This window comes from Coffea arabica, chromosome 11e, assembly GCF_036785885.1.
Source record: "Coffea arabica cultivar ET-39 chromosome 11e, Coffea Arabica ET-39 HiFi, whole genome shotgun sequence".
Taxonomy (NCBI): Eukaryota; Viridiplantae; Streptophyta; class Magnoliopsida; order Gentianales; family Rubiaceae; genus Coffea; species Coffea arabica.
In genome coordinates this window covers 23,219,530-23,291,618 of record NC_092331.1, presented here as the reverse complement: position 1 = coordinate 23,291,618, position 72,089 = coordinate 23,219,530, and the positions used below count along the sequence as shown (strand labels likewise).

General features: G+C 37.2%; 5 long non-coding RNA genes across 5 annotated transcripts; 1 reads left to right on the top strand and 4 right to left on the bottom strand.

Moving 5' to 3' along the window:
• Positions 1 to 21,773: 21,773 nt before the first annotated feature.
• Positions 21,774 to 27,768, bottom strand: LOC113718819 (uncharacterized). Its single transcript, XR_003454639.2, has 2 exons — positions 27,713 to 27,768; positions 21,774 to 22,051 (listed from the first exon to the last, which is right to left on the bottom strand). It is a non-coding gene; the product is annotated as an uncharacterized lncRNA (long non-coding RNA).
• A 504-nt stretch (positions 27,769 to 28,272) lies between these two features.
• On the bottom strand, positions 28,273 to 29,988 carry LOC113718820 (uncharacterized). The gene is made up of 3 exons (XR_003454640.2): positions 29,892 to 29,988; positions 28,378 to 28,446; positions 28,273 to 28,299 (listed from the first exon to the last, which is right to left on the bottom strand). It is a non-coding gene; the product is annotated as an uncharacterized lncRNA (long non-coding RNA).
• A 10,053-nt stretch (positions 29,989 to 40,041) lies between these two features.
• On the top strand, positions 40,042 to 62,434 carry LOC140020976 (uncharacterized). Its single transcript, XR_011824936.1, has 4 exons — positions 40,042 to 40,523; positions 42,634 to 42,693; positions 61,507 to 61,551; positions 62,190 to 62,434. It is a non-coding gene; the product is annotated as an uncharacterized lncRNA (long non-coding RNA).
• Positions 50,277 to 51,916, bottom strand: LOC140021469 (uncharacterized). Its single transcript, XR_011825275.1, has 2 exons — positions 51,848 to 51,916; positions 50,277 to 50,467 (listed from the first exon to the last, which is right to left on the bottom strand). It is a non-coding gene; the product is annotated as an uncharacterized lncRNA (long non-coding RNA).
• Positions 62,435 to 65,645: 3,211 nt separating the features above from the next.
• LOC140021682 (uncharacterized) lies at positions 65,646 to 67,709 on the bottom strand. The gene is made up of 2 exons (XR_011825583.1): positions 67,495 to 67,709; positions 65,646 to 65,705 (listed from the first exon to the last, which is right to left on the bottom strand). It is a non-coding gene; the product is annotated as an uncharacterized lncRNA (long non-coding RNA).
• Between the last annotated feature and the right edge of the window lie 4,380 nt (positions 67,710 to 72,089).

Sequence of the window (72,089 nt, the reverse complement as noted above, 5' to 3'; positions counted from 1 at the left end):
ATCCATTTGTTTTGTAATCATCAAAAGTTACGGACTGAGATAAACACTTTCTCATCTTTTGAGGGACAAATTGTACAAGATTTGCAACTATAAAAGGAAGATTCTAGCAACAATTATTGACTTTATTTCTTCTATAATGATGAGATATAGCTTAGAGCCAAAATTATTGACTTATTTGGAGTTGTGTTCACATTGAAGATGCAAGTGAAGAACTTAAAGACTTCTCTATAAATAAGAGCTTGCGTCTTCATTTTGAGAGGTTGGAGAAAGGGGCGAACGAACACTACAAAAATTTAGTTTCTTAACTTTTTAGTTTAGGTAGTGTAGGATAGTTTAGTTTTAGCTAATTTATCCTTTCTTGTGTGTTGCTAGATGAAGTTGAAGTTGGAGGATGAAGAAGGTAAGGAGAGAGCTCATGTGACAAGGATTACTCTACCTTCGCAACTCTTTATCTTTTGTAATTGATTCTAAGTTTGGTTACTATGCAAGTTTTGGATTTATGTTTATTATGAGTTTCTAAAGTTTGTGCCTTGGGTTTTGGTTGGACTTTCTATGATTGTATTGTGTTAACTTCTTAGTCATTTGATGATATTATTTTGAGCAAGTTATTTAGTACTTTTACTCCTTAAATCATGATTAACTTGGTATCATTAATTGTGATTATTTTAAGGTGTTAGATTTGCAATGAAAATTGGGATTTAACACTAGTTCAAGAAGAGCTAAACCTAGGGAGTACACTCACGAGAGTAGAGGTGCACCTTTGTGGTTTAAGTGACTTATTTCATGTAATGTCATAGAGGTAATGAACTTGTAGCCAATTTCATAACCATAAGAGTAGGTATTGATTAGTTATAGGTATAGTTGATTCACTACGAGAGTAAGTTTCATATGCATGAGAAAATTATGTCATAACTAGCCAAGATAGTAGTACTCAATGATCCAAGAATAGCACTTGCATGAGTAGTTAGGGATATCAAGACCTAAGGAGCTTTCATTTGCTATTTTCTTTTATAAGTTTAGCATAGTTTCAATTCCTTTAATTTGTTGATCGTCTAAATAATAGAGGGGATTTAGTAGTACCGGTAAATGTCTATTCTTTCCTATGGGTTCGACCCTTAATACCCTATACCCAATCTCGACTTGTATACTTGCGAAAAATCATGTGTAGGGTATTTACGATTTTATAAATGTAAAATTTGACTATGGAATAAGATTAATTGTTATATGCATACCCCGCACTCGTCAGCGTATTAAGGGTGCACATTCTGTAAACATGTGTGCACCTTGCACAGCAACTTATTCTGCATTCCTACAGCCTTTCCAACTTATTTACATGTCAATTTTGGCTGGTTTCTATAGAAGTAACATTAGAAAATTGAAGAAGTAACTTTTGTTGATTCCAAAAGCCAACTAGCACCAACTTTAACATGATTGCTTGGAGCTTTAATTCTCTATAAAAAGGGCTTTTGTTGAGCTTGGTTTATAACTTTGGAAGGCTAGAGACACTACCAAAATGTAGTCTTCACTAGTTTTTCTTAGTTCATTAGTATAGTATAGTTAGTGTAGTTTAGACATCCTGTACTTGTAGTTATATTTGAATGAAGAATTAAGGAGCAAGATAGAGAGCTTGGAACTCATGTGACAATGGTGATTTCTCTCCTTTCACTTTTTCTTTTGTATTTGAGTTCATGTTTAGCTGTAATACAAGTATGGTTTTTTTCTTTCATTCTCTTCATATTTTGTTAAAGTTTATGCCTAGAGTTATGGATGAACTTTCTATAACTTGTTCATGATATTTACTCGATTATTTGATGATATTATTTTGAACAAGTTATTTATCACTTTTGCTTATCTAATCACGATTAACTGGTCATAAATTGTAATCATCTTAAGGTGTTAAGTTTACAATGACAATTGAAATTTGACACTAGTTCAAGGAAGTGTTAAACCTAAGGAGTACACTCACTAGAATAAAGGTGCACCTTTGTGGCTTTAATGGCTTATTTCATATAATTTCATAGAAGAAATGAGCTCGCAGTTAATTTCATAACCACGAGAGTAGGTGTGGTTTAACTACAAGTATAGTTTATTCACTATAAGAGTAGATTTCACATACATTAGGAAATTACGCCATAAATAGCCAAGATAATAACATTCAATTAACCGATAATTTCACTTGCAAGAGTAGTGATGAATTCAATAGCCTTAGGAGCTTTCTATTATTATTTATATTTCATGTTTGTAGTGTAGATTTAATCTCTTGCATTTGTGGCAGTCTAAATAATGAAGAAATTCGAAACCATCGGTAATTGACAATTTTCCCTGTGGGATAGATACCTAATACCCCTATATTTGATAAACGATCTGTATACTTGCAGAAAATGTGTGTTTAGGTTTTATTAAAATTTGGTGCATTATAGAACCTTGTCATTAATGTTAATGGTACATCTGTTTTCGGAGAATGTAACCAATTTAATTTGAATAGGTGACCTATCAAGACTAAAATACTTGTTTTCTTTTTATTCTCCATAGTAGTCCGTGAATTATCCTTAATTGACCAATATTAATTTGTTCATGTAAGTCAATCAATTTCATTTTAAATGGATTGGATTCTATTAAGACTAGAATATTTGTCTTATTTTTGTTCACCGTACTAGTTCATGAATTATTTGTAGTTGACCAAAATTAATTTGATTATATTTTGTGTGATTTCTATTACATATAGTTCAATCATTGTACAGCCCTCTTTGAGGACTCAAAAATTAATCTATATATATTTCATATTTTTATCTAGAAAATTGAATGTGTTACATTTACTTTATTATCAATTGTTTTATGTGTTTATTATTGATTGATTCGTATGTTTAATTGATTTCCTTATAATTAAGTGCATAAGAGTACTTTAAATTATTGTAGGATCAACCTTTATGGAAGTTAATATTAGTTAGAATAAGAAATTAGCGAGGTAATAGTATAATAGTGTAGAAATGAATGGCCCATATAGAATAAAACATTTTCTTGTGCATGCAAAGCAACACTTGTCTCCTTCTTTGATACTTGTCCAAAATGACATGCAAATTTGACCAAGACAAAAAGTTATTCACACCCACATTTCCTGTCTTCCTTTTGCCTTTTACCCGAGAAAGAGAGAGGGAGAGATAGCTTCCATTTCCTTCTTTTCTTCACAAGCCACGAGAGAGTTGAGAGTGAGGGAGAGAAACCAGCTACATTGTGTGAAGAAAATAGAGAAAACTAGGTGCATTTTCATCCTTGAAAATCGAGAGGGAAGGGGGTGAAGCTGTTTGTGCATTTCCAGCTTTTATTTGCAAGAGAAAAGAGGTAAAAATTTGTTAGCCACACCCTTTATTCTCTCAATATACTTAGATACTTGTTGCATGTTGAATTTGAGTTAAGAAAGGGGGAGTTTTGCAAGAGAAAACTGTGAGGACTCATAAATTTATCTATTTTCAATTCCTATTACTAGATTATTTAAATATTTAATTGTCTGTTTGCCCCGAATATTTTATTTCAACCTTTTTGAACCCAATTACATGGAACTACGACTTACATATGTTTTTAAAATGACTTTTTACAAAATTTAATTTTTGGAACCTCATCTAGTGAGAATAGTGAATACGCGTTTGGAGGCAATAATCGATTTGAGGGTACAGTGAGCTTGGGGATTGAATACTCATACATTAGTTTTAAAATAGTTATTTTTATGTTTAAGTACTCAAGTATTATTTAGTAATCCTATCGCTGTGAGAATTTCTTAGAAATTTCGCTCTATCGCGCACAAATCGGAAGTACGCGTTTTCGCGCGCGCGATTAATCGAGGGACTTTAGACCTTTATTTTTACATTATTAAGAGTGAATAATAATTGTATCAATGGAAGTACATTAGAGGTTTAGTGCACAAGTGAAACAAATCCGAGGAGAAACGAGCACGAATCGTGCGCGTACGCGCACTATTCCTAGTTGACTTTTGGAGTAATTCTAGCTGTGAGAACCCGTAATTTTTCATTTTCTAGGTTTTATTATTTTTCATGGCTTGTTTTCTGCATTTTCGTGAGTAGAAAAAATTTCTAGATATTTTTAAGGAGCAGATATAGTTTTTAGATGATTTTTCTAGTATCGAATAGGTTTTGAGAAATTAAGAGCGTATACCGGACGTGGGACCCACTAGTGCGAAAAGTTCGGAAAAATTCGGCCAACTAGGTTAAGTTTTGGATACTGTAATTAATTTATCGAGTGTTAAGAGATAAGTAGAGGATGCTAAGTGGATTGGTATGAGGGAGACAAAAGTTAGGCAAGCATTAAATGAGGTGACAAGTGTCACCATAGGATTGGTTCTTACATAAGACCACTATTCACCTTTTTCTATTTGACCAAATAAATCACAAAATTAACCAAAATTTCACCATTTTCTCTTCTCTAGTGGCCGGCTCTTACTCTCAAGAAAGAAAGAAAGAAAACTCTCCAAGTTGCTTCAATCTTTGCTCCAATCTTCTAAATCAACCATTAGATTTTGTTTTTGCTCCATAGAAACACTTAAGGAAGTGTTAGTGAGTTGATTTGTGGAGTTATTTGGAAAGCTAAGAGGACCTATTGCTCTCTCTCTCTCTCGTTTCTAAGGTGAGTTGTGAAGAACCACTTTCCTTCCTCTAATGATGCCTAATTTATTATTAGTGGTGGTATGTGATGAAACTTTATGGATTACATCTTGATTTGTGGTTGAATTAGTGAAGTTTTTCATTTATTGGTGATTTTCTGTTTTAATATGAACATGATTGTGTGGCTATCTATGATGATTGGAAATGATGTATAATGACTCTAGAAGGTGGAAAAAGTGGATTATTGCAACCAATTTCTGGTTTGGAAGAAATTGTAGAAAGTTAGGGTTTTCTTGGGAACATTCTGCCCGGTTTTTTAGCTCCTAGTTAGAGGCCGAATTGGCCTTGAATTAAAACATGAAAGTTGTAGGGAATTACATTTTAGAGGTGTCTACAAAATTTTAGGTCAATCGGAGTAGCGTAGAATGAGAAAAGTCGAAATTACCCTTGCTGTCCTGGTTTTATCCGAATGTAAGAATTGCTCCTGTAATTGATTGTTTTGGTTGGAATTTCTTCAGAATTGGTTGTTGAGGCCTTCTAATTAAATGTATCCCTGTTTCTTAGGTTTCATCTGGTTTTGGAATTTCTGGATTTGGACTTGGATAGCCTGATTTATGATGTTTCCGCTAGAATGCGTTTTGTGAATCTGTTTTACGGTTTTGGTGTAGTATCTTGCATTTTTGACATGGTTGCACTCAAAACTGGGTTGAGTGACCTTCTGTAATGTTGTAGCCCTGTATTTTAGCTTCGAAACGGTGTATCTTACACCTTCATCCGGTAATCGTAGTGCCTTGGGTGCCATTACCGCAAAAAGAGGTCAAAAACTGTTTTTTTTCAGGGCAAAGCTAAGTCCATTTCCGGATTTTCTGGTTTTCTCTAATGCTTGTATATGCTTATGGAACTCTATTGGGGTCGTATTTGGCATTGGTTTATGACTCGTTATCGAGTTTCATTGTACTTGTTTGCATGTTTTAGGGCGTGACGTTGGTGCACGACGTTCTTTTGACGGAAGTGCATGAAACCTCATTTGCAAGCTTGGTGAGTGTACTACTCACTTGTGTGTTACTATATGGCTTTGAATGTGAATTGGTTGAAGTGAATTGAATGTGAATTGATTGAAGTGAGAGCGTACTTTATCACTCTCACTTATTGTTTACCATGTTATTGGAATGTTATACGACATGTTACATGAAATGAAAGTACATGGCTTGGTGTCGTTTGGACGAGTATCCAACGACTACAATTGTTATCTTTGAGCTCAACCCCTTTGGTAGTTGATTGAATCGAGCCGGCAAGGGCTTGGTCGTGCCAATTGATGTGCCTTGGGGAAATGTTATATGGAATTTTGTAGTATGAGAGACTCTCGATTTCGGTTTACTCGAGTAATACCAAAGTGCAAGTGTTTGGAGTTCGGGCCCGGTAGGGGTATGTTGGGTGGAAGGAATGGAAGTAAAGTGGAGTCTACGGTTGGTTACTTTTGAATTGACGGAGAGTCAATGAAGTTCGATCAAGAAATGCAAACGAGGGAAAAGGGCTCTTGAGAGCCACCCGTATCCTTTTATCATCACATGTGATGTGTGCCTTTGCTTACTTTTAATGTATTGAATGAAAAGCTTGATGCTTATATGTACTTGGTTGCTTGAGTGATAGTATTCTCACTGGGCAATTAGCTCACACCGTTCCTTTTGTTTTCCTTACAGGAATCTGACTGCTTTTGGAATGACTTTTGATAATTGGTTGCCGAATGAACTAGATGAATATCTCTTTTGTATAGTTTATGAATTGAAACCCTAAATGTGCCATTGGGGCCATTTTCACTTTTATTTTGGCAACCGTACATGTATTACTTTTGAGTAATTTTCATATGCCACTTTGGATTGTAAATGCTAAATTTCAAGATATAAAGGTTTGCTTGATTTTTGGTTGGGTTCTGACGGGTCGGTTACTATTCATGGCCGACTCCGGATTTCATTTTTTTTTATTTTGGGTTATTTTGCCATTTTGACTTGTTTACGCGCTTTTATAAGTTCCGGAACGAAATAGATCGCTCTAACTGCACCGTTAGCCATGGCGAGAGCTGGGCAGACAGTCCGCTAACCCCTTTGGTTCGCTTTAGGGGAAAGTGGGGCTGTCACAGTAGCCACAAACTCTTAAGCTTCTCAAGGAAGCCTCAACCATCAGCCAACAACCCTTCTTTCTCTCCCCAAGTAGCCGTGCAACACCAAGGAGAAGAAGACCAAGTTTCTTCATCATTTCACCTCTCAATCTTGCACCAAATCCTCTCAAATCCATACCACACCTTGCAAATAACTTGGAGATCATCTTGGGATAGGAGAAGAGCTTCATTCTCACGGTTTTCTTGGAGCTCAAAGGACCAAAAGTTTCTGAGTTCATCATCTAAGGAGGTAGCTAATCATCCAACCCTTGAATCTTAGCTTTTCTAAGTTAGATTGCACTTAGAAGCTTGTAGCTTCATGTGGGTAGCTTCGGATTGTTGAAAATCATGTGATTGGGCTCTATGAAATCCCAAAATGGACTCGATGATCTGATTTGATGATTCTGAATGTTATTTATGTTGATTAAGTGTTAATTTAGTGGATTTAAGCTGAAAGAGTAGAAAGAAACTCAAAGGAAGTTGAAATGGAAGAAGGGCCGGTTCTGCCCTATCCTTGCCGCTCCTTTTGGTGCGATTTTTTGTAGTCAAATTGTCTTGATTTTGATGTAGATATGTTTTATAGGTTGTGTGGAAAGTTTCCACCAAAAATCACTTGATTTGGTTGGGTAAATATTTGGATTTCGAAATTTCTTCATGGCTGGAAAACGTGTCTAGAGTTACTCTGGCAACGAATTTCAAATGACCATAACTCTTTGCTCCGACGTCAAAATCGATTGCCGTTTGCGGCATTAGAAACTAGATACTTCCAGTTTTCTAACGGTATAAATGCATTCCCTGATTCAACTTGAGTAAGCCGTAGTAACTTTACAAAGTTACCTGTCCTATTTCTCTGCTGTGTTAGAAAACCTGTTATGAGTTGCGACTTGTTGCTCGAAATGAACTAGTTATGGACCGAATTTCAGAATAATTTCTTCTGAGAAATTGTAGCCTTATGAATGTAGTTTGCAATGACACCAACCACACCCAATTCCAAGTTGAATTGAGTGAGTTGTGGCCAAATTACAGACCTGCTTCAAAGAAAGAAAACTCTAATTTTGGGCTATCCAATGGCTTATCTTGAATGGGACTTGTTATTTTGAAACTCTTGGTGTTAATCACCTACCAAACATATTTTGGATGTTTCTTAGATCTTTCCTTCATAAATGGACCAGATTTGAAATGATTTCATTGGCCAAAAGTTAGAAAAACGGAAAATGGAAGTACAAGGCAGATTTGCCTTGGAAGTTCTTGGAACTTTAGTGGCTTTGTTAACTAACCTTCTGTACGAATTTTTGCATGAAATTTGACAGAGAAATAGGCCATATATGGTAGTGTAATCCTACAAAATTTGGTGCCATTCTGAATCCATTTCGATGCCCAACTAAAGTTCCAAAGTTCAAGCTTCAAATCTGGAACACCTTTGTTCAGTGAGGAAATTTCAACAACTTTGAGCTGCTATATCTTGGCGCTCAAAACTCTGATTCTTGTTCTGTTTGTTGTGTTTTAAACTTTGATTGTAACTCTAATTGAGTTCCAAATTTGAAAGGCTAGTTCATATTTTGTGAATTTTGCTGAATTTCCAAAGTTGGCCAAAACCAACCCCGGAACTGTCCTAGTAGTCCAAAATAGCAACTTGAAACCAAAATTTGAATGTTTTTCATTTGGAATCATAGAAACACGCCTTCAGGAACTTTTATTACTCTGGGAGTAGTTTCCAACGGTACCAAGTTTTTCAATTTTGGACCTACAGAGAGTGAGATGTGATTTTTCAAAGATTGCACCTCAAATCTGAAATTTCTGAACTTAAAGGAAATTGAGTTTTTGGAACTCTCCATTTTCCTTCGATATCGTTTGACCGTTTTACACTTGATTTCAAAGATGAAAATCAGATTTTTCTTGTATTACTAAACCCCACTTTTGAGTCTCGATTTACGAGTAATTAAGACTCATTTTCATGATATCTTCTTAGGTTGTACACGAGTGCAATCTTTCACGAATAAGTAGGGGTTTTAAGCGATAGTGTGTAATAGTTCATTATTATTGCTCAGGCACTCAAGAGGACTTTCAAGAGAATCTCACAGGAGATGCCTAAACAACCGCTTGTGCTTACTTCCTTATTTTACTTGGTGAGTGTCAAGTGTATGCGAACTTGATACAAGCTTAACTGCTATTAATGATTGGAGATTTTTAAAATAGAGTCGAGTGTGTACTTTACCGCACTCATTCTCATTTGAATGAATCGTGATTGAATTGATTGAAATGAAATGAATGAAATGAAATAAATGAAATGTATTGAATGGATTGAATGAAATGAACAATTGAATGATATTGAATGATTGAATGAATAAAATGGTATGCTATGGCAGCATACATCGTTGAAGTGAATCTCCTCGACTCATAAATGTTAAATAGGGGATGCCCAAACTCATAGGTCGACCTTGGGACTCGAGCCGGCATGGGCTTGGTCGGGAACCTTGGTGAGCCATGGGAATGAAATGATAAGCTTGATCTATTGGAGAGATCTTGCTTGGCCTACTCATGTAGTAGCGCCTTATAAACGAAGTTCGGTCCCGGTACAGTGTATGGTGGACGGAAATGAGAAACAAGTGGAGTTTTACGGATTGGAAATACCGACCCGGTTGATGGAGAGTCATCATGAGAAGGTATACGAATGAGATTGACAAAGCAAGTGGAAATTAGCTCCTGAGAGCTACCATATCCTTGAATTGTTTCTGTTTAAATTTCACTTGAATTGTTAATTACTCGCATATTATTGTTTTACTTGTTAATTGGGATTGTTATTCGGACAATGTGCTTGCATGTGTGTTCTTGGCCTCACGAGCAATTGCTCACCCCGTAGATTTGTTTTCCTTAACAGTATCGGATTTGGAGTGAAACTCGAAGAAACCCTTGGGATGTACTTTTGTATTAGGGTTTTAAATGGAAATGACTAGACTTTTGGCTGTTGTATATCGTGGAAATTGATGTGTCTTTTGGGAACCTGATGTAAGTATTGGACAACTGATGTATTTTGAACTCATGGTGTAAGATTTGGATATTCGTTTATGGAAACGACTTTTCCTTATTAGGCTTGTATTAATTGTTATGTACCGTTAAGCGTGAATCAAATTGTCTAGAATCCTGACGAGAGTTCGGCAGGCGTTCCGCGGATACCCTTTGGTTCGCCTTAGGGAGAACTGGGGGCGTCACAGTTGGTATCAAAGCGCTAGGTTAGAGATCTATTTGGGAGATATATTAGAAACCTTACCTTAAGATTTGAGCTAGGATGACTTAGTCATACCTTAAGTGATATTTGAGTGAGCTAGTGACTAAGTTTCTAATCTGAAAAGTGTGGTTGTTTTGCAGGGATGGAGAATGGGAATGGGTCCCCTGCAGCTAGTAGGAATGACCATGCTAATGGCCATGTAGAGCCTCCTAGGCCTATTTACTACCGAGCTCTAAGTGGGGGAGCACGCGTGTGCTACTCGCCCTCTAATAAGTATCCACGATGTTCATGCAGGTTGACGTTTACCTACCTGAACCACCTTGTACTAGCCCTGGACGACAAGCGTCGTCAATTGGTGAACACCAACCGAGATTTACTTGAGGAGGTGGATGAGCTGAGACAGATGGTTAGTGCTCAGGGTGAGAGGATTGCTGAACTCGAGGAGGTATTAGTTGGCGAGGTGGCTACAGCTAAGGTCACCCGTGATGAGCTCCAGAGGGCTAGGGCTCGACTTACTAGGTTAGGTGAGGAGCTCCGAGATCGGGCCTCTGGGATCCTAGCAGACACTGGTAGGTTGGTCGATGAGGTGATGGACATTATACAGAGTCCAGATCAGGAGGAGGATCCTGAGGAGGAGATTCCACCTGGTAGCCCTACTGTGGACTAGATCCAGAGTGATTGACCCTTTTGACCCTTTTGATTGATATAGTTAGAATTAGCTGGGGTGATGCTAGTGCTGAGGCCATTGTATTTTGTATGACTGTGTGGCCTACATTTGAGGCACTTGATTTTACTTTAGTCATATGTGACTAAAAGTACTTTTGTGGCACCTGTGTGCTATATTTTTGTATACCCCCATGACTTGCTAATTGTATGGATCTTGATATGATAATGAATGTAAATTATTGTTATTTTCAATATTTTAGTGATTGGTCCTTGTTTTAAATATTTTCCCCGCGTAATTGACTCATTTCTTACACTAGGCACAACTAGGATAATGGAAGGACTAAGGAGTGGTCGAGACCGTGGGCGAGGGACTAAACCGGCCCAACCTCATGGGGATGACCAGGGATCGGCAACTGGACCGACCCATGGCCAAGAAAATGTAGAGAAAAATCAAGTTGCTACTGCCATTAATAGGATGACTGATATCCTTGAACGTTTAGCTGAAAGACGGAGTCCTGGACCACTTCACCAAACTGGGGGACAGGATAGAGGGGAAAATAGAGCCTTGGAGAGGTTCCTGAAATTTAACCCGCCTAAGTTCACTGGTGAACCTGACCCTGAGGTAGCGGAGAATTGGTTAGAGAGAATGACTAACATATTCGCCGCCTTAGACTATACCGAGGATAGGCGAGTGAATTTTGCTGCTTTTCAATTTGAGAGAGTGGCACGTGCTTGGTGGGACGTGATAAGGGGAAAGTGGGAGAGAGCCCAAATCCCTTGGACTTGGGAGAATTTCACGGGGGAGTTTAATGAAAAATTTCTTCCGCCTTTAATTCAAGAGAAGAGGGAGGATGAGTTCATCAAGTTGAAACAAGGAACTCTTAGTGTAGCTAAGTATGAAGGGAAGTTTACTAAGCTTTCTAAGTACGCTCCTGAATTGGTGATTAATGAATGGAAAAGGATAAGATGGTTTGTACAAGGGTTTAATGTGGAAATCCAGGAGGGCTTGGCCGCAGCCCAAATCTCTACATTTACTGAGGCTCTAGAAAAGGCACAAAGGGTTGAGAGTGCAAGAATGCAAGTTAGAGACTTCCATAATAGAAAAAGGAACTTTTCTATTTGCACTTCTGGACAGACTAGTAAGAATACAAGCCTTCCAAAATAGGAAGAGGAATGGGAGGAATAAGGATCGCTAGAGATTCAAGGGGAGCTTTATCCAGAGGAGGTCATAGTGGACTGGTTCAAGGTAGGGGAGCGCCTTCTAGTGGTTCAGCCGTGACCCCTCAAGTTACTTGTGATTACTGTGGCAAGTCAAATCACTCGGAGAATGATTGTTGGAGAAAGTCTGGGAAGTGTTTGCTATGTGGTAGTACTGAGCACCAACTCGCGAACTGTCCAAGTAAAATGAATATATGGGGTAGCATTCAAAGGCCAGAAAAGTCAACTTCTAAGCAGGCCAGTGCTGGAGGAAGTCGACCTAAGGTACCTGCTAGGGTTTATGCACTGGACTATCAACAGATACCCGATGCGACTGAGGTGGTTAAAGGGACGATTCCTATTTTTCACCGTTTAGCTAAGGTTTTAATTGATCAGGGTGCAACACATTCTTTTGTAAGCCCTAATTTCATGAGTGGAATAGACTTGAGGCCAATTAAGTTACCTTATGACTTGGAGGTTAGGACGCCTATTGGGGACCAAAGTCTAATCGCTAACTTGGTATACAGAGATTGTGAGATCTGGGTTGAAGAACGAAAACTACGAGCCGATTTGATAGGCTTAGCGATTAAGGGATACGATGTGATCCTAGGAATGGACTGGTTAGCCCGTTACAATGCCCAATTGAATTGTAAGATGAAAATGATAGAATTGTGCATTCCGCGAGAGGCGACTTTGAAACTGAATGTAAGGGGCAGATTAGCTTCATTTGCACTTATCTCAGGGATTCGAGTTAGGAAAATGTTAAGTAAGGGAGTTCAGGGATACTTGTTTTTCTAATCAACACTCCTAGTGATAAAGTGAGACTGGAGGACATGCCTGTAGTGAAAGAGTACCCAGATGTCTTTCCAGAAGAATTAGAGTCTTTACCCCCAGAAAGGGAAATAGCTTTTAAGATTGATGTGACTCCGGGAGTAGCACCTATCTCTAAGACACCGTATGGAATGGCTCCAACTGAACTAAAGGAGTTGAAATTGCAATTGCAAGACTTGTTAGAATGGGGTTTATAAAGGAAAGTGACTCACCGTGGGGAGCCCCGGTCTTATTTGTTAAGAAGAAAGATGGGAGTTTAAGGTTGTGCATAGATAGCCGAAACTTGAATGATGTCACCATTAAGAATAAGTACTCGTTGCCCCACATTGATGAATTTTTGACCAATTGCAAGGGGCGGTAATATTCTCGAAGTTAGATTTGAGACAGGGTTACTATCAATTGAGGATTTCAGAGAAAGATATACCCAAGATTGCTTTTAACTCGAGGTATGGACACTTTGAGTTTGCAGTAATGCCATTTGGATTGACCAATGCACCTGCTATTTTTATGGATTTGATGCACAGGGTATTTAAGCCTTATCTGGACCAATTCGTGGTAGTGTTTAGTGATGGTATACTAGTATACTCTAAGAACGTGGAGGATCACGAGAAGCACTTGAGAATTGTTTTACAAATCCTGAAGGAACATTAATTGTATGCTAAGTTTAGCAAGTACGAATTTTGGTTGAAAGAAGTGACATTCTTGGGACACATAATATCTAAGGATGGGATAAAAGTGGATCTAGCCAAAGTTGAAACTGTTTCAAAGTGGAAACGACTGGAAAACCCTACTGAGGTTCGAAGTTTTATAGGGTTAGCAGTGTATTACCAGAGATTCATTAAGGATTTTTCTAGAATTGCTGGACCTATGACTGAGTTGACCAAGGAAAGTGGAAAGTTTATATGGAGTCCTAAGTGTGAAGAGAGTTTCCAAGAGTTAAAGAGACGTTTGACAAGAGCGCCTGTATTAGTTCTACCGAATGGGAAGGATGGCTTTGTGGTCTACACAGATGCTTCCAAGGAAGGCTTGGAATGTGTATTAATGCAAAATGATAAAGTGATAGCATATGCCTCTAGGAAGTTGAAACCGCATGAAGGAAATTACCCGACTCATGATTTGGAGTTAGCGGCTGTAGTGTTTGCAAATTCCTTATATTTTTCTTTAAAATTCCCTTTTATTATGAAATTATTTGGAAATTATTACTTTATAATAGCCCTACTACCCAATCACCCCACAATAAGTGCAAATGAATATAGAAGTAAGGGTTTTCTTTTTTCGATTTCAAGTTAGCGCGAATTAGGGTTTTTACGTCTATCCGTAGTGTGATTATTCGGTATGGAGTGTGTATCAAATTTAGTGATTAGGAGTGAGTTTTAGATGATATTAAATGTGTGATTAGAAGTAATAATAATAAGTTAGTGAATTGTAAGTGAAAACCTTAGTACGTGTGAGTTAAGGAAAAACGGTGAGAACTCGATATTTTTCTTATTTTCTAGCTCTTATTTTATTTCCGAGCAGACATTTTCTATATTTTCCTTTATTATATTAATTTTCTAGCTATTATTATAAGGGACTTAAGTTCCAAGACATTTTTCGCTATAAGATAGTTCAGGTGACATTAGTAGTGTATTTTGAATGTGGGACCCACTAGTGCGATACATGCAATATTTTTTTTTACAACTAGTTGGTGAACTATGGAGTTAATTGCAAAGATTAAAAGTTATTGGGGCCATAGTGTGAGGCTTAGCAAAGTAAGATATTAGTAACCTTGAAGCTTCTAAGGTCTTCCTAAGCTTAAATTTGATTGGTGGAGGAAAAGTGACCTTTGACCTTAGCTTAAATATCTAGGATGTTAGTAAATGAGAAGGAAAACAAAGCAAAAACTCATAGAAAATAGAGAGAGAGGGCCGTGAGCCTTGAGGAAAACCAAGAGGAAAGAAAACTTCAATTTCATCTTGGGTTTTGCTTGATTTAGTGAGAAAACAAGAAAACTAAACCGATTAAACTCTTCCTTTAGTTCTTAAGAAGCTTTGTGTGGTGAAACTTTGGAGGGAAAGGTTGTGATTCTCTCTTGCAAGAAGCCTTGGTGAGGTATTATGGTTTCATATCCTTTTCTTGCATTTAATCTTGTTCAAGTTTAGTTAGAAGCTCTTAATCTTGCCTTATGACGGTAAATTTGTTAGTTTGGAATGAGATGTTGGATATGGAGCTAGGGTTTACATTTTCAGTTTTGATTATAGTTATCTACCTCTTAATTGATGTTATTGAGCTAGTAGTTGATGGGTTTGATGATAGAGCACTTGCTAGATATGGATTTATAGAGTAAAGGTGCAAATTTCAGAATTTGGAAACCAAGCTACCCTGTTCTGACCGGTTCTAGTTCACTCTGTTAGAGGCCAAATTAGGCTTAGCCTAAAACAGAAAAGTTGTAGATAATGATGTTTTATAGTTGTCTGAAAAATTTCAGCTCAATCGGAGCAACGTATCCTGTGAAAAGACCAAAATACCCTGACTGCCCTAGGTGAATCCAGTGATCAGTTTTGAATATTTCACCAATCTGGTCGTGTCTTTTCACCATGATATGTACTGAACTAGTATTTATCCAAAAACATGAAATTTTTAGTGCTATGTCTTAGCTTTCCAACGCCCCTAGAATCGCCTTGATCAGACTTTGGTAGCCTGAGTTATTGTCGTTTACGCATAGCGTGGTTAACTGACTTGTTTGTGAGATTCTGGTTCTGTAATTCAAAATTTTGACCTAGATACACTATGAACTGGACTAAATGGTCTTCATCAAAATTGTAGTTCTCTGTCTTAGCTTCGAAATGGTATAAATTGTACCTCAACTCGATAAGCGTATACTCGGTTGTGTCCGTTACGCAAAACAACGTCAAATCTGTCTTTTGTTTCTTGACGCAAACTTCATTCCGCTCATGTTCCTAGCTTGATTTTGTACTTGTATGACTTTGAGCCTATGGAATGGCTATTGAAATGAGATGATTTTGTGTGTGACCTTGGGATTGATTGAGGAAAACAATGAAGCCATAAACCGTTGGAAAATAGGTAAATACAAAGGGCGTGCTGCCCAAATTTACGCTCGAGGGCTAAACAACTATACTTGCGACTCGAGTAAGGCTTGAGAGCAAATATCACATGAACCATCTAGGATATTTGCGTCTTCTTTTATCGAGGTATATAAGTGAGAACTTAGCCGAAACTTGTACCCTTGGAAAAATGAACTTAGCGACTAATAGAAATACGTTTTCTTTGTCACTTCGACTCAAATGGAGATTTTAAAGTTTTACGAGTGAGTATAAGTTTTACAAATATTTTACTTATGTCTTTTGGTTTAAATGTACTCTTTTCACTACCAAAACCATATTTATACTTTGTACTAGTACGTATTCAAATTTTCTTTGAATCACTTAAATCTTTGATGGTTGAAGCATAATGTATTCTTTTGATTATATTAGGGTTCATCGGTGACTGACGGTATTATCCGGAAGGATATTTTGGATATTATTTTGCGTAAATAGGTGAGTGTTCCTTGTTTGTTATATTTCCATTGACTATATGGCTTGTTCTTGACTATATGGCTTGTTGGGGATGTATGATTACATGTTCCATGTTATCAATGACTGTTAAAATGAATTTTACTAGGCGAGTGTGTACTTTATCGCACTCGACCTAAATAAATGTGAAATTTTCAATGATTAAATGATTAAATGCTAGTTGCGCATGAATGTAAGCTGTTTGGCTGAACTGGACCCTTGCCTTTTGTTACCTATCGACTCGAGCCAGAAGCGGACTCGGTCGGGCGATTTGGTGACCTTGGGTGAAAGTTTGGTATACTCGAGTATTACCTTGCAATCTGGTGGAGTCTGACCAACGTACAGGAGAGGGTGAATGAAATGAATGAATGAATGTCAATGCAAATAAGGTGTTTTACTTACAAAAATGCATTTTCAAATGATTGGAGGAATAAGGGAATGAAAGGAGAATGAATAAACGAATGAATGAATGGCTCCTTGTGAGCACGTATCCTTTTAATGAATATGTTATTAACGCTTTCTATTGTAAATGTTTCTTGAGTTATTGGTTATCTATGGTTAATGCATTGGCTTTATTGTTTGATTATGTGTTCAGAACCTCACTGAGCTTTTAGCTCATCTCTTTAGTTTTGTTTTCCTTAACAGGGGAATGCGAGCTAGGACGAGAGCTCTAGCCTAAACTAGTTCCTGATTTTTGTAATGGTTCTCGCCCTACCTTTTGGCACGGGCTGGATGTATGAAGAATTGAGAACCTTTGAATATTCGATGTTTGTACTCCCTTTTGAGCTAGCAATGTATGATGAGAATATAGAGACCAAGGCCCATTCCATTCAAGCACATGGGGAATTGGAAGATTCAAGAGTACTAGCTTGCTAATTAGGGTTTTAGTTTCCATTATTAGTTGTTTGTTAGCATTAATAATTTCGGTCAATTTTCACTTCACTTTGGCCGAATTTGGAGTCTTAATTTTAGTCAATTAGTTGTTAGACATTTTCGCCCTTAATGAAGGGCAAGGTCGTCCATTGGACATTCTAGGGTTTGAGTCCTGTAAGGCTATATATAGCCTAGGTTTTCATTCAATAAAGCACAATTCAGATTTTATACAATATTCGTGAGTTTATTCACTCTCTCTTGCCTCAAGAGAATTTCCTTTGAATACTTGAGAATTAATCTCAAGCTGTTCATCGAACTTATCAATCAAGTAGTCTCCTTGATTGTGGCGTTCTTCTATCCATACTTTTGGTTCACTAAATTTGCTAGTCGTGGGTTAAGGAATCTCCTTAGTTCGTGGCTCGTGATTCTAGAAGGGTCAAAGTTCCGCCAATCATCCCAACTTGGTGTCCGTCTAGATCCGTCTCACGTCAGTTGGTATCCAGAGCTAGTCGACGACATCAAGTATATCCTGTTGAGTTTGTTCGTAAGCTTTCTAGTCAATTTTATTTTGAAATTCTGGTCGTGTCTTCCTTTGTGTCGAGTCCGATTGTTATTACAAAAAAAAAAAAAAAAATCTGTCCGCCTTTGTTGTCTTGTTGAGTCACTCTTTGATTTCTTTTGCTTCGTGTCCACTTCGTGCATTACTTGTTGTGTGATTCTGTCTTGAAGCCTGCCTTCAAGTGTAGCCGTGTTTTGTTCGTTGCATATTCTGTTTAAATATCAAACAAAAAAAAAAAAAAATTCTGCGACGGCTAGGGTTTTCACTTGCAACTAGGGTTTCCTTGGGTGCAAGTTTCTTGCCAAATCTGTCCAAACTTTAGTTTATTCCACCAAGTTGTTTTCATTAATTTCCTAAACTGATTTTTGTGGTTAAACTTGTTTGGGGTTGGAATCTTGAAGAGGAACTACAATAATCTAGGGATTCTTGAGTTTCTTGAAACAAATCTTGAAGTCTCAAAATCTTGATACATGTTTTGATAGTTATTGGAGGATTGAAGGAGAACATTGGTTTGACATTAAATTCTGGAATTTTACCCAAGAACAGCCGAGTAATTGTGTGTTCTTAGAGTCAAAAAAAAAAAATAGAAAAAAAGAAAAAGAGAAAGGGCACTCGGGTAGCAAACAACAAAGAAGGAAGCCGCACTTTTATTTGCCAAATTCTGTCTTGTTGCAATTGTTTCAACAAACCAGAAAATTACATCAAGAAAAAGACTACTCAAAAGTTTTGACCAACCTCCTCTTGAAAATCTTGCACACCTTGAGCCTTGATCACTTGTATCACCCGTTGAGTCTTTTGAGGATCTTGACCATCTTGATTCTTGAAGATTTGCACTTCCCTACGTATAAACAGTTTCTTGTACGTCCTTGCATCCATACGGGGCTTTCTTGGCTTAGGAGTAAACCTCTTGGGAGTTTCTTGAGCAGGCCGCTTGGGGTATTCTTGGGTGACGTTGCTTGTGTCATCTTGTGAAGCCATTGTTAGCACCAAGCGTCAAAACTGTCCTTGTGTGGAGCAAAGAGGGGAGGGCCGAATTGTTGTTCTTGAGGGAGAGTAAGGGACGAAAATTTTGAAGGGATTTAAGAAGAGGTAATTCTGGAAAATTTTGGGGTTAGGAAGCTACCAAATCTGGAAAATTTTTTAGGAAATTCCAGCCGACTTTGAGGGGAATTTAAGAAGACAAGAAATCTGGAATTTTTTTCGTGGAAGCTATTCTGATTTGATAAGGTAACAAATCTGGAAATTTTCAGCGGTTAGGAAGCTACCAAATTCTGTTTTGCAGCCGACTTTGGAAGGTTTAAAAGGAGCAGAAATCTGGAAATTTTTTTTTAGCTACCAAATTCTGTTTTGCAGCCGACTTTGGGAGGTTTCAAAAGAGAAGGAAATCTGGAATTTTTTTTGGGTCAATGTATATAAGTTTTGCTTTAAGTTTTGGATTTTGTTATACGAATTCTTGTGGTTTTATTCCGGTTTTGATTGAGGTATGACTGAATCCCGGCGAGAGCTGGGCAGGCGGTCCGTCGACCCCTTTGGTTCGCCTTAGGGGGAGGTAGGGTTGTCACAGTTCGCTTTAAAGAAATAGAGGCATTACCTATATGCAGTAACATTTGAGGTTTTTACTGACCACAAAAGCCTTAAGTATTTGTTTTCTCAAAAGGAGTTGAATTTAAGGCAATGTAGGTGGATGGAATTTTTGAAAGATTATGATTGCACGATAAAGTACCATCCAGGGAAAGCTAATGTAGTGGCCGATGCTTTAAGTCGTCAAGTGCAAGTGGCCGGATTGATGATTAAGGAATTACACTTGTTAGAAGAAGTTAGTTATTGGAATCCTAGACTTGAGCCGAGGAAAGTAATTGTTGGGAATATTGTAGTGAATTCCACTTTGTTGGAACGTATTAAAGAAGCTCAGGAAAAGGACCCTGAAATGCAAAAATGGGTGGAGAGAGTCAAAAAGGGAGAAAAGTCAGATTCCAACTTGGGAATGAATGGCATATTGAGGTTTCGGAATCGTATAGTAGTACCAAAGGATGAAGAGCTTAAGAAAGAAATTTTGGAAGAGGCACACCGATTGAAGTTTACGGTACACCTCTGAAAGCGAGTTTGATGTCTGGAAAAGGAAAAGAAGTTACAACCGAGGTTTGTAGGACCTTATAAGGTTATCCAACGCGTGGAAAATGTAGCGTATAAGTTGGAACTGCCATCAAGTTTGTCTCGGATCCACAACGTTTTCCACGTGTCTATGCTTAAGAAGTACCATCCAGACCTTTCTCATATCTTGCAACCAGAAAGTATTGAAATTGATGAGACACTAACCTATAAGGAGAAATCGGTAAAGCTTCTGGATCGTAAGGTGAAAGAATTGAGAAATAAGCGAATTTCATTGGTAACAGTTCTCTGGAGGAACCATGGGCTAGAGGAAGCAACCTGGGAAGTTAAAGAAGCAATTCGAGAAAAATATCCAGACCTATTCACAAATCAAGGTATAATTTCGAGGACGAAATTTTCTTAAGGGGGAGAGGATGTGAGGACTCATAAATTTACCTATTTTAAATTCCTATTACTAGCTTATTTAAATATTTAATTGCCTGTTTGCCCTGAATATTTTATTCCAACCTTTTTGAACCCAATTACATGGAACTACGACTTACATATGTTTTTAAAATTACTTGTTACAAAATTTAATTTTTGGAAGCTCATCTAGTGAGAATAGTGAATACGCGTTTGGAGGCAATAATTAATTTGAAGGTACAGTGAGCTTGGAAATTAAAGACTCACACATTAGTCTTAAAATAGTTATTTTTATGTTTAAGTACTCAAGTATTAGTTAGTAATACTATCGTTGTGAGAATTTCTTAGAAATTTCACTCTATCGCGCACAAATCGGAAGTACGCGTTTTCGCGCGCGCGATTAATAGAGGGACTTTAGACCTTTATTTTTAGATTATTAAGAGTGAATTATAATAGTATCAATGGAAGTGCATTAGCGGTTTAATGCACAAGTAAAATAAATCCAAGGGGAAACGAGCACGAATCGCACGCGTACGCGCACTATTCCTAGTTGACTTTTGGAGTAATTGTGGCCACAAACTCTTAAGCTTCTCAAGGAAGCCTCAACCATAAGCCAACAACCCTCCTTTCTCTCCCTCAAGCTTCTCAAGGAAGCCTCAACCATAAGCCAACAACCCTCCTTTCTCTCCCTCAAGCAGCCGTGTAACACCAAGGAGAAGAAGACTAAGTTTCTTCATCATTTCACCTCTCAATCTTGCACCAAATCCTCTCAAATTCATACCACACCTTGCAAATAACTTGGAGATCATCTTGGGCTAGGAGAAGAGCTTCATTCTCACGGTTTTCTTGGAGCTCAAAGGACAGAAAATTTCTAAGTTCATCATCTAAGGAGGTAGCTAATCATGCAACCCTTGAATCTTAGTTTTTGTAAGTTAGATTGCACTTAGAAGCTTGTAGCTTCATGTGAGTAACTTTGGATTGTTGAAAATCATGTGAGTGGGATCTATGAAATCCCACAATGGACTTGATGATCTGATTTGATGATTTTGAATGTTATTTATGTTGATTAAGTGTTAATCTAGTGGATTTAAGCTGAAAGAGTAGAAAGAAACTCAAAGGAACACTACAAAAAAAAAGATTTCTAGTGACAACAATTTTTGTCGGGAAAAGGTACGCGTTTCGTCAGGAAAATTTTTCGTGACACCAACATCGTCAAAGAAGATTGGTCACCTATAAACCGTCGGCAAAAGGTTTTCCTGACAACTATTGAAATTTTCGTCAAGAAAAGTTTTATTTTCTGTGACGCATCATCAGGAAAGGTAATAGTGATGATTTGGTCGTCAGGAAAAGACCTCATATTGTTGACGAGCCTTTGTCAAGAAAGACCCTGAACTTTGTCACTAAATTTTCAATTGTCAAGAATAGTCACACATTGAAACTTGTTGGGAAACTTTAATGACAATACAATGTCATTTTTCCAGACGATAGCTGCATCACTTTTAAGCCCAACAATTTTAGTGCCAACAAAGTGACCATATCATCTATTTAGACATTCCATCCAATCAAAATATAAAAGTATGCAAGCAAAATATCAACCAAAACTTCACAAATTATCATTAGTAGGCAACCATAATATGTCAAACCACAAAAGTTAACCATGTCAAACATTTACATATCATCCCATTCCACTATTTGAAACCAATATAAATATTGCTATTTCTCCCTAGATAACTGCCATATACCTAACATATGCTAAAACCAAAAGATGGACTTCAATTCCATGGTCAACAAAATACTAGAGATGGATGATATCAAAATAGAGGAGTTCTTCAGCATGAGCCAAAATCAATCCACAAGTTCATCCCAAACCTGTACAGTAAAACCAAGAAAAATCTGAAATCAGAGAAATAATAGAATGGCATGCACAACATGTATTTTTGTTATTAGGTGGTACTGAGGCTCCAAAGTTGAGTTTGAAGATTATGGTTCAGATTGCAAGTTGGTATTAGGTGGGTAGGTTTGCAAGTGAGAGTGCGGGTCTACTCTGCTAAATATGAAGAAATGCAAAATTAGATATTTTAAGATAATCATCATATGTAACCAACTATAAAGAGTTTGAAAACAGCAGTGTTGATATAATAAATATGTTGCGCCATGTCATAGACCATGTGCCTATATCTAGTTTGTAGAATAGATTATGAAAAATCATTCGATGGCACATCTAATGCATAATCAACAACAAATTTTGAAGATAATGCCACATCAATAGCATTTGAATTTCTTTATTCTCAAATTCTCGTGTCTAATCTTTAAAGCCTACTCCTTAGCGAACATGTAAAATATACATCAAAGAGTATACAAAAAATAAAAAAAAGAACATGAGTAAGAATAGGTTGCACAATACAAGGTACAACCTTAGAAGGCCATTTTCTTGGAAAATCAATTTCAAGTATACTGAAAACTATCCATAAAAGCCTATATCATCTATTTTCAATTTTTTTTTCAATTTACAATGACCTTCTTTCAAGTGAACTTGCATTATAAAATATTACCATTTATCCACTATAATGATCTGTAAAGACAAAATCTGAAACTACCCCGTTGTGACACAGACAGATTTATTCCAAACTGGAAAGGTTGGAATGGTTTGAGTGATTCATAAGACTTATTTGCTTGCGACTAAGTGCTGGCTTCAGGAGGAACAAATAACTTAAAGATAAGGGTTGTTACGGAGAAAATAAAGGAGAGGTTATGAAATCTTTTGAATATTATTCATGCTATTGGAATTAAAGCATCAAAACACAATAAAGACATAGCGAGCTAGATACACGGTGACAATTATAACCACAAGTACCAAAGACCAATTTTGTGACGACCCCACCTCCACCTAAGGCGTACCAAAGGGTTCGGCGGACCGCCTGCCCAGCTCTCGCCAGGACTCACTCACTATCTCAATCGAGTCATGTACACACATCCATGAACCATAAATAACATTCACAATTCAAGCTTATAATTTACATTGATAGAAATCGAGGTACAAAGCCTCAATACACCAAACTAGTTCAAAATGTATACAATCCAAGTACAACATGTTCCATTCGAGGAATAGCGCGAGTACAAGTCAAAAGTCAAAACAATTTCAAGAGCAACTAGACTACGCTAGTCTGTTCACGACTCACGCCTCACTCGTATTCCTGTAAGGAAAACAAATAGCGTGGAATGAGCTAAAAGCCCAGTGAGGTTTCAAATAACAAATTGCCCATTTTAAAAGTATGAATATCCATGTAGCAAGTTAACGGCATCAAAACTCATAAGAGTGGACAATAATATTTCAAGTAGCAAATTTCCAAATGAGCACGTATAAAGTGCTTTTCGATTTTCAAAAGGAACAGCAATCCAATAAGCAATAATCACTTTCAAGTATAAGGATACGGAAGGCTCTCAGGAGCCAAATTTCCATTGCATCTCCAGAGCTTGATCAAGTAACAGTTGACACTCCGTCAACTTTCAAGTAGGTAACCAATCCAGTAGAACACCACTTACACGACTCTCCGTCCACCGTTCACCCCCTACTGGGCCCAAAATCCTCAATAAACACGTGTGGTAATACTCGAGTATACCGTTTAGCCGAGGAGATATCACTCCACTCGACAAAACAAGAGACCCAGGGTTCGTTACCCAATCGACCAAGCCCTTGCCGGCTCGACTCAAGTAACTTGCCGCAGGGTTTCTGGAATTCCAGGAAGTGCGCGCATCATAACAAGTATGTCAAGTCAATTGCAACAATAAACAAGTGTATATCATGTAAGGGCAAGTGCGATAAAGTACACTCTTGCCCTAACAATTCACGCATGTGACATGTAATCATATTGGCACGTATCAAGTACAAGTATCAAGTTCAATTCAGTATTTGAAAGCACTCACCAAAAGATGTAGTGCTTCAAGTATTCACGTTCAATTACACTCCAGGCTTGGAGTCCAGATCTGCGATAAAAATTCCAGTTTGAGAACTTTGAAACACGAGTCGAATTCGAAACGTTAACATTCCATTCATTAAAAATCGACCAATTGAAATTCATTTGAAAGACACTCGCGAAACACTTGCTCGCTTTTCAAATCATAAGGTTTTGTAGCATAAATACTTGGAAATAACACTTGAGTTGAAAGTACATGGAAATACAAGTTTACATTGGCCATTAAGTCTTTTCCTCAAGGTACGAGCTCGACCAAGTCTTAACATATAACACTCAAGAAATATAGTAGCAAAGGTCTTTACTAGTTCAAGTGATAAATACTTAACCTTCACTCAAGTCGCTAATTTAGTTTTCTAGTCCTCGAGTAAAAATTCGGGCAGCATGCCCTTTGTGTTTACCTAATTTTCCAGCCTTTTAGGCTTCATTGTTTTTCTCAAACACAACCCAACATTATACATATCAGCAATTCATGTCAAGAGCCGTTCCATAGGCTCACAATATCATAATAACAAGAATCGTATTAAGTACAAGTGCAGAAATTCAATTTAGTTCAAAACAGATTTGACGTACAAATGCGGAAATAACATATCCGAGGCTACGCTTATCGGATTAAAATGAAACCTATGCCGTTTCGAAGCTAAGATACAGAGCTACAATATTCATGAAGGTCACTTAGTCCAGTTTCTAATGTAACTTGGTCAAATTCTTGAATTACTAAACCAGAAACCAATTCGTCGGCTGTTTAAACGTAGAACACTGTAATGAACATAACTCAGTGTACAAAAATCCAATTCAGGTGTTCTTAGAGGAATTTTAAAGCTACTTCAGAACACTACAACTTTCATGAAGAGCACTCAGTCAAATTTTCAATGTAACCTGATCAAATTCCCAACTCATGTAACCTGGTTTCAACTATTCGGCTAATCAGCCGCATTTCACTCAAATGACCATATCTCAGTCTACCAAGATCCAATTAAGGTGTTCTTGGAGGCGTTACGAAGCTAAGACATGGTAATAAAACTTTCATGTTTCGGTGAAAGGCTAAATCTAAACGGATCATAGTGAATAAACTCAATCAAAAGGACTGAACTGTCCACGCGGAATTCTGGAAAGTGACCTAGATCAGCGAGGGTATTTTCGTCTTTTCACAAGCTACGATGCTCCAAATGAGCTGAAATTTTGTGGGCACCTATAAAATACCATTCTGAACAACTTTCATGTTTTGACCAAAGGCCAATTCGGCCTCTAACATAGGGCTACAAAAACGGGCAGAATGGAAGAACAATTTTCCAGATTTCTGGGATTTTCAGTTTTTAATGTAACTTTCCTCAATTTCTTGTTCTAATCACTACCAAAACCCTTTATATAACCTTAATTACAACATATGTGAGTCACACATCAAGTTTGGCAGCAAATCCCCAAAACCCTGATTTGATTATTTCATCCAATAATCATCACAATCACTTGCTCATCTTGAAATCAAGCCAAAACTTAAGCTAAATAACATCTTAACACAAGATTTAAAAGATCAAGGACCATGATCAGATTGAATACCTCAAAAACAAGGCTTGGATGAGTGATAGTTCACTTCCTTTGAAATTTCTTGGTTCCTTAGCTTCCCAAGCTTCCAAACTTGCAATCAATCGGTTTAGATTTCTAGCTTAGCACTTGGTTGGTGTGAATCAAGAAGGAATGTGGTTGCTCAAGCTCTCACTTCTCTCTCTCTCTTGGTCGGCTGGAATGATGCAGAAATGGAAGGAAATGAAGCTAAGTTTGTCTTATAAGAAGATGGAAAGATAAGAATTAATTCTAGCCACAAGTTTGGCTAACACTTGGTTTAATCTCAACCACAAAATTTTCTCTTTCTTCCTTGCATTTGAGCCACACATTCGGTCAAGCTATCATCATGAGGGGGAAGATATTTTGCTCAATTAGTAATGAGCTTATACAGTAAGAAAGTGGTGGTCAAGTGGTGCGTTCAAACGGTAGTGCGCGGGACCCGCCGGTTGGCGCCGTTTTTCTTAAAACTCACATACTAGGGTTTTTACTTCCCATTCACTAACCTTATATCATTGCTACTACTCACATATTATTTCTCACTTAAAAGTCACTTTTAATCTCCAAATTTAATCCTTACTTTGTACCGAAAATTCATCAAGTGAAAAATTGCGAAAACCCTAATTTTACTCCGATCTTAAAACCAAAGGTGAAAACCTACTTTCTAGGTTTATTTACACTTATCGTGGAATAAATGGGGTAGCAAGCCTTAATAAAAATAATAATTTCCAAATAAAGGGACATTTTTAAAATAACATGAGGGATTTTCCAATTCCATAAATTGAATTTAGAGTTTCTATTAAAAGATGAGATATTGAAGGAAACCAGTTAATCACAAGTAAACTAGGGTTTTTGATTAAAATTTTAGGGTTTCTAATCTTTTTAAAACAAAATAAGGTTTTAAATCAAACCCAAAGAAATACACTTTAGTATCTTATTTACAAACAATCTCCTAATTTTCGGGGCGTCACAAATTTCAACAGAGATAGTCAACAATTCATGGACAATAACTCGTACACTTTCACTCAGGAATGACCTCTTCTACCTATTAGGATGCATATATTGAAAAATTTTGTTTTTCGCCTGTGCCATGTGGGCCAAAAGACAGATGGGTGTTGAAGGCAATTCAAAGGTACAGAAAGTTGAGACGTGGACATAAACTTGGGAGAATCAACATAGAGCAACTTTGCATACTAATCTTGAGGAGAAAGAGTACAAACACTTCCAAGTAAATTCATAAAAATAATATGTTAGCAAAGGAATGCACATAAGAATAGCTTTAGAGGCACTTAAAGACTAGGAAAAGTAAACTGTAATCTTAAAATCCGAATTTATGGATAATCTCTTAATACTTTTAGGAAATTGAGGATAGTAATAATGGGACAACAGCCTCTGGTCTAACCCTACTGACATTTAATAAGATTTTATTGTTGCAAACAGGGGGAAAATATACTGGGAGAACAATCATAGGATGGCCACAGTAAAAGAGCAAACATTTGTGGTAAGACAAATATTTAGGAGGTCAACCACTCACCATTTATTGCCCAAGGCTTATAAATAATTGAGGATAGGGGGCAAGCAAACGATTTTGGAGATAAGAATGAAGTAGAGTGGCACAAAAATTTAGAGCCTTCAGTGTTCCAATGGCTCCGATGAACAAGCCTAAAGGAACTTTTGATGAACATAAAGAATACAGAGGCAAGAATATGAAATTGACACACATGCAAATCAACTATGTCCCCCATTCCTCTTCCCATTTCTTTAAGAATCAAATTTTTCAGTACACATTTTACTTATTACGAATAACACAATTAGATAATTGCTGAGGAGGTTAAAGTTCAATTAGAATTTTGTTTCCTAGTTATCTTAAAAGTTGTATTAAACTTAGCATGCCCAGTATCAACTTAAGTAAAAAAAAAAAATTTTAAGCAACAGACAACATGCAACATGATACAAGATGTCATTCAATTACAATCAATTCATGAACAGCAGCCCTTACTTTGGAGGATTAAAAGATTCTCCAACTTGCCGCCATAGCTTGCAAGCAGTCACCTGTAATCCCAAAAAAAGAGACACCATTGATAATGTAGTCATCTTACCAATAGGAACTAACTTAAGCTGAAAATGCAGCTAAACTTTCAGGTAACAAAACCATATGATACATTTATTCAACTCCTCAAGAGTGAAGAAACTCTGAACTAAAGAAATGCCAAGAAATATGGTCTATAGTATCAAAGCTTTAAATCTCAAGCAATAATGGATTTTTTGTTTGAAACGGGTACGAGTCGGAAAACAAGCACAGCAAAACATACTTTTCATACATGTTATACATGCATAATCATGTAATATGTATCACAAAGCCATTCCAACTATCCCTCCTAAAACATGTAGAAAGAACATTATACTTGGCATTCAAAGTTGTTTTAGGGGTGATCATATCACAAGTTCAATGTTCTAACCACCCCTGGCACTCAAATAAGCAATGGCAATAGTTTCAAGCAAAATGATAATGGGTTTTGGTTGAAACCTGCTCAATGATAATTTCGAAGTACCTTTCCTTGATTCAAGGTCAGTAATTCCTTTCTCCTGCAAAAGGAATTAAAGTTAGAAAGTTAACTGAGTGCAGAAATTCCTCTCCAACTATCAGTCTGTAGCCGTGCTTACCATGGTTCCCTTCCATTCCAAGAGATATTTTATCTCCAATTTACTGCTCTCCAGAAGCAGTGAAATTTGCTGCAAAGTCCAAAGGGCATGACTCATAACTTCATATATAGGAATAAAGGACCAGAAACAAATCTAGAGGAAATAAAAAGAGGAAACCAAAACCAGTTACATGTCAAACAATATCAGTATATTAACCATAGATATACGCATGGGAATCAAGAGAAAACTTAAATTCCAGGAAAGCAAGCAAAACAGATATTACAAAGTCCTTATTCTTACTCGAACTAGAAAACTAGTACAAAGATCACCGTTGTGCAAGTTGATTGAGAATTACTTATATCACGAATAATATAGCAGTATCCTCTTGCACTAAGCTCTAGCACTCAAGCATCATCCTCTCTAGTCTAATTACTGAGCACATAGCATAGCCTTTTAAAATGGTATATAATTGTGAATCAAATTCTCCCAACTCCTGAAGAAACACCCACTACCATCTGCAAATGCCAACTTATAGCTCTAGTTCATAATTTGGCATGTGATTGGCAATTTGGCCGCAGGTTTACCATTCAAAATTGCACCTTTCCTCATTTAGTCAGAAACTTATCTCAAATCCATATCTACATGTGAAAGAAGATCTAGAACATATACCATAGAAAATGAGAAAACAAGTGATTGCTATGCTTATTACAAGCATTTCACCAAGACAACACCAAAAAGATACATAAATCACTGCCAATTACATGAATCAATTTTTTTAGCAACAATTGCAAATACAGAATATGAGCACAAAAGCAAAACAAAAGGTCCATTGTTAATTTACAACAAAACTAAAACGTCAATTTTCCTTTTCTGAAACACTGACAAAAACTAACACGGTAGAACAAACTAAAATCAAGAAATCAGAAATCTGACAAGAATGGGCATAAAAAGCATGATCAAGCAGAGCCAAAGTTCAAAAATCTGAAACTACGAGCGAACATGAAAAAGAATGAAACACAAAGTTCAATCAAAGCTTCCCAAATTGCTTTTGTGAACGAACATGAAAAAGAATCCTTTTCACCAAAAATCAACATTAAGATCAACAAAAAAAGCATCACACCCACAAATGAAATCCTAAAAGCACACAATAGTCCAAAAGAAATTCGAACAAAGCAAATAATGCGCCTACGCATTGAACTTCCCTACTAGCAGCCTTGAAACCCCTAAAATCGTTACCAGAATCAGCCATATCATTAGCATCCCCAATTGAACTCAATCGTATAGTGAAGCATCCCCAATTAGCATCCCCAAATCATTACCAGAACCAGAATCACCAAGTTTTATACTGATTATATCCCCGGGCACAAGAACTGAAGCATCTTCCTAGGTTTCGACGAACAGAGAAAGGGAGAGATGAATAAAATATCCACTATAAAAATAAAAAAGGAACCAATTAAAGACAAAATTGAAGGGGGATTTGGAGAAAGGGAACCGATTCAAGACAAAATTGAAGGATTATTTGATGTTTACATCACCTTAGACCATCGTGTTGTCTCTCTTGTTGAAAGAGATGAAGATGAGTTACAGATTTGGAGAAGTGCTTCTTTGTCGTTGTTGTTCCAAAAGAAAGAGAAATGGAACAAGTGTTTTTTGTTTCCCGGTTTCTATGTCATAAGTTGATGTCCTTCTAAATTCTTTTTTGGTCCAAAACGGAAAAAACTGGCGGGAGAATGAAAACTTTTCCTGACGAATTGACGTTAGTAAAAGTAGAAAAATATGTTTAAAGTAGAAGTGCCTTTTGAAGGATATTTGCCTGACGAAGTGTCATAAAAGGTATGGTTTTCCTGACAAATAAGTTGGTTGCCATGAAAAATTTTTCACGAAAGAAATAATTTTCTGTAATGGAAGTTGAAATGGAAGAAGGGCCGGTTCTGCCCTATCCTTGCCGCGCCTTGTGGTGCGATTTTTGGTGGTCAAATTGTCTTGATTTTAATGTCCATATGTTGTATAGGTTGTGTGGAAAGTTTTCACCAAAAATCACTTGATTTGGTTGGGTAAATGCTTGGATTTCGAAATTTCTTCATGGCTGGAAAACGTGTCCAGAGTTACTCTGGCAGCGAATTTCCAATGACCATAACTCTTTGCTCCGATATCGAAATCGAGTGCCATTTGTGGCATTAGAAACTAGATACTTCCAGTTTTCTAACAGTGTAAATGTATCCCCTGATTCAACTTGAGTAAGCCGTACCAACTTTTCAAAGTTACCTGTCCTGTTTCTCTGCTGTGTTAGAAAACCTGTTATGAGCTGCGGTTTGTTTCTCGAATATGAACTAGTTATGGACAGAATTTCAAAATGATTTCTTCTGAGAAATTGTAGCCTTATGAATTTAGTTTCCAACACCACCAATTACACTCAATTCCAAGTTGAATTGAGTGAGTTGTGGCCAAATTACAGACCTGATTGAAAGAAAGAAAACCCTAATTTTGGGCTAGCCAATGGCTTATCTTGAATTGTTATTTTGAAACTCTTGGTGTTAATCACCTACCAAACATATTTTGGATGTTTCTTAGACTTTTCTTCATAAATGGACCAGATTTGAAATGATTTCATTGGCCAAAAGTTAGAAACACGGAAAATGGAAGTACAAGGCAGATTTGCCTTGGAAGTTCTTCGAACTTTAGTGGCTTTGTTAACTGACCATCTGTACGAATTTTTGTATGAAATTCGACAGAGGAATAGGCCATATATGATAGTGTAATACACCCAAATTTGGTTCCATTCCGAGTCCATTTCGATGCCCAACTAAAGTCCCAAAGTTGAAGCTTCAAATCTGGAAAACCTTTGTTCAGTGAGGAAATTTCAGCAACTTTGAGCTGCTATATCTTGGCGCTCAAAACACCGATTCTTGTTCCATTTGTTGTGTTTTAAACTTTGATTGTAACTCTAATTGAGCTCCAAATTTGAAAGGATAGTTCGTATTCTGTGAATTTTGCCGAATTTCCAAATTTGGCCAAAAACCAACCCCGGAACTGTCCTGGTAGTCCAAAACAGCAACTTGAAACCAAAATTTGAATGTTTTCCATTTGGAATCATGGAAACATGTCTTCTAGGAACTTTTAGTATTCTAGGAGTAGTTTCCAATGGTACCAAGTTTTCTAATTTTGGACCTACAGAGAGTGAAATGTGATTTTTCAAAGATCGCACCTCAAATCTGAAATTTCCGAACTTAAAGGAAATTGAGTTTTTAGAACTCTCCATTTTCCTTCGGTATCGTTTGACCATTTTACACTTGATTTTAAAGATGAAAATCATATTTTCCTTGTATTATTAAACCCCACTTTTGAGTCTTGATTTACGAGTAATTAAGGCTCATTTTCATGATATCTTCGTAGATTGTACACGAGTGCAATCTTTCGCGATAAGTAGGGGTTTTAAACGATAGTGTGTAATAGTTCATTATTATTGTTCAGGCACTCAAGGGGACCTTCAAGAGGATCTCACAGGAGATGCCTAAACAACTGCTTGTGCTTACTTCCTTATTTTACTTGGTGAGTGTCAAGTGTATGCGAACTTGATACATGCTTAACTGCTATTAATGATTGGAGATTTTAAAAATGGAGTCGAGTGTGTATTTTACCGCACTCGTTCTCATTTGAATGAATCGTGATTGAATTGATTGAAATGAAATGAATGAAATCAAATGGATTGAATGGATTGAATGAAATGAACGATTGAATGATATTGAATGATTGAATGAATAAAATGGTATGCTATGGCTGCATACATCATTGGAGTGAATCTCCTCGACTCATAAATGTTAAATGGAGGACGCCCAAACTCATAGACCGACCTTGGGACTCGAGCCGGCATGGGCTTGGTCGGGAACCTTGATGAGCCATAGGAATGAAATGATAAGCTTTATCTATTGGAGAGATCTTGCTTGGCCTACTCGTGTAGTAGCGCCTTATAAACGAAGTTCGGGCCCGGTGTGGTGTATGGTGGACGGAAATGAGAAGCAAGTGGAGTTCTACGGATTGGAAATACCGACCCGGTTGACGGAGAGTCATCACGGGAAGGTATACGAATGAGATTGGCAAAGCAAGTGGAAATTAGCTCCTGAGAGCTACCATATCCTTGAATTGTTTCTGTTTAAATTTCACTTGAATTATTAATTACTCGCATATTATTGTTTTACTTGTTAATTGTGATTGTTACTTGGACAATGTGCTTGCATGTGTGTTCTTGGCCTCACGAGCAATTGCTCACCCCTTAGATTTGTTTTCCTTAACAGGATCGGACTTGGAGTGAAACTCGAAGAAACCCTTGGGATGTACTTTTGTATTTGGGTTTTAAATGGAAATTACTAGACTCTCGGCTGTTGTATATCTTGGGAATTGATGTGTCTTTTGGGAACCTGATGTAAGAATTGGACAACTGATGTATGTTGAACTCGTGGTGTAAGACTTTGATATTCGTTTATGGAAACGACTTTTCCTTATTAGGCTTGTATTAATTGTTGTGTACCGTTAAGCGTGAATCGAATTGTTTTGAGTCCTGGCGAGAGTTGGGTAGGCGTTCCGCAGATACCCTTTGGTTCACCTTAGGGAGAAGTGGGGGCGTCACAAAAACCTTACTTGAAAACTGATTTCTTGCTGAAAATTTCCAGCTTGGTCGAGAGGAAGCGAGCTTAGTTTCACAGCTTTTTCATTCGAATTTTGCAAAAAAATTTACTTGGAATTTCTACTATATGTCTTATATCTTGCTTTGCATGATGTATTGTATATGTTATATTTGAATCTAGTGAAAAAGTTGGTGACTTTGGATGAAAAACTTGAAGAAACTTGTTGGAAATTTGCTGTTGGAACCCGAGGGAGGGAAGCTTGAATTTTTCCAGCTTTATCTCCAAAACTTTGGCTATGAATTGACATATCTTGGCTCCATATAACTTCTAACAGTTTATTCTTAGCATGCATGCGGTATTTTACTTCATCTAAACAAGAAAATTTGGTGATTTTGGAAGAAAAGTAAGGAGTGAAATTTCTGGAATTTTTCACAACTATAACCGAAGTTTGAAGCTGATTATTTTGCTGCTTGTAGCTTTGAATCATAGTAGATTTTGATATATTATTGCTTTACACATGTTATATATATATATATATATCTTGGGTTGCATGTTGAATTTCTTGGATTAAAACTGAGATAAATGCATAAGATTTGTAGGAGAGATGAGTTAGTTTGTTTCACACAAAACTTGAGTATAGTTTAAACTTTCTTGAAGTTATAATTGGTGGCTGGAAATCAGCATGCATGTAGGAATTTTTCCTAAGATTTATACCAAATAAATAGTTAGATAATTACGGTAATTATAACTTGTCTCAGGAGGCAATAGGGTGCAAGAAGGAAACCCCGAAGCCAGGTGTAAATTGTTCACTTAGAGTGAGTGTTCCTTATGGGCATTCATCATTAAATGTCTCTGCTAGTTTAGTATTTGTTGCCTACTTTTTTGCTTGGTGATTGTTGCAAAGTAATGATGAAAGTTGTTAGATATGCCTTATTGCCATATTGGTACTTAAACTTGAGTTACTTATTGCATTATTGTTGATAAGCAAGCACGTACTTTATCGCACATGACCTAATTGAATTTCAGATTTCTATGGCCTTAATTGTTGGACTAAATGTGCTTGATTGTAAGCCATATCTGTACATTATCACATTGTGAGGACTCGCAAATTTCTTGTATTTTTCTCAAAAATACCTTTTTATTTGAAAATTATTATTTATCAAAGGCCACTACCCAAATATTTCACATTAAGTGTAGATAAACCTAGAAAATAGGGTTTTACGCTTCGGTTTCAAGTTTGGAGCAAAATTAGGGTTTTCGCGATTTTTCGCCGGATGAATTTTCGGTACAGAGTAAGAATTAATTTGGGGATTAAAAGTGACTTTTAAGTGAGAAATAATATGTGACTAGTGGCAATGAGATAAGGTTAGTGAATTGGAAGTAAAAACCCTAGTACGTGAGTTTTTAAGAAAAACGGCGCGAACCGGCGGGTCCCGCGCACTACCGTTTGAACGCACCACTTGACCACCACTTTCTTACCACATGAGCTCATTAATATTTGAGCAAAATATCTCCTAAATTCCAGCTAAGCTTGACCGAAATTAGAGGCTGAAAATACAAGAAAAGAAAAGGAAATTTTACTTGGTAAGGGTTGTGACAAGTGTCACACCATTAGAGGCCATTGACCAAGACATTGTCCAACTTTCTTATCCCCAAAATTGCACCATTCTTCCTCATTATTTCTGCTGAAGAACCGTGAGAGAGAGAGAGCAAAAACAAGAGAAAAGCTTCTCCATTTCTTCTTGAATCAAGTCACAAAGTGAGGAAACAAAGAAACTAAACCGATTAAACTTGTTCTTGAGTGACTAGTTAGTGACTTGTGGTGTGATTTTTGAAGGAGAGAGCTTGGGCTACTCTTAGTGACCTTTATTCAAGGTAAGAGAGTTTATCTTTCTAAGTTTTGCTTTCAATTTTGTTAAATTAAGCTTAGTAGTTTGATTTTGTGGTGGAATCATGGATGATTAGCATGTTTTAGAAGTTTTCCCCAATTTATTTGATGAACTAGGGCTTGTGGAAATTCTGCCCAAATTGTTGTATGATGCTTATATGTTGCAATTGAGGTTTTATAAGGTGTTGTGGTAGTGATTAGACCAAGAAATTAAGGAAAGATTCACTAGAAACTAGAAATTCCAGAATCTGGAAAATTTCCCCAACATTCTGTCCGAATTTTTATCTGTGTGTTAGAGGCCGAATTGGCCTTAGGTCAAAGAAGAAAAGTTGTAGAGAATGACATTTTATAGGTGCCTACAAAATTTCAACTCAATCGGAGCAACGTAGGACGTGAAAAGTCCAAAATACCCTTACTGTTCTAAGTAATTCCCAGCAGTCCGTTTCTTCAGTTAAGTCCAGTTTATCACGTTTTTTGACCAGGATCCATTATGATTTAGCTCTGGGCCTAAACATTAAAGTTGTATTGTTCTGAAGTAGCTTTAAAATGCCTCTAAGAAAACCTGATTCGGACTTGTGTACACTGAGTTATGTCCATTACAGTGTTCTGCGGTTAAACAGCCGGCGAATTGGTTTCTGGTTTAGTAATTTGAGAATTTGACTAAGTTACATTAGGAAATGGACTAAGTGACCTTCATGAATGTTGTATCTTTATGTCTTAGCTTCGAAATGGCACAGGTTTCGTTTTAATCTGATAAGCGTAGCCTCGGATATGTTATTTCCGCATTCACACGTCAAATCTGTCTTTTGCTAAATTGAATTTCTGCACTTGTTATTACTGTATCTCTTATTCTTATGATATTGTGAGCCTATGGAACGGCTCTTGACTTGAATTGCTTATGTGTGATGTTGGGTTGTGGTTGAGGAAAAATAATGAAGCCAAAATGGCTGGAAAATTAGGTAAACACAAAGGGCGTACTGCCCAAATTTTCGCCCGAGGGCTAGGTTTCTATTTGAACTTGTATACTTTTGTTAGGCCAATACCATGACCGGTTTTCCATTTTAAAACATGATTTTTCATCCTTGGGTTCAAACAACCCTCTTCTTACTTGAAAGTCATCTTTACACGTTTTACTCCTAATTAGTCGGGTTTCTTTGTTTCCCTTAAATGTTTTGCTCGATAAACTGTAATATGTTCTCTTGTTCAACCTTAGGTTTCATTGGTGATTAAGGGTAATATCCGGAAGGATATTTTTCACGATATTTTGCATTTCTAGGTGAGTGTTCCTTATTTGATTCTATGGCTTGTTGTTATCATTTGCTAATGTGTTAAGTGCTTTTAATGATTTCCAAAACGAGCTTTCTAGGCGAGTGTGTACTTTATCGCACTCGACCTAAATAACTGTGCAATTTTCAAGGATTTAATGATTGAAATGTTACTTGCGCATGAATGTAAGCCTTTTGGGCTGAACTGGCCATTGCCCCTTGTTACCGGTCGTCTCGAGCCAGAAGCGGACTCGGTCGGGCGATTAGGGACTTGGGTGAACGTTTGGTATACTCGAGTATTACCCTGTAGGTTGGTGGAGACTGGCCAACGGCCAGGACGGGGGTGAATGAATGAATGAATGAACGAACGATCGAACGAGGGTTATTGATAAACGAAAAATGCAGTTTCAAATGATTGGAGGAATAAGGGGAAATGTCAGGAGAACGAATGAACGAAATAACGAATTGCTCCTTGTGAGCCGTATCCTTTTAATGAATGTGTTACTATCGCTTTCCATTGAAAATGTTTCTTGAATTATTGATACTCCATGTTTAATGTATTGGATTGATTATCTGATTATGTGTTCGGAACCTCACTGGGCTTTTAGCTCATCCCTTTAGTTTTGTTTTCCTTACAGGGGAAGGCGAGCGAGGACGTGAGCTTGAGATAGACTAGCCAATCTAGTTTTGTTTCTTTTGTTTATTTTGTAGTGGTTCTCGCCTAGTGCTTGGCACGGGCTGGACGTATGAAGGATTGAGAACCCTTGTATATTTGATGTTTATATTCTCTTTTGGGTTGGCAATGTATATAAGTTCCGCTTTAAGTTTGGATCAATGCCATATTTATTCTTGTGATTTATTTCAATTTTTAATTGAGAACTGTAGCGAACGACTGAGTCCCGGCGAGAGCTGGGCAGGCGGCCTGCCGAACCCTCTGGTACGTCTTAGGGGGAGGTGGGGTCGTTACACACATGAGCCGAATTGGGCTCCAAAGCCCTTCATTAGTTGACATATTCGAGCCAGCAGCGGGCTTGGTCGGGTAGGTTGGCAACCTTGGGTAAATGTGTGGTATACTCAAGTATTACCTTATAGGACGGTGACTATTGAAATGACTATTAATTGAAGGGGATTGTTTATTGTTTTGGAGGATATAAAGGGTTGATTGGCAGAGTTTGCCGTGATATCGAAGTGACTCCCAAAGGGAGCGCGTATCCTTTTATATTGATTGAGACATTATATTGTGAATTGTACAGTGTTTTGACCTGAATTGAAATGTTTATTTAAGTATATTATGTTGCTGAGCTGCGGATTTATGTTGCTTATTGATTGTTCATTTTATTTTTTTTGGGACCTCACTAGGTGTACGCTCAACCCTTTAGTTTGTTTTCCTTACAGGGTATAAAGGTGGAAGGAATAGAGATTAGCGATAGCCTAATCTTGAAATTTTTATTTTGTATCTTTTGTAGACAATCTTGTATTTTGAGAATTAGTAAATAAATTCATACTCTAATCTTGTTGGGTAGTATATAAGTGTGAATGTCATGATTAATTGATGGAGTAAATGTTAGTTTGGGAGTTCGTTGTAGTGAATTCTGGCGAGAGTCAAGCAAGTAGTCCGCTAAACCCTAGAGTGCGCGTTAGGGTGAGGTGGGGTTGTCACACCCTCTTGAGTTTGATGTTCTATGAAAAGGTTATCAGCCATTGTGACTAGGGATAATTTAGATAGAAAGTTAGGTATGAATATGTAGTACAATGTGTCGTACTAATGCAATAAGTTAGTAAGAATATTATTATGAAATTTAAGACAGAAGATGGTCAATGAAATATATCTATTGAATAACTAAAAGTTCCTCATGCTTTCAGTTTTTTCGCGGGCTAATTTTGCAACTTTGCCTCCTTCAATTTCTTCTCTTTGTTTACTACTTTTCGGACTTACTTTCTTTCCTGCGTGCCATCCTGTACATGTTTATACATAGAGCCTTGCCTAATCAGTGGATACAAAATTATAGCAACTAAAAATAATTTGTAAACCAATCAATATTGAAAGTATTTTTTCAATAATAATAATACATAGAATAAATATATGTAAAATTTTCTTCCAATTAATCATTTTTTTATAGGTTACTCCCCTTTCCAACATTTTTAATGCGTAAACTTACAAAACTTACATGTTGACAATCTAAATACATACTATCTCATTATTTTCTGTTTTGTCTATAATTGTGATGCAACCAAACTAGTTGTACACTTCATTACCGGACTAGCATGAAATCTAATCCTTACCAAGTGTGTTTAAATATTTATCTTATATTTTATTCCCTTTTATATTAATCGTCAAAATTCCTAGTGCTAATGACACCTCTTATTTTGTATATTACTATTTATCCTTGGCTATTTAGTTTTTATTAGTTGTTATTTTGTTTGTACATATTGTTATTTATTTTATACATATTCGTTATTATGGTTTGCCCTTGCTTATTTAGTTTTTACACATTATTATTTTATTTTTATACATTGTTATTTATTGTATATACTATACAAGCTCTTTTTGCAAACTCACACATGGTTGTTCAGTTTTTACACTATACATTCTGCATTATGATTTACCCTTGGTTATTTAGTTTTTACATATTATTATTTACTTTGCACACACCGTACAATTTAGTTTACCATTTGTTATTTACATTTTATGCATTGTCATTTTGTATATACACATTGTTATTTATTTTGTACATAGTAGCACATTAGTGACCACTGTATAAGCTCCTTTTGCACACTAAATATGATTATTCATCAAATACAAGCAAACAATTTAGCCACCTAGAAATAACTTTCCCGATGTACAACATCAAAAACAAAATGTAAGACATATACAACTACAAGTACTTGTAGTTTTGCAATAACAAATCCAATTATTCAATAATCTCCTATTCCTCCCTCTTCTAAATTACTTCTCTCATGTCAATACACATAATTATTGCCCATGCGTGTCGTGTTTAGCCAACAACAATAGTTTATTGTTTTCTTACCCTATGAACAAAGTTATACAAATAAAAACTAATGGTTCAAGACAGTGAACAATCTCAAACCAGAAAAACACTTTTTACCCTTCATTTTGGTACATAAATGGTCCAACAATTTGTCAAATTACATTTTTTAAGAACAACTATTGTCTTCAATCACATATGCATGTTTCTTACTTTTTCATTTGTTATCCCCAGTAATGTAGGCTATCCTCCCTTCACTTAAATATTAAGTGTTCAATGATTTGCAGTCGACCACGATTTCTCTTCCTTACAATTGCTTCTGCTTCCTACCATAGATAGATCGGATTATGTAGAACATTCAATGGAGTAACTGGCATGGTTCTTATAAATTAAGCCCCCATTAACATGAAAGAGTTGCTTGTCCTATCTATTTTGATAGCAAAACCTATGGTTTCTCAACCTCCTGCTACGGTATTATTTTTATGATGATTTTAGTGTTTGTTTCTATCTACTTCGGCAAAGTCAATATCTTTACTATCTAAAGCTGCTAGTGTTTATGATGAATTTAATGTTCATTTCTATCTATTCTGGCAAAGTTGTTATCTCTACTGTCTAAAGCTGATGATGTGTTTGGAGTGGGATTCAATAAAGGGGAGTTGGAGACAAAGGGAAAGTTTTATGAGAATCTTGGTTTGATTTGATTGGTGGATTTTAGAGTTTATGGGGGACAAAATTCACTAGTTTGGAAAGGATAAGATTCATTTGCATATGCTGTTTGATAACACCATTTAGCAATTTCTTAAATTTTTTTTAATGAAACTACTAAACTAAATGACATCACCTGGGATTTCATCCTCATTTAAAGATGTGAATACATTTTTTATCATTGATTCATGGAAACAAATCTGGGCCATCAACAGCTCTTGGACAGTTGGCCTCATAACCGTCCAAGCTCTGAATCACCGATCTCTAATCTTTGGGGACTTCTCAGTTCTGTGTAATCACCACCTTCTTGTGCATAATCACCACCACCATTATCGTATTTTGCCTTCACTTAATTTCGGTTTCTACCCATATCCTGCAATCCATCGTTATTGTCATCATCCCTACTCTTTACCTGACTATTTCTTAACCAATCAACTCTTTCAGAGCCAGCAATCTCTCTGATCAAGCTCTGGAATTGTTGAGTAGTTGTTGAATAACAAGTTGTGGAAGATTTGGACAGACAATTTTGTGGCTACTTCACAGTCAACTCCTTTTTACCTTTTAATCTTTGATCCCATTTCGGCTCCTAATCAGGTGACAACCAAATCACTGGGTTGGCCTCCGGCCGCAAGAAAATTCATGTGGTCACCAAGCGTTGCAGGCTAGTTTGAGTCTGAAAGAAGAAAGTCCTAATATGAAGGTACTTTCAAGGTTCATTCTCTTTGATTCTACCCAAAATTTTCCGAACTTGTCTCTAATTATTTTGCATCAATCCTTTATTCCTTAATCGTGTCTTCATCTTATCATGATAAAGCGAAAGTGATTTTCATCTTTGATCACATTTCCATGGTTAAAACAATTCCATCTTAGAAAAGTGTTAATAAATAGAAAGGTTGAATCTTACACTTTAATGTACATTTCTTCCGTGATGACCTAGAAAATTATTTTCTCACCTCCCAACTATTTACATTTCTATTTAAATTATATTTTTGTAAAATTTACATTCATTAAGTGATTTACTTGTTAATTGATAAATGAGTTTCTTTTACTTGCTTATTTTAATCTTTGAGTGATTAATTTCTTAAAAATTGTTAATTTTGTGACTTATTAGTGAATTTGGCCAAAAACCCTAGAAAAATATAAGTTGAGATATTAGTCAAGTTAAGAAAGATTTTGGGAATTAAAAGAAAGTTAGAAAAACTAAGGGTTGTTAGTAAGAAAGTTTAAGTGGAGGACACTATTTGGGGCACTATTCAAAGTTGACTTAGAGAAACCTTCTTGTGGCTTGTATATTAGCTCCAAAAGCAACCCAAAGCCTTCATTTCTTCTCCTTGGCTGGCTGAAAATAGAGAGAGGAAGAGAGAGTGAGAGACTTCAAATTTTCTTGAAATTCTTGAAGATCCAAGCTACCCTTTCATCAATCTACTTGAAACCTTAGAAGATCTTGAGAGAAGAAGACTCCTAGGAGTAGATCTTGCTATCTTCTTGGTTTAATCTTGCTAGGGTTTGAAGTTTTGAAGAGGTAAGTGGCTAATCTATTTCATTCTTTTATTTTTCAAGCAACTTTGGACTAGATCTTGGTGGATTTATGCTATATATGGAAAACCTATGGTGGATTTGAAATTTTTATGGAAGTTTTGGTACTAGAAGCTTGATAGTCTCTTGTATGTTTGAATCTTGAAAATTTTGGCCAAGAATTTGTGGATTGTTGTTTCTGGATATCCAAGGGTTAATGATTGATGAAACCCTTGAGGATTTGATTTATATTTCTAGTGATTTGTTGGTGAAAATGGAAGAAATCTCTATGTCCACCAAGTGTTTGATCTTTTGTTAAGGGTTGTTTATGTGCAAATTTTTAGGTTATTCTTGCTAACAATCTTGGCTATATATTGTTTGATATGTTCATGGATTTGTTATGGGAAAATTGGGAAGATTTGATGGAGAAATGCTTGGAAAATTCTTGTGGGAAATTCTGCCTTTGCTGTCAAAACAGGGGAAGATATTCCAGCCTTAATTTCCACTTTTTTTAATAATTTTGGGCAAGTTCTTGTTCAAAATACTTGTTAACACATCACTCTTTACTTGTATGTTGAATTTGAACCAAAACTACAAATTTCTTCCTTGTTTTTTTGTTGGAAAGTTTGCAAAATGGACTGAAACTCAGAGAGCATTTTCAGTCAACTTGTCAAATTTTCTGGTATTAATTGAAAATGAATTAGAGTTTAAATTTTATACCGTTGGAATCCCCTTTGAGTCTAGTTTCAAACGAAACCAATGGCATTGGATTTCGATTTTTCTACATTGAGTTATAGCCGTTTTCCCGAGACTGCTCAAATGCCCTGATATGACGCGACAGCTTTCTTGTGTCTTTGTGATTGCTATTTTTGACCACGAAAATGCATGAACTGAATTTCGATGTCTTCATAAGAAATGTAGATCTATGTCTTACATCGAAACGCCATAAAATTCATCTCAATCCGATAAGTTTACCTCCAGTTACGATCAAAATGCCGAGAGGTGTCAAAGCTGTCACTTTGATTATTCTCCTTTGCACTCTTTCCTTCACTTTTCTTGGTTCAATTTAACATTTTTCACTCCATATTATACCTGAACCATTGACCTAACATGTACATAGATTTTCCCTTTGAATTGAGCTTGAAAACATGTGTTTTGGAAGACTTTTAGGGATGTAAAAATATGAAAATTTTGAGGAACATCTTGGGACTTCTAAGTTGGGATTTGGGAGTAGTTTAGATTAAATGGTGGTTTGGAACAGTGAATCTCATTGTGCTCTAATTACTTGGTTCTAGGACTTGGAAGTGAACACAAGATTTGCACCCGAGACGGACGTTTGAGCTTTGCTTTACATGGTGAGTGTCAAATGCATGTTTCTTGATATCTTGATTTGAATGATATATGTTGCCATGTGTTATGTGTTTGAATATTGAACTTGATAAGGTGAGGGTGTACTTTATCACACTCGTCCTCTCCTTCTTGAATGATCATGTACTTGCTTGAACTTGATTGACTTGTGCTTGACTTGTAAGTGCTGAGCGATAGTATGTACCACACTCAATTCGAGTGGGAGGTGCCTCTCATCCCGCCTCAGTACCTTTATCTTGATTAAGTCGATTGGAGAGTTATCTCATCGACTTATACTTGATCTTGGGAGCCCCAAAACCCAATGGCTAGCCATTCAACTCGAGTCAGTAAGGGCTTGGTTGAGGAGTTTGGTGAACGTTAGGCTCGTGTACTTGACTTGCTTGGATATACTCGAATAATATCATATCTTGTTTGACGTGCGGGCCCGGCAGGGGGTGTCATGGCGGACGGAAATTGGTGAAAAGTGGGGTTCTACGGACTTGTTACTTGCTTGGTTGACGGAGTGTCAATATTTGAAAATCGTGGTTCAAAAGTATCGGTGTAGCATGAATTGTGGATTTAGCTCCTAAGAACTCCTGTATCCTTTATTGATTGTACTTTTGTTTTCTCTTGTGAATTTACGTAAAATATTATGGCTGCCCTTCTTGATTTACATATTATTAATGCTACTGTACTCGTTTGCTTGCTTGCTTGTTTTCTTGGCCTCACTGATTGTTAGTTCATTCCTTTTAGTTTGTTTTCCTTAGCAGGCGTTGGCAACGTGGAAGCGGGAAAATAGACTGTTCGAGAGTTGGCATCTAGCTTTAAGTAACTTGCCATCCTAGTTGTACTTGATTTGATTAGACGACTTAGATTTATCGGTTTGATCGTACATATAAGTAGGGATTGTGACGCCCCCACTTCTCCCTAAGGCGAACCAAAGGGTATCCGCGGGACGCCTGCCCACCTCTCGCCAGGACTCAGTACAATCCAAAATTCAAGACTAGAAATACTTCAAATAACTTCAATACATAACTAAAGTACTCCAAAATATCTCACACTTACAATTATGTAGCTTTCAAGCTTAAATACAACCCAACGGAAAAGGGTACAATAGCCATCCGTTATAATATAATTTAAAGTCTTCAAAAGAAAATAATCTAGTACTACTCACGAGCACACTTGGTCTCGAACCCTGTAAAAGAAAACCACAACGTGGGATGAGCTACACAGCCCAGTGAGGTTCCAAGACACTCTAACAGTCCAAAAAAATCAAGTAGGTTGGGCATATCATATGCATGGTTCAAGGTTACACAATGGCATGTTATCATGAGGTGATAATCATTATACGGGTAATTTGAGACATTCATCATGAGACAATTATCATGGTTCAAGACATTGGCATGTATAGTTCACGAGTGATTGGAGCTTATTACAGGTGCGAGTAATTAAGCATGTTACAGGTATGGAGCATTAACATGAAACAGGTATCATGATATGAGTACATTGGACAGGTAACAGGTATGAAGCATATCACAGGCATGGCTCAGGATTTTATGTTGACATTTTAGCATGAAACAATTATCATGATACAAGGTAAACATATACTGTAGGATATGGTGTTCCAGTGGAACTCTGTCGGTCATCTGCACCTTATGACTTCCGGATCCCCTCGGTTTGACTGGCCTTCACCTTATCCCTCCAGTGGTAATACTCGAGTATATCGAAACGGTGGCCCAGGGTTCCAACCTACCTGACCGAGCCCAGTCCGGGCTCGAGTAGGTCAGTAACCAAGGGCAGGGCCCAAGTTCAGCTTAGAGCTTACAACATGCACAGGTAACCAAGTAATTCGACAAAAGGTTAATTCGAGTAGGTCGAGTGAGGTAAAGTACACACTCGCCTAACAATGATGGACAGCTTCATATAACATGTCATTCATGATAATCAAGTAATCAAGTGGATACTTAGCACATAAGCACGTAAGCAATACAAGTTGATTTCATGGGAGCACGTAATTCATGGATATCGAATAGTCATGAAGATTGGAAATCATGTGAGCAAATAGTCAAGTAATCAGGTAGTCATGTAGGTTGGTAAACGGTTCACGGTTCACGGTTAACGGTTAACGGTTAATGGTTGAGTAGAGACGGTTATTTGACAGGCATTTGCCATATTGATAGGCCATCATTGGCCGTTATCCCATTTTTACCATGTGAGAGTTGAGGAGATTCACTCCAACGACGTATGCAACCATAGCATACCATGTTATTCGAGCATTTCCAAGCATGAGTTATTCATCTCAAAAGAGAACGAGTGCAATAAAGTACACACTCGACCCCATTTTTCAAAACCAAGTAGGCTAAGCAAGCAATCTAGCAAGTTAAGCATGAATCGAGTTCATATGGTCCTTTGATATGGTTAATCATTTAACCAATTCATGTCAATATGCAATGCAAGTATACATTATTTATATAGGCATGAGTATGGTAAATACTTAACACATAGTACCTAACACTTAATAATCATGAAATGAGCATGTCCTAGACTTATTCAATTACGTATTCCTATATGGAGCACTCACCTAATCCAAAATAAGCGAGTGGTTCTCAACAAGCGTTTAGGCGTCCGCTCTGAGTTCCTCTTGGAGATCCCCTCGAGTGCCTGAGCAAACAATAATCAACTACCACTCAATATCACTACGAATCTCTAATAATCGAGGAAGATTGTACGCTAGTGCAATCTAAGGAAATCTTATGAAAATGAACCTCAATTACTAGTAAATCGAGGTTCAAATGGAGTTTCTTAAAGTACATGAGCAATCGAGTTTTCATTTTGGAAATCAAGTATAAAATGTTCAAGTAATATCGAAGGAATAAGGAGTACATGAAAACTCCCTTCCCTTGGAATTCGAAAAATTTTCAGGTTTGATACGATATTTGAAAAATTGTATCTCACATTCTACATGTTAAAAATTTGAAAACTTGGCACCATTGGAAACCTCATTGAATGTACTAAAAGTTCTTAGAAGACACTTTTCCATGATTCTAAATGGAAGATAGTCAAAAATGGGCACAAAGTTACTGTCTCAGAGTACTTAAGGTTGTGTCGGGGTTGGTTTTTCGCTAACTTTGGAAATTCGGAAAAATTCACACGTTACGAACCAGCCTCTAAAATTTGTAAATAAATTAGAGTTGCAAGTAAGTTTTAGAACAGAACAAGCGGATCAAGAATCGGAGTTTCGAGCACCGAGATACGGTAGCTCAAAGTTGGGCAAAATTCGAAACTGTTGAACAAATTTCCAGATTTGAGTTTCCGACTTTGGGACTTTAGTTAGGTATCGAAACGGACTTGGATGGGTACAAACTTTGGTAATGCAACACTCCTATATAAAGGGTATCCCTCTACCAAATTTCATGGAAAAATACCTTCGGGAAGGTAATCAACTAACCAACTAAAGTTTCGAAAAATTCCTAAGGCAAAGCTGCCTTAAGCTTTTCGTTCTTCATTTCCAAACATTTGGCCCAGAAAATCCTTCAAACTTGGTTCATTTGTGTAGGAAAAGCCTAAGGAACATTCATGGTACATTTGGTAAGTGTTTAACTCCAAGAAATTCAATTGTCAAGTTCACACCAAACTTAGTATCAAATCTGCCCAGAATTTAGGGTTTTCAAGAACAGGGCAGGTTTCGTATTTTGATCACAAATCACTCAATTCAACTCAGAATTGAGAATGGTTGGTGGAGTTGGAAAAAAAATTCATAAAGCTTCAATTTCTCAGAAGAAATGTTTTTGAAATTCAGCACACAATTAGCTCAAATTCGAGCCTCAACTTGCAGCTTCTGAACTTCGTTCCAGGAAAACAGAGAAACAGGACAGTCATCTTTAAATGGTTGGTACGGGCTGCTCGGGTGGAATCTGGAGTTGTATTTTATACCGTTGGAAATCTGGGAATGTCTAGTTTCAAATTCCACTGACGGAACTCGATTTCAACATCGGAGTACAGAGTTATGAACGAAACAAGCAAGCTGTCTGAGCATTACGGGAACAGTTCCCAGGTTCACTAGCTTCACGAAAATAATTCATTTGACCAACCAAACCTCAATATTTTTCAATGAAATTTTATACACCATCTATACAACATATAAAAATCATATACAAGCCATTAAACACTCAAAATTCTGCAGAAAAGGGTACGATCAAAGCAGGGGTAAAATCAGAATTTTTTACTCCATGCACTCCTTGAAGTTTCTGCTAGTTATACACCATTAATCTACCATTTTGAGCACTAAACCAACATTAAATCCATCATCAAGCATGAGATCAGTCCCCAAGACAAAGGTGGGAGTTCATAGAGCCCACCCATTTCATTTTACACCATAAACAAGCTAACCAATGGCATAAATGAACTTAACTAGGTAAGATAACCTCCAAATGACAAGTTTCTAAGGTTGGATCATCACTCACTTGGTTGGAGGTTCAAGAGCAAAATTTCGGTCACTCTTTGCTCCAGAAAACTGTTGCTTTTTAGCTCCCTTTTGCAGCTCAAAATACTCTTCAAGTGTTAAGCTAAGTGTGGTGAAATTTTGGTAGGATTTGAGTGAAGATTTGGTGAGGTTTTGTGAAGTAAAAATTGAGAGAGCAATGGTGGTTTGAGAGAGAGGGATGGCCGGCTGAAATGGTGAGTGGAGGGAGAAGAGAGTGATCAGATTTTAGCTTTCAAGAGAAGCTTCAAGTGTTTGGCCCATTTGTGCAAAAGCCAACTCTACTACCGCGCGCACTCGCACGCGTTTCGTGCTCGATTCCTCTCGCATTTGTTTCACTAGTGCACTAAACCTCTAATGCACTTATATTCATATAAATATTATTCACTCTCAATTGTTCCAAAATAAGGGTCTAACGTTCCTCAATTTAAATCGCGCGTATGAAAACGCGTATCTCCAATTTAAGAACGATAACGCGAAACTTCCGAGAAATTCTTATAACGACAGTACTAATAACTATCACTTGAGTATTTAAACATTAAAATACCTAATTTAGGTCCATTACACAAATCTCCAATATTCCAAACTTATTGTACTCTCAATCGGTCAAGATTTCCAAAGACGTGTTCACTATTTTCTCTAAACGAGCTTCCGAAAATTAATTTTTGAAACAAATCACTTTAAAAAATATAATGGAGTTATAATTCCATGTAATTAGGGTTAATAGGGCTAGAAAATAATATTCGGAGAAATCGGGTGAGTAAATACTTATTTGAGCCAGTAAAATAAATAAAATAAGCAAAATTTTCGGATCCTCACAACCTACCCTCCTTAAAGAGAATTTCGTCCTCGACATTCATACCTTCTGAAATCTCGGATAACCCTGAACCGTGGGGTGTGATCATGTCATGTGTTCGTTCAGACGCCACTGGTCGGTTCCTTCTTCCATTGATTTGTCGAGGGACAGTTCCATTTCCCTGTTGAGCAGTGGTTTCTCGTGGATACTTCCTTGGACAGTCATGAACTTTATGACTGGTACTCCCATATCCCATACACTTTCGTCCCTTTAGCCAACAGTTTTCTTCAGTGTGATTCGTCCTTCCACAATATCCACAAATTGGACGAGGTGTTGTGACCTGACTTGCTTGCAAGGTTTTCTTTGATCGTGTCTTTCCTACTGAAGTCCCTCGTGACATAGTTCCTTTTGGTTCCTTTACCATGAGTGGTGCAGGAAATAACAGTCCTACTCCATCCACTTCTTTTCTAACTTTGGGTGGTGGTCCATTTTCTCCTAGTGTACTGTCAGATGCATCTCTTTTCCTTGCTTGAAAAGCTCTCAGTTGAGATTTTGTGCTTTCTACCCTTTGCGCTTTTTCGAGAGCGTCACTAAATGTTTCAACCTGTGCTGCGGCAAGGGCATCTTGGATTTTCAAATCTAATCCTTGGATAAACCGTCTGATTCTCTTCCGTTCAGTAGCCACCAATTCTGGGGCATATGTAGATAACTTCGTAAAGCGTGTTTCATACTCAGCTACACTTAAAGTTCCTTGACAAAGCTTTATGAAATCATCTTCTCTCTTTTCTTGGACAAGTGGAGGAAGAAATTTCTCATTAAATTCACGTACAAAGTTTATCCAAGTTCTTAGGGTTTGATCCCTTTCCCACTTGTTTCTTATAACATTCCACCAGGCTCGGGCTGCTCCTTCAAGTTGAAATACAGCAAGGGTGACTTGTCTCTCCTCTGTGTAATCCAAGGCATCGAATATATTTCTTATATTTTCTAACCAATTCCCAGCCACCTCTGGATCAGGTCCTCCAGCAAACTTGGGCGGGGAGAATTTCTGAAACCGCTCTAAAGCTCGATCCTCCCCTATTTCTTGGTTTCCACGTTGGTTTCCTTGTCCAACACCTTGACCTTGTTGAGCTACTAAGAGCTCTAGGATATCCGTCATGTGAGTTAAAACTTGTCCCATTTGGTCATTTCCTCTCCCAGCACTTAGCTCGGCATTTTGGTCAATATCAGATCCATTATCTACTCTTTCATTTCGGGGTTGTCTAGGTTGATGTCCCTTTCGTTGTCCTCTAGTTTGCATGTTCACCGCTAGTCTATACACATATGTATAAATCTCACTCTAAGCCATAGTCGAACTACACACATATCCCAGTAACAACCTTTAAAGGAAAAGAAATCACATATACAAATATCATTACCACTATGCAAGTAAACACAAACTAGAGTTCATTAAATCATAAAATAAGTTATGGCCAAGTAAAGTTCATGCCAAGTCAAAGTCAATAACAAAAATAAACAAGTGATTATCACAAGTACATTCATCTCCAAGGCGCAAACTCTTAAGTTCTACTCCCATCGTCTCACTATAAAAGGTCACAAATAGGGATTCACTAGATTAATTGGAACTAGACGATTCTCGTTCCCTAACATGCTCGATTTCAATCTCACCACAAGGATCTTTTGGGTTACGATATTTTCCATCTCCCGTTCTTAATCATTATGCCATCCCAACCAAACAATTAGTGGTTTCCTGTAACCATTCTCATGAAATATCAATTCATTCCTATTCCCCACAAATGGAGATATCAAGCCCTTAGGATTGTTTTCCACTCTCAAGTACTCGGGTACAAGAATCCGAAATAAGGTAATTCACAACTCGAGCCGGCCGGTCCCAAGAGTAAATCACCACATTCGAGATTCCTACCCAACATACATATCAAATTCCCTCCAATTATCAAGATAAAGGTTTTACAACCTATAACATTCATGATTCACAGCTTACATTTCTACAAGGGCACTTAAGCCTTTACTCAATCACATAGTAAGGACCATAACACCACTTGGCCCTATCTTGCTCCTTTGTAGAGACCACGTGAAGTGGCTCTAAATTTCATCGCTACAAGCAATCATTTAACTTTCATACCAGTCCCACAGTCCGCATCTTAAACATTTAAGCCTAGGATACACTACAAAGATCTGAAACCTAAGCTCTGATACCAACTATGACGCCCCCACTTCTCCCTAAGGCGAACCAAAGGGTATCCGCGGGACGCCTGCCCAACTCTCGCCAGGACTCGGTACAATCCACAATTCAAGACTAGGAATACTTCAAATAACTTCAATACATAACTAAAGTACTCCAAAATATCTCACACTTACAATTATGTAGCTTTCAAGCTTAAATACAACCCAACGGAAAAGGGTACAATAGCCATCCGTTATAATATAACTTAAAGTCTTCAAAAGAAAACAATCTAGTACTACTCACGAGCACCCTTGGTCTCGAACCCTGTAAAAGAAAACCACAACGTGGGATGAGCTACACAGCCTAGTGAGGTTCCAAGACACTCTAACAGTTCAAATAAATCAAGTAGGTTGGGCATATCATATGCATGGTTCAAGGTTACACAATGGCATGTTATCATGAGGTGATAATCATTATACGGGTAATTTGAGACATTCATCATGAGACAGTTATCATGGTTCAAGACATTGGCATGTATAGTTCACGAGTGATTGGAGCTTATTACGGGTGCGAGTAATTAAGCATGTTACAGGTATGGAGCATTAACATGAAACAGGTATCATGATATGAGTACATTGGACAGGTAACAGGTATGGAGCATATCACAGGCATGGCTCAGGATTTCATGTTGACATTTTAGCATGAAACAATTATCATGATACAAGGTAAACATATACTGTAGGATACGGTGTTCCAGTGGAACTCTGTCGGTCATCTGCACCTTATAACTTCTGGATCCCCTCAGTTTGAATGGCCTTCACCTTATCCCTCCAGTGGTAATACTCAAGTATACTGAAACGGTGGCCCAGGGTTCCAACCTACCCGACCGAACCCAGTCCTGGCTCGAGTAGGTCAGTAACCAAAGGCAGGGCCCAAGTTCAGCTTAGAGCTTACAACATGCACAGGTAACCAAGTAATTCGACAAAAGGTTAAATTCATCATTTGAGTAGGTCGAGTGAGGTAAAGTACACACTCGCCTAACAATGATGGACAGCTTCATATAACATGTGATTCATGATAATCAAGTAATCAAGTGGATACTTAGCACGTAAGCACGTAAGCAATACAAGTTGATTTCATGGAAGCATGTAATTCATGGACATCGAATAGTCATGAAGATTGGAAATCATGTGAGCAAATAGTCAAGTAATCAGGTAGTCATGTGGGTTGGTAAACGGTTAACGGTTAACGGTTAACGGTTGAGTAGTGACGGTTATTTGACATGCATTTGCCATATTGATAGGCCATCATTGGCCATTATCCCATTTTTACCATGTGAGAGTTGAGGAGATTCACTCCAACGACGTATGCAACCATAGCATACCATGTTATTCGAGCATTTCCAAGCATGAGTTATTCATCTCAAAAGAGAACGAGTGCGATAAAATACACACTCGACCCCATTTTTCAAAACCAAGTAGGCTAAGCAAGCAATCTAGCAAGTTAAGCATGAATCGAGTTCATATGGTCCTTTGATATGGTTAATCATTTAACCAATTCATGTCGATATGCAATGCAAGTATACATTATTTATATAGGCATGAGTATGGTAAATACTTAACACATAGTACCTAACACTTAATAATCATGAAATGAGCATGTCCTAGACTTATTCAATTACGTATTCCTATATGGAGCACTCACCTAATCCAAAATAAGCGAGTGGTTCTCAACAAGCGTTTAGGCGTCCGCTCCGAGTTCCTCTTGGAGATCCCCTCGAGTGCCTGAGCAAACAGTAATCAACTACCACTCAATATCACTACGAATCTCTAATAATCGAGGAAGATTGTATGCTAGTGCAATCTAAGGAAATCTTATGAAAATGAACCTCAATTACTAGTAAATCGAGGTTCAAATGGAGTTTCTTAAAGTACATGAGCAATCGAGTTTTCATTTTGGAAATCAAGTATAAAATGTTCAAGTAATATCGAAGGAATAAGGAGTCTTGAAAACTCCCTTCCCTTGGAATTCGAAAAATTTTCAGGTTTGATACGATATTTGAAAAATTGTATCTCACATTCTACATGTTAAAAATTTGAAAACTTGGCACCATTGGAAACCTCTTTGAATGTACTAAAAGTTCTTAGAAGACACTTTTCCATGATTCTAAATGGAAGATAGTCAAAAATGGACTCAAAGTTACTGTCTTAGAGTACTTAAGGTTGTGTCGGGGTTGGTTTTTCGCTAACTTTGGAAATTCGGAAAAATTCACACGTTACGAACCAGCCTCTAAAATTTGTAAATCAATTAGAGTTGCAAGTAAGGTTTAGAACAGAACAAGCGGATCAAGAATCGGAGTTTCGAGCACCGAGATACAGTAGCTCAAAGTTGGGCAAAATTCGAAACTGTTGAACAAATTTCCAGATTTGAGTTTCCGATTTTGGGACTTTAGTTAGGTATCGAAACGGACTTGGATGGGTACAAACTTTGGTATTACAATAATCCTATATAAAGGGTATCCCTATACCAAATTTCATGGAAAAATACCTTCGGGAAGGAAGTCAACTAACCAACTAAAGTTTCGAAAAATTCCTAAGGCAAAGCTCCCTTAAGCTTTTCGTTCTTCATTTCCAAACATTTGGCCCAGAAAATCCTTCAAACTTGGTTCATTTGTGTAGGAAAAGCCTAAGGAACATTCATGGTACATTTGGTAAGTGTTTAACTCCAAGAAATTCAATTGACAAGTTCACACCAAACTTAGTATCAAATCTGCCCAGAATTTAGGGTTTTCAAGAACAGGGCAGGTTTCGTATTTTGATCACAAATCACTCAATTCAACTCGGAATTGAGAATGGTTGGTGGCGTTGGAAAAAAATTCATAAAGATTTAATTGCTCAGAAGAAATTGTTCTGAAATTCAGCACACAACTAGCTCAAATTCAAGCCTCAAGTTGCAGCTTCTGAACTTCGTTCCAGGAAAACAGAGAAACAGGACAGTCATCTTTAAATGGTTGGTACGGGCTGCTCGGGTGGAATCTTGGGTTGCATTTTATACCGTTGCAAATCTGGATATGTCTAGTTTCAAATGCCACTGACAGCACTCGATTTCGACTTCGGAGTACAGATTTATGAACGAAACAAGCAAGCTGTCTGAGCATTACGGGAACAGTTCCCAGGTTCACTAGCTTCACGAAAATAATTCATTTGACCAACCAAACCTCAATATTTTTCAATGAAATTTTATACACCATCTATACAACATATTAACATCATATACAAGCCATTAAACCCTCAAAATTCAGCAGAAAAGGGTACGATAAAAGCAGGGGTAAAATCAGAATTTTTTACTCCATGCACTCCTTGAAGTTTCTGCTAGTTATACACCATTAATCTACCATTTTGAGCACTAAACCAACATTAAATCCATCATCAAGCATGAGATCAGTCCCCAAGACAAAGGTGGGAGTTCATAGAGTCCACCCATTTCATTTTACACCATAAACAAGCTAACCAATGGCATAAATGAACTTAACTAGGTAAGATAACCTCCAAATGACAAGTTTCTAAGGTTGGATCATCACTCACTTGGTTGGAGGTTCAAGAGCAGAATTTCGGTCACTCTTTGCTCCAGAAAACCGTGGCTTTTCAGCTCCCTTTTGCAGCTCAAAATACTCTTCGTGTGTTAAGCTAAGTGTGGTGAAATTTTGGTAGGATTTGAGTGAAGATTTGGTGAGGTTTTGTGAAGTAAAAATTGAGAGAGCAATGGTGGTTTGAGAGAGAGGGATGGCCCGCTGAAATGGTGAGTGGAGGGAGAAGAGAGTGATCAGATTTTAGCTTCCAACAGAAGCTTCAAGTGTGTGGCCCATTTGTCCAAAAGTCAACTCTACTACCGCGTGCACTCGCGCGCGTTTCGTGCTCGATTCCTCTCGCATTTATTTCACTAGTGCACTAAACCTCTAATGCACTTATATTCATATAAATATTATTCACTATCAATTATCCCAAAATAAGGGTCTAACGTTCCTCAATTTAAATCGCGCGTATGAAAACACGTATCTCCAATTTAAGCACGATAACGCGAAACTTCCGAGAAATTCTTATAACGACAGTACTAATAACTATCACTTGAGTATTTAAACATTAAAATACCTAATTTAGGTCCATTACACAAATCTCCAATATTCCAAACTTATTGTACTCTCAATCGGTCAAGATTTCCAAAGACGTGTTCACTATTTTCTCTAAACGAGTTTCCGGAAATTAATTTTTGAAACAAATCACTTTAAAAAATATAATGGAGTTATAATTTCATGTAATTAGGGTTAATAGGGCTAGAAAATAATATTCAGAGAAATCGGGTGAGTAAATACGTATTAAGCAAAATTTTCGGGTTCTCACAGGGATAACTCGAAATATATTGGATGGTCTGTAATGTTTAACCATGAAGTTTTGATACTTACTTTGAGGTTAATACTATTGGAGTTTTTGAATTATTATTATTCTCTGAGATTCGTGAGTGAGTTCTGGCGAGAGTTGGGCAGGCGATCCGTGTCAGAACTTGCAAAATTCTCCATATTTTCTTAAAATTCCCTTTTAATTTGATTATATTGCTTTACAATATCTTTACTACTCATTTACTCCCTCAATAGTTGTAATAAATAATAGAATTAAGAGTTTTGCCCTTAGTTTTATAGTTAGGGTAAAATAGGGTTTTTGCGTATTTTGGTAGTGTGATTAATCGGTGAGGTGTGTGTACTAAATTTGATAGTTAAGAGTGAGTTTTAAATAAGAGGAAGTGTGTGATTAGAAGTGATATTAATAAGTTAAAACACAAAGTACGCGAGAGTTAAGGAAAATCGGCTTGAACCAACGTGTACCGTTTGCTACCGATTGAGTAAACCGCTTGAACACTACTTTATTACCTTAATCTCCTTGCCTTTATTTCAACTAATCACCCTAAAATATCCTCCAAAGCAGCCAAAATTTTGGACTAAATAAAGGGGAGAAAAGAAAAGAAAATAAGAGTTAATCTTGTTGCGACAAGTGGCGGCAATCCAAGAGGTGTTTGACCAACTAATTTCCTTCCTTCTTATCATTCATTTTTGGTTCATCTTCTTCATTCTTTCTCCTTGGTGGCCGAGAGCAAGAGAGGGAAAAAGAGAGGAAAACAACTTCAACTCCAACCTTGATTCTTCCTTGTTGAATTGAAATCACACAAACCAAATCGATTAAACTTACCTCTTGGTGCTTAGGAAGCTAGGAGTGGTGAAAATCTTGGGAGAAAGTGGTTGATTTCTCACTTACAAGAAGGATTTGGGAAGGTATAAGTTCATCCACCACTTGTCTTTACCTTAATCTTGCTAAAAATGCTATAGAAGCTTTCAATCTTGGCACTTGATGGATGATTTTCTAGTTTTTGGTGATGTAGTGAAATTTTCAGCTAGGGTTTGTATTTTTCAGCTTTGATTATTGATGTTTTGCTAGCAAATGTTGTTATTGAATTTGGAAATGGAACTTGTGAAGTGATTAGTGGCATGTTTACTACTTTTTATAGTTGAAAGTTGCATTTCCAGCATTTGGTGGTGAATGTTAGTCCTGCCTTATTTTTGGAATCAACTTGGGCTACGAATTTCTCCATGTTTTAGACTGAATCTGTGACGCCCCCATTTCTCCCAAGGGTGAACCAAGGGTATCCGCGGGATGCCTGCCCAACTCTCGCCAGGACTCGAGACAATTCAATTCAAACTTAATGATACATACCAAATAATACAAGTCTAAAATGAAGAAAAGTCACTTCCTTAACTGAATATCCAAATCTTACATCGTGTTCTCAAAAGATACATCAAGTCCCAAAATACAACCATTAAAAGTCGACTAAATATTTACAACCAAGATTCCAATCAAAAGTATAACCTAGTCGGCTTTTCCAAAATCTTTCAATCCACCTGTTAAGGAAAACAAATCTACGGGGTGAACGATTGCTCGTGAGGCCAAGAAACACACATGCAAACACATAGTTCAAGTAACAATCACTTACACAGTAGGTAAAACTGTAACATTCAATTCATTAATGGTTCAAGTAGAGAAAGTAAACAGAAACAATTCAAGGATATGGTAGCTCTCAGGAGCTAAGTTCCACTTGCTTTGCCAAATCTCGATCGAATACTTTCCCGCGATGACACTTCGTCAACCGGGTTGGTATTTTAAGTCCGTAGAACTCCACTTACTTCATAGTTCCGTCCACCATACACCGCACTAGGCCCGAACTGCTATAAAGGCACTACTACACGAGTAGGCCAAGCAAGATCTCTCAAATAGATCAAGCTTTCAGTTATCTCATGGCTCACCAAGGTTCCCGACCAAGCCCATGCCGGCTCGAGTCCAAGGTCGGCCGATGAGTTTGGGCGTCCCCCAGTTCAGCTGTATATCGAGGAGATTCACTCCAACGATATGTATACAGTTCAGTTATAGGATGAGGAGATTCACTCCAATGACATTGTCGCGCCCCATTTTTTATAATAAAAATAAGAATGAGTGAGTGAAGTATGATTTGAAAATTGGTGATGTGTGTGAAAAAGAAAAAGGCCATGGGACTTTGAAATGCGACGGTTTGGCCAAAATAGTAATCTAAAAAGGTTTGGATAAGAGTGTAGGAGTCGCCACTTGGTATCGAGTTAGAGTGTACCAAGTCACCCAAAAAAATGTGAATTTTAAAAATGTAAAAAAACCCTTTTTAGATTGACTCCAAAATCTACGATAAATCAGAGAAAAATGGTTCGGGGGTCACAGTTGAAGAGAGGGAAGGCAAAGACAATGTCTAAGGCACCCTCTCCACCTAGCCTAAGCTAGTTGCATGATTTAGTCATGATTTTCCTAATTTCTAACCAAGAGATGTATCGCATTTGGATGCAACTAATATGAATGCAATCCTAAACCTAATGAGGAATCGAAAAGGACAGATATCTCTTAGAGGCTCGATCGGACTAAATCACATGAGTTGTGATAGCCAAGGGTAAGCCCTCCAAGAGGTCACGAGTAATGCCAATGGAATGAATGTATGCAATGTTAAACATGAGCTTGTGTGAAGTGAAAAAAGTAATAATAAAAAATAATAACGTGTAGGTGATAGTGTGCAAATAGGGGTGCAAGGTGAGGTATGTAAAGTGATAGCGTGAAGTGCATGTGTGCTCAGTGGTAGTATATAAAGTGCAAGTGACAGAGTGAAAATGTGCAAAATAAGAATTGTGTGAAGTGAAAATGTGGAACAAAGGATAGAATGTGGAGTAAAAGTGCAAAGTGATAGTGGATAAATGAAATGCATGAACCCTAGAGGAGTGCAAGCAAGATGGGTACGGGGAGACCCTAAATCGTGACTTTTTCTTTTCCTTTTGGTTAGAAAAAGAATGAGTGTGCTAAGGCTATGTGTAGCCAAACTCGTCCATTCCCCTTACCCGAAGGGTGACTCCCTAACCTAATCAGGCAAATGACCCTAATGACTAGAGTGAAATGCAAAATCCTAAAGATCACACTTTGAATGTGGGAAAGGGGAAAGGATCATGCAAAAATGTAAAAAATACTAAGAAAAATGCATGAAAATGTAGTGAGGGCATGCGAGTATGTTCTAGCGAGGGACGACCCTATTGGGTCTAGCATTGGACTAGCCCTTTACTAACGCTCTCTCACAAGCATTGGACTTGTGAGCGATCGGGAATAAGTAACCATGACTAGCATTGGACTAGCCACGGTAACGTGCATTCCATCCACATAATCAGATATAATACCAAAAACAAATAGGCATGCCAAACACATAGTTTCACATAGCACATAACACATAAACATGCTTATCTAGATGCAAAAGCCTAGGGAAAGCAATTAAACACATAGCACCTAAGCATGCAAATCACACAAGCGAATAAAAATCCTAACTATTACATTTGAGAGGGGGCCTACTACAATCTAAAGGGGGAAATGAAAATAAATGAATAAAATAAATACCTAACTATCACAACTTGGCATTCAAGCCTTTCAAATGATAAAAACCAAGCTCGAAAATAAATATTCAAAACTTGAAACAAATAAAACAAATAAATGAAATAAAACATTCAAGAGGCATGTAATTAAGCACATAAAGTCACATAAGGGCACATAGGAAGTCAAATAAAGTGAGAAATAAGAGATAGGGTGTACCTCTCTGGAGTTGGGGCTCTAATGGAGTGAAATTGCTTATTTACCCTCCAAAATAAAAGAAAAGGTCAAGGCATCACAAATAATCACATGAATACGAAATTGAATCATCAAAAGCACTTAAACAACTAAACAGTCCATATTCATCAAATGAGGATCCAATTGAAAGGAAAAAGAAAGTTTGAGGGGTCAATTTTGATGATTTTTCAATTGCTTGGGCTATAGTGAAACAAGAGAAGACTTGGGGGGCTAAAGTGTAATTTTTAGAAAGTAATCTCATGCAAACTCCATGCAAGCTAACGTAAAAACAAAAACAAAATCTGGAACGAAGCAAACCAACCGCTGCCCCTTCATTCCACTTTCAATCACTAATTCAGATTTGATTTCATACTTTGACCCAAAGCTTAAACTAAACTACACAAAACTATGAACTTGACATCCAAACAAGCAAAATCATAGACAGAGATCATGCAAAGATTGAAAAAGAAACTTCATGCAAAAAGGCACGGAGAAACTTTCTACAACAAGAAAATCTGCTGCAACTTTGTTTCCAATGGATACTTCAGATTTGAACATGAAGTTTGATCAAAACCTTTTTAACCAAATCTCCAAAACTTGAACTAAGCACCACGACACATAACTGAAACATTCAAACAAGCAAGCCTTAGGAAATTGAGCCAATACTAAAGAACTTTCATGCGAAAAAATAGTTTTAAACTTCAGCCTTTCGCATGGCAGATTCACTTAAAGCCTCTCAAACCGTGACCCAAACTCAGATTCTCATCACTCATCATACACACAAGGGGAGATTTTCATGCAACACGCATGCAAGTGTTACGAAGGAACAAACAGACAAGCTTTTGCAATAAAGTTTCGGCAGGCTGAAGTTGTTCTTTTTCTACAAATTTTAGCAACCGTGGCCTCTCACGGTGAAGCCTTGCAAGTAGTGATGGCCGATTCCGGTGGTGGCAGTTTAGGCTCTTCCTCCACCGTTTTCTTTGCTCCCCGAAAAATTCCCCCTCCATTTCCAGATCTTCCCCCTTTCTTGCTTTGCTTTTTTTTTTTTTTGCTCTGTTTTTCTTTTCTATGTTTTACTCAGCCCCTATAACCTCTTTTGCTTGTCTTCTTTTCGTTCTTCCAACCCTCCGTCAGCTCTATTTTTTCCTTAGTCGAGGTCCTTTCTTTTTCCAGTTTCTTGCTCTTCCACCGTAGCTTGTTTTTTTTCTTTTCTTGTTCTAGCCGGGCCAGCTCTCAAGTTCTCCCCCTTTTCTCTTTTCTTAACTTTGTTGTTTTTTCTTTGGCTCTCAGACGAAACTCCCTCGGTCTCCTCCTCTCTCGGCCCTCTCTTCTTCTAGTTTTCCTTTGTTCTTCACAGCCCGTCCGTCCACCGCCTCCCAAAATTCCCCCCCAATTTTCCAGATTTTTCCCTTTTTCTCGCTTTTCCTTCCTCTGCCTCGTTTTCTTTTTTCTCTTTTCTTGTCAGCCGAAGCCCCCCTCAATTCCTCCCTTCTTTTCCTTTTGTTCCCCCCAAAATTCCTTAAGCCACCAAGTGTCTAGACACCTAATCCCTTAGGTGTTGTGTTGTCCAAAATACAAAGGGACACTTGTCCCAATGCACGCCTCCCACTTGCCATTTTATTATTTTTTTTCTTTTTCCTTTTCTCTTTTTTCCCTTTTTTCTTGTTTTTTTCCTTTTTTCCTTTTCCTTTTTTTTTTCTCTTTTCTAAAATTCAGTGTAAAATGCTCTTAAATCGAATAAAATGAGAGACACGAAACATGAACAAAATAAAATAAAATAAAAACATAAAATTGAATCAAATAAGTCTAAAAATCAAAATTTGGTGTCTACAGACATATGCAGCCATAGCATATATGTGAGGACTTGCAAATTCCTTACATTTTCTCAAATTCCCTTTTTTTTGAAAATTATTTGGTAATTATTATTCATACCATCCTACGGCTAAATCACCCTAGAAAAGTGCCAAAAGTCATAGGAAATTAGGGTTTTCCTATTCGTTTTCAATTCAAGGTGAAATAAGAATTTTCGTGTATCCGCAGTGTAATTATCGGCAAAATACTCTCGCTGCCCTTGGATGCATTCCAGTGACCCGTGTTCGACAATTCATCCAGTTAATCGTGTTTGTTCACTATGATACGTACTGATTTAGCCAATGGCCAAAACATGAAAGTTTTAGTGTTCTCTCTTAGCTTTTAAACGCCTCCAAGAACACCTTAATCGGACCTTGGTAACCTGAGATATAGCCATTTAAATGTAGTGCGGTTAATTAGCCGACTAGTTGGATTTTGGTTCTGTAAATTGGGAATTTGACTAGGTTGCATTGGAAACTGGACTAAGTGATCTTCATGAAAATTGTAGCCCTGTGTCTTAGCTTCGAAACGGCATAAGATTCATCCCAATCCGATAAGCGTAGCCTCGGATGTGTTCTTTCCGCAACCACACGTCAAATCTGTCTTTTGCTAGATTGCATTTCCGCACTTGTTATTAGTTTAATTCTTGTTCTTATATTGTTTTGAGCCTATGGAACGGCTATTGACTTGAATCTATGATAGTTATGACTTTCGGATTGGTTGAAGAAAATTAATGAAGCCATAAATGGCTGGAAAATAGGTAAACACAAAGGGCGTGCTGCCCAAATTTTCGCTTAAGAGCTAAGTTTCTATTTGAACTTATATATTTTCGATTGGCAAATCCTATGACTGTTTTTCCATCTTAAAACATGATCCTTCTTCAATTGGAAACTCCAAATATTTACTTACTCTTACCCAAATAAAGAGGAGTGGTTTAGGGTTTTTCTTGGGTATTTTGTCCTCCATTTTACATGAATTTCATTAAGGCATTTAGTCTATAATATCTACTTGAATATGAGATGATTTTGAACCATATAAACGATTCTGAAAACAGTATTTCTTAGCCTATCTAGTTGGATTCCGACTTGTCGTTAGTTCAAGGATTTCCATTGGAAAATTTTATAACCCTTTTGAATTTGGTTTCTCGCTTGGATTACGAAACCCTAATTATTTCCGACCACAGATTCAAATACCCTCTTTTCACTTAAGAATCATCTTTATACATCCTACTAGTAATTAGTCGGACTTCCTTTAATTTTACCTAGTTGATTTACTAGATAACTTGTAATATGTTCTCTTGCCTAATTTTAGGTTTCATTGGTGATTGAGGAATTGGACGTTATTTTGCTTGTACAGGTGAGTGTTCCTTGTTTGTTATATTTCCTTGACTTATTGGCTTGTTATTATTGATTGATAATGTGTTAAGTGCTTTCAATGATTGGCCAAAACGAGTTTTCTAGGCGAGTGTGTACTTTATCGCACTCAGCCTAAATGATTGTGAAAGTTTCAATGATTGAACGATTGAAATGTTACTTGTGCATGAATGTAAGCCTTTTGGCTGAACTGGCCACTGCCCCTTGTTACCGATCGACTCGAGCCAGAAGCGGACTCGGTCGGGAGATTTGGTGACCTGGGTGAACGTTTGGTATACTCGAGTATTACCTTGTAGGTTGGTGGAGGTTGGTGGAGCCTGGCCAATGTCCAGGAAATGGTGAATGAAATGAACGAATGAACGAACGAATGAGGGTTTTATTGACAAAAATGCATTTTCAAATGATTGAAGGTATAAGGGAATGAAAGGAGAATGAATGAATGAACGAATGAATGAATGGCTCCTTGAGAGCACGTATCCTTTTAATGAATGTGTTTATCGCTTTGTATTGTAAATGTTTTCTTGAATTATGGGTTAATGTATTGGGTTTATTACTTGTATATGTGTTCGGAACCTCACTAAGCTTTCAAGCTCATCCCTTTAGTTTTGTTTTCCTTAACAGGGGACGGCGAGCAGGATGAGAGCATAGACTAGCCAGTTTAGTTTTGTTGTAATGGTTCTCGCCCTAGTGCTTGGCACGGGCTGGACGTATGAAGGATTGAGAACCTTTGTATATTCGATGTTTATACTCTCTTTTGGGATGGCAATGTATATAACTTTCGCTTTAAGTTTTGGATAGATGCCTATTTATTCTTGTGGTTTTATTCCGATTTTAATTGAGAACTGAAGTGATCGACTGAGTCCTGACGAGAGCTGGGCAGGCGGTCCACTGAACCCTCTGGTTCGCCTAAGGGGGAATGGGGGAGTCACAGGTGGTATCTGTTGACCTTGGTTGATCAGTCCTTGGTTTTGATGATTACCAAACCAAAATGTAGATTTGGACTAATGTTTTTATGTGAGAAATTTGTTAGAACAGGTCATTGATCCAAAAGAGAATCGAAAAGATTTGAATCAAAGAGAAGTTAAGAAATATGAAGGTTCGGACGTAGAGGATCGGACGTCCGACAGACGACGATACTCTTCTGACGCTTGGATCGGACGCTCATTCATTGCTTCGGCCGTCCGACACAAAAAGAATAAAAGTTGAACATTCTGACTTCTATCGACGCAGGATTCGGACGCAGAACAAATGGTTCGGACGCATGGTTCGAACGCAGAGCAAATGGTTCGGACGTCCGACAGGCCAACGGCTAGTTTCGACAGCATTTAATATTTGACCGTTGGAGAGTCTTTTGGAGCCATTTCTCACCTTCTATAAATACCCCAAAACACAAGAAGACACAGACTTTTGCCAACACTAAATACAAGCTTACAAGTGAGATCTTTGAGTAGAAATATTCTTTGTTGGTTGTATAAGGGGTTGGGAAAGTTGGGTTGTGAGGTTGCTCAAGTGAAGGTTACTCTCTAGGAGGAGTAAAACCTTGGTGAAGGTGAACCTATCACTTGGAGTGGTAAAACCTTGATAAAGGTTGGCTCACTTGTATAAAGTAGTTCTTAATTGAGTGGGTAAGCTTTCAATTGTAGCTAGTTGAGGGTTTACTTGGAGAGTAGTAAAATTCCTTTGCTCAACCAAAGTATGTTTGGGGTGAGGAAGGAGTGAGCCTTCACTTGTACAAGTTGGTTAGCACTACCATCAATTGAAGAAGCTATTTGGTGGATTCAACTCCAAGTTTGGAAGAAGTTGGGAGTTTGATTGGTTTGAATTTCTTTTACTTTATTGTTACTCTATTTTTGTGCTTTAAAATTGCTTATATTCTTTGTCATTGTATTTACTTGACTACTTGTCTGGTTGAGTATTTTGGTTGTATTTGGTTGCATCGGGGCTTACAATTGGTATCAGAGCTTGGTCTCCTAGAGATTAAGCTTAACCGCTTAGAGTAAAGATCATGGCAACCATAAATGTTTCTTTTTTAGAAGGGCAATCTATTGATAGACCACCTATGTTTAACGGTTCTCATTTTAGCATGTGGAAACAAAGAATGATGATTTTCTTACAATCCGTTTATATTGAATTATGGTATGTGGTAGAAGATAGTCCTTATGAAGCTAGAATAGTTGACTCTACCACTAATTTGAATAGATTAAAGACTAGACAAGAATTGAATGAAAAAGACAAGAGATACCTTTCTTTGAATGCCAAGGCCATGTATATATTGTGCAATGCATTAGATGTAAATGAATCTAGTAGAATTAAAGGTTGTAAATCAGCTAAAGATATTTGGGATAAATTGTGTGAATTTCATGAAGGTAACCAAGATATTAAAGAACAGAAGAAATCTTTGCTTGTTTCTCAATATGAATTTTTCAAAATGCATCCTCTTGAAAATGTTGATAAGATATGTAGTAGATTTTGTGACATTATTCAAGATCTTAAATTGCATGGAAAAGTGTGACGCCCCCACTTCTCCCAAAGGCGAACCAAAGGGTATCCGCGGGACGCCTGCCCAGCTCTCGCCAGGACTCACTACAATCCATCATTCAAGAGCTCGAAATACTTTAATTAACTTCAATACACAATTAAGGTACTTCAAATATCTCACACTTACAACTAAGTAGCTTTCAAGCTTAAATACAACCCAACGGAAAATGGTACAATAGCCATCCGTTATAATATAACTTAAAGTCTTCAAAAGAAAACATTCTAGTACTACTCACGAGTACCCTTGGTCTCGAACCCTGTAAAAGAAAACCACAACGTGGAATGAGCTACACAGCCCAGTGAGGTTCCAAGACACTCTAACGGTTCAAATAAATCAAGTAAGTTGGGCATATCATATGCATGGTTCAAGGTTACACAATGGCATGTTATCATGAGGTGATAATCTTTGTACGGTAATTTGAGACATTTATCATGGTATGAGACATTGGCATGTATAGTTCACGAGTGATTGGAGCTTATTACAGGCATAGCTCAGGATTTCATGTTGGCATTTTAGCACGAAACAATTATTATGATACAAGGTAAACATATACTGTAGGATACGGTGTTCCAGTGGAACTCTGTCGGTCATCTGCACCTTATGACTTCCGGATCCCCTCGGTTTGACTGGCCATCACCTTATCCCTCCAGTGGTAATACTCGAGTATACCGAAACGGTTGTCCAGGGTTCCAACCTACCCGACCGAGCCCAGTCCTGGCTCGAGTAGGTCAGTAACCGAGGCAGGGCCCAAGTTCAGCTTAGAGCTTACAACATGCACAAGTAATCAAGTAATTCGACAAAAGGTAAAATTCATCATTTGAGTAGGTCGAGTGAGATAAAGTACACACTCGCCTAACAATGATGGACAACTTCATATAACATGTGATTCATGATAATCAAGTGATCAAGTGGATACTTAGCACGTAAGCACGTAAGCAATACAAGTTGATTTCATGGGAGCATATAATTCACGGATATCGAATAATCATATAGATTAAAAATCATATGAGCAAATAGTCAGGTAATCAGGTAGTCATGTGGGTTGGTAAACGGTTCACGGTTAACGGTTAACTGTTCACGGTTGACGGTTAATTGACAAGCATTGGTCATATGCATAGGCCATCATTGGCCGTTATCCCATTTTTACCACGTGAGAGTCGAGGAGATTCACTCCAACGACGTATGCAACCTTAGCATACCAAGTCATGTTATTCGAGTATTTTCAAGCATGAATTATTCATCTCAAAAGAGAACGAGTGCGATAAAGTACACACTCGACTCCATTTTTCAAAACCAAGTAGACTAAGTAAACAATCTAGCAAGTTAAGCATGTATCGAGTTCATATGGTCATTTGATATGGTTAATGATTTAACCAATTCGTGTAGATATACAATGCAAGTATACATTCCTTAAATAGGCATGAGTATGGTAAATACTTAACACATAGCACTTAATAATCATGAAATAAGCGTGTCCTAGACTTATTCAATTACGTATTCCAATATGGAACACTCACCTAATCAAAACAAGCGAGTAGTTTTCAAACAAGCGTTTTAGGTGTCCGCTCCGAGTTCCCCTTGGAGATTCCCTCGAGTGCCTGAGTAAACAACCATTAACTATTATACACTATCACTTAGAACTCCTACTTATCAAAGAAGGTTGTACAATCTAAAGGGAATTCATGAATTGGGCCTTAATTATTAATAATCGAGGCTCAAGAGTAAAGTTTTAAAGTCTAAAGAAAGAGACTAACATTTTTCATGAAATCGAGTTAAAAATGTTCAATCGGTATCGAGAAAAGAAGGTAAGTTTCCAAAATCTCATTTCTAAGAAATTGTCAAATTTTAGCTTTGGGTGTCAATTCTAGAAAAATCGTATCTTGCACTACGTAGGTCCAAAATTGGAAAGCTTGATACCATTGGAAACTACATTCCGAGTACTACAAGTTTCTAGAAGACACTTTCCCATGATTCCAAATGGAAGGTATTCAAAAGTTGGATCAAAGTTACAGCTGTAGAATACTAAGACAGTTTCAAGGTTGGTTTTTGGCCAATTTTGGAAATTCAGTAAAATTCACTTGTTTTGAACTAACCTTTGAAATTTGGAAATCAAATAGTGTTACAATCCAAGAGTATAACAATACAAGCGGATTGAGAAATGGAGTTTCGAGCACCAAGATATAGTAGCCCCAAGTTGAGGAAGATTCAAGACTGAAGAAGAATTTCCAGTTTTGAACCTCCAACACTAGAAATTTAATTCGGTATCGAAACGAACTTGGATTGGTACCAAAATTGGCAGTATTTTACTCCCATATGAAAGGTACCACTCTATCAAATTTCAGGGAAAAATACTTTCGGTAAGATAGTTAATTAGTCAACCAAAGTTCAGGAAAATTATAAGGCAATCTGCCTTTGACTTTCATTTTCCAAATTTCCAATCGTCTAACCAAGAAAGTTATCCAACCATGGTTCATTTGTGAAATAAGGGTCTAAGATACACCCATAATATCTTTGGTAAGTGTTTAATATCAAAAACATCAACTAACAAGTTCATTCCAAGATTTGGTTCCAAACCAGTCCCAACATTAGGGTTTTCCAAAACAGAGCAGTCCACTTGTTTCAGTCACAACTCAGTCAATATAGCTCGAAATTGAGCATGGCTTATGCCGTTGGAAAATACATTCATAGTACTAAAACATCACAGAAGAAGTCATTCCCAAATTCGGCACCCATCTGGTTCAAATTCGGGCATCAAGTTGCTGCCTGAACACTTCATTCCAGACGAACAGAGCAACAGGACAGCGAACTTAAAACATTTGGTTCGGCTTGCTCACAAGGAATCAGAACGTAAATTTTATACCAAATTAAAGCTAGGAATGTCTAGTTTCAAACGCCACCGACGGCACATGATTTCGACATCCGAGGACAGAGTTATAGCCAAAATGCCAACGCTGGACAGTGCAATACGGAACAGATTTCCAGATTGCCACTTCTAGGAGAAAAATTCATTTGACCCACAAAACGTTAATGTTTTCCAACGAAAATTTTTACACACATAATATAACATATATACATCAGGTTCATGCCAATAGATCACCAAAAATGGGCCTTCTTATGGCCGAACAAAACAGGGGCATTTTCGGAAATTCTTGCCAAGACCTCTACTTTGAGTTTCCAACAATAACACTCCATAAACTCATCATTATAACCACTAAACTACCATTAAATCCAACAGTAATCCTTAAATCAGCAACAACAACCCAAGTGTGGGAATACCAAGAGCCCACTCATTTCATTTTCACCATAAACAAGCTAACTAAGTGCATGCATGAGCTTAATCTTGCTATATAAATTCCAAAAGACAAGAATCCAAGGGTTGATCATTACCTATTCCTTGGGTGTGCAAGATCAGAAATTTCGGCCCTCTTGAAGCTCCAAGAACCCGTGAAGATGCAGCCTTTTGTTAGCTAAATCCAACCTCCAAGAGGTTTGCTAAGTGGTCTCCAAGTTTGGTGTGATTTGGAGGTGATTTGGGGTAGTTTTGGTTGAGATTAGTGTGCAGAATTTTTGTTGCAAATGAGTTAGAGAGAGAGAGGAGCTTGGCCGGCTGTGAGGAGAGAGAAGAGAGAGTGTGATTTTGATCTAAGTTGGCTTCTCAAAGAAGATTAAATGTGTGGTGAAAAATTGTTCCAAAGTCAACTCTTGTAAGGCTCGTTTGGCACATTTTTAGGCTCGATTTTCTCGCGCGTTTGGTTCACTAGTGCACTAAACCTCTAATGCACTCATGTTAATATAAACATTATTCACTCTTAATTGTCTCGAAACAAGGGTCTAAAGTTCCTGAATTTAAATCGCGCGTGTGAAAACGCGTATCTCCAATTTAAGCGCGATAACGCGAAACTTCCGAGAAATTCTTATAACGATAGTACTAATAACTATCACTTGAGTATTTAAACATTAAAATGCCTAATTTAGGTCCATTGTACATGTCTCCAATATTTCAAACCTATTGTACTCTCAATCGATCAAGATTTCCAAAGACGTGTTCACTATTTTCACTAAACGAGCTTCCGAAAATTAATTTTTGAAACAAGTCATTTTAAAAATATAATGAAACTATATTTTCATGTAATTAGGTCTCAAGAGCTTAGAAAATAATATTCGGAGTAAAAGACCAAATAAATAATTAAATAAGCTAAAAATAGGAGATTAAATAAGTAAATTTTTGCGAGTCCTCACAAAAAGAATATTCTTTGGGTGAGAAAAATAGAAAGATTTTGAATGCCTTGCCAAAAGAATGGGAAAACAAAATAAATGCTATAGAAGAGGCAAAGGATTTAAATTCTATGTCCATTGAATCTCTTGTGAATTCCCTAACCTCTTATGAATTAAAGCTGAAATTCAAAGTGCAAGAGGAAGAAAATGCAAGAATGTATAAGAGAGGCATAGCTTTTAAAGCATCTCAAGTGGGGGATAACCCATCCTTCATGGGTAATGAAAACTTGGAAGTGGACAATGATATAACTCCTCACATCAAAAGTTTCAAGAAGATCTTCAACAGGAGAAGTTCAAGAGGAGATTGCAAAATTACATGGGATGAATGCAATTCAAAAAGTGAAAAAGAAGAGTTGGCCCAAATGGCACTAATGGCCTTTGGAGAAGATGAGGTAAATTCTTATCACTCTTCTAGTGATGAAGATGATGAAGATGATGATGTGCAAATTCTTATGATTAAAATGCATAAAAGTTTGAGAGAATCTTATGCTAAAAATAAATGATTTGTTGGAAGAAAACTCCAAACTTTTTCAAGAAAACAAATGTTTGAGAATGGAAAATGATGATGTAAAAAATCAAAAAGGTGTTTTTGATTGCAAAAATAATTTGAAAAGGAAGTTGGAAGAGAAAACAAAGTTTTATGAAAAAATGTTGGAGGAACAAAATTTGTTAAAGAAAAGAATTAATGACTTGAACGAGTTTCTCCAAAATGAAAAACAAAAGTTTTCTCAAAGTTTTATGAAAAAATGTTGGAGGAACAAAATTTGTTAAAGAAAAGAATTAATGACTTGAACGAGGTTCTCCAAAATGAAAAACAAAAGTTTTCTCAAACAAAAGAAAGCAAATCTTTTCAAGGCACAAATAAGTTTGCTATGATAAGAAGTAAGAAAATTAGTTGCATTAAATCCACTTATGTGCAAAATACTTCTATCATGTGTCACTTTTGTTGCCAATTTGGACATATGCAAAATGATTGCTATGTAAAGAAAAATATGAGAAAAGGTATGAAATCCATGTGGATTGCTAGATCATGTTGTACTAACTCCCAAGGACCCTATAAAGAAAAAATACCAAATGAAATTTCTCATACTTAGGTACATCATGAAAATTTGATCCAAAAAGTGCTAAATGGTTGAAAGTACATTTGAATGTTTTGACATTCAATATGGTCTTGATTTGAAAAATAAAGGGGGAGTTTGCTTTTTGTTTGATGCCAAAAGGGGGAGTAGGATTTATTGAAATTTCTTTGTATGTTGGCATTTTCTAAGGGGGAGTTTTATTTGAACTTATTTGATCAAAGAAATCTTCATTTTGTTTGTCATCATCAAAAAGGGGGAGATTGTTGACCTTGGTTGATCAGTCCTTGGTTTTGATGATTAACAAACCAAAATGTAGATTTGGACTAATGTTTTTATGTGAGAAATTTGTTAGAACAGGTCATTGATCCAAAAGAGAATCGAAAAGATTTGAATCAAAGAGAAGTTAAGAAATATGAAGGTTCGGACGTAGAGGATCGGACGCTCGATAGAGGATCGGACGTCCGACAGACGACGATACTCTTCGGACGCTTGGATCGGACGCTCATTCATTGCTTCGGCCGTCCGACACAAAAAGAATAAAAGTTGAACATTCTGACTTCTATCGACGCAGGGTTCGGACGCAGAACAAATGGTTCGGACGTCCGATAGGTGGTTCGGACGCATGGTTCGAACGCAGAGCAAATGGTTCGGACGTCCGACAGGCCAACGGCTAGTTTCGACAGCATTTAATATTTGACCGTTGGAGAGCCTTTTGGAGCCATTTCTCACCTTCTATAAATACCCCAAAACACAAGAAGACACAGACTTTTGCCAACACTAAATACAAGCTTACAAGTGAGATCTTTGAGTAGAAATATTCTTTGTTGGTTGTATAAGGGGTTGGGAAAGTTGGGTTGTGAGGTTGCTCAAGTGAAGGTTACTCTCTAGGAGGAGTAAAACCTTGGTGAAGGTGAACCTATCACTTGGAGTGGTAAAACCTTGATAAATGTTGCCTCACTTGTATAAAGTAGTTCTTAATTGAGTGGGTAAGCTTTCAATTGTAGCTAGTTGAGGGTTTACTTGGAGAGTAGTAAAATTCCTTTGCTCAACCAAAGTATGTTTGGGGTGAGGAAGGAGTGAGCCTTCACTTGTACAAGTTGGTTAGCACTACCATCAATTGAAGAAGCTATTTGGTGGATTCAACTCCAAGTTTGGAAGAAGTTTGGGAGTTTGATTGGTTTGAATTTCTTTTACTTTATTGTTACTCTATTTTTGTGCTTTAAAATTGCTTATATTCTTTGTCATTGTATTTACTTGACTACTTGTCTGGTTGAGTATTTTGGTTGTATTTGGTTGCATCGGGGCTTACAATTGGTATCAGAGCTTGGTCTCCTAGAGATTAAGCTTAACCGCTTAGAGTAAAGATCATGGCAACCATAAATGTTTCTTTTTTAGAAGGGCAATCTATTGATAGACCACCTATGTTTAACGGTTCTCATTTTAGCATGTGGAAACAAAGAATGATGATTTTCTTACAATCCGTTTATATTGAATTATGGTATGTGGTATAAGATAGTCCTTATGAAACTAGAATAGTTGACTCTACCACTAATTTGAATAGATTAAAGACTAGACAAGAATTGAATGAAAAAGACAAGAGATACCTTTCTTTGAATGCCAAGGCCATGTATATATTGTGCAATGCATTAGATGTAAATGAATCTAGTAGAATTAAAGGTTGTAAATCAGCTAAAGATATTTGGGATAAATTGTGTGAATTTCATGAAGGTAACCAAGATATTAAAGAACAGAAGAAATCTTTGCTTGTTTCTCAATATGAATTTTTCAAAATGCATCCTCTTGAAAATGTTGATAAGATGTGTAGTAGATTTTGTGACATTATTCAAGATCTTAAATTGCTTGGAAAAGAATATTCTTTGGGTGAGAAAAATAGAAAGATTTTGAATGCCTTGCCAAAAGAATGGGAAAACAAAATAAATGCTATAGAAGAGGCAAAGGATTTAAATTCTATGTCCATTGAATCTCTTGTGAATTCCCTAACCTCTTATGAATTAAAGCTGAAATTCAAAGTGCAAGAGGAAGAAAATGCAAGAATGTATAAGAGAGGCATAGCTTTTAAAGCATCTCAAGTGGGGGATAACCCATCCTTCATGGGTAATGAAAACTTGGAAGTGGACAATGATATAACTCCTCACATCAAAAGTTTCAAGAAGATCTTCAACAGGAGAAGTTCAAGAGGAGATTGCAAAATTACATGGGATGAATGCAATTCAAAAAGTGAAAAAGAAGAGTTGGCCCAAATGGCACTAATGGCCTTTGGAGAAGATGAGGTAAATTCTTATCACTCTTCTAGTGATGAAGATGATGAAGATGATGATGTGCAAATTCTTATGATTAAAATGCATAAAAGTTTGAGAGAATCTTATGCTAAAAATAAATGATTTGTTGGAAGAAAACTCCAAACTTTTTCAAGAAAACAAATGTTTGAGAATGGAAAATGATGATTTAAAAAATCAAAAAGGTGTTTTTGATTGCAAAAATAATTTGAAAAGGAAGTTGGAAGAGAAAACAAAGTTTTATGAAAAAATGTTGGAGGAACAAAATTTGTTAAAGAAAAGAATTAATGACTTGAACGAGTTTCTCCAAAATGAAAAACAAAAGTTTTCT